Source organism: Panicum virgatum, chromosome 7K (assembly GCF_016808335.1).
Source record: "Panicum virgatum strain AP13 chromosome 7K, P.virgatum_v5, whole genome shotgun sequence".
Lineage (NCBI taxonomy): Eukaryota > Viridiplantae > Streptophyta > Magnoliopsida > Poales > Poaceae > Panicum > Panicum virgatum.
This window is the reverse complement of record NC_053142.1, coordinates 28,471,055-28,531,229: the sequence shown is the minus strand read 5'-3', so window position 1 is coordinate 28,531,229 and position 60,175 is coordinate 28,471,055. Positions and strand designations below refer to the sequence as shown.

Genomic DNA, 60,175 nt, shown 5'->3' with positions numbered 1-60,175 from the left:
TTTAAGTAAACAGAATTAGACATAAAAGAGGTCCAAATACATCATCAATGTGCATAGTCAGCTTGATCAAATGTCAAGTTTGCACACAAAAGATGGCCATATTGACCTCATTACTAGTCTGAACTCTAAACATAGATTCAAGTACTACAAAAGCATGGCATACAGATGCAAACTCATCAAAGATCTAGTTTTTTCTTGAAAGCACAAACAAAAACTCACTCATCTGGAAGCTAATCCGGTCGCTCAGCCGCCATCCCGCTCAGATCCCGCAGCCAGACCACGCTCCCGCGGCACCCGCTCCCACGCCTGCGCACAAGCCAGGCACCGCTCCAGCCCTCCGCGCGCCAGCTCCAGCGCCCAGGCCTGCGCGCTGCCCCGCTCCCGCACGCTGGCTCGCCCGCTCCCGCGCTCAGGCCTGCGCGCGCGCGAGCGGTTGCGTGAGAGAGAGGTGCCGAGGTCGATCTAGGGTTAGACTTCAGTGGAGAATGGAATAGAGAACAGAGGGGGCACAGCCAGAGAAGAGAGGACAGAGGAAGGGTAAAAGAGTCTTTTTACGATCAGTTGGAAGCATCTCAGTTATATTTTAACGGAAAAACTAACAGCAGTGGCATGTAGGTAAAAAAAATTTCAATGAATGGTATAGAGGAACTTTCTTAGTTTTGGATGGTATGCAGGTCATTACAACAATTTATAATGGCACATAGGTAATTGCCTCTAATATTTACCATAGCAACGCATGGGCACTTTGCTAGTAGTATATATGTATATAATTTTGTTAGTAATTCTCAGTTATTTCTAGAATTTGATTCACAAGAATTAAAATAAGAAACCAACTTCTAAATTCAACCAACAAGTGTAAAAGTTGTATAAACTAATTATAAATAGTTCAAGTATATTAAGTTCAAAATATGCAAAAGAGAAGCGTATGCACCTATAAATGTTTAAAGATGAGGGCTCTTCTTGTTGTTGTTCGATCTACGCTTTCTAAAGAACATGGAAGTCTTAATTATCACTACAAAAATGATTTGTATGAAAGTTCTAATTTTTTTAAAGGCGGGTCAAAATATAACCGGCCTCTGCAAATAATATTTGCATGCCATCCGCATCTAGAAATAGTTTTTTTACCCGCCCCTAAAAACTGTTTTTGTAGTAGTGTACATCCAAAATTAAATTGTATAAAATGCAAGGTTCCTCTTTATAATACTCAACAAGTTACATGTGTACGGGACAATGGAGAAAGCTATTAGATATTTTACAAAGTAGATAGCAGATATGAATCTTGGATGCTTGGACAATGCCTTGCCTCTCCTGCACAGCTGAACTTGACTGGGCAGTCGACAAATGGGGCACGTGACCGCGCGAGGCTGGAGGCCTCAAGCAGCAATTAGCAGCGGCCCGACGGCGGTGGCCAAGGCCTGAGTGTGCTCAGCAAGGTAGAATTCTAACATGTAGATTTTTTTATATAAATACATGTATTATGTGTTGGACTATATTGGGCCACAGGGTATGCCGTGGCCCAACTGGCATACCATGTGGCTCCGCCACTGCATGTAGCTGCACTTGTTCTCTACAAGTTGATGAATCTCCTCTGGTGCACACGTGCATGGCATGACAAAATTCTATACCCCTCTTTTGTACAGCGCGACGTGGATTCAATTTCCCGTAATCACTATCAAAGTAATCAGCGTGAACTAATTACATTTCGTATTAATGACCGAGCCAACTGGGAGGGGGTGCAGCGGCTTGGCTGGGCCTGGATCACGCCGCATGCCCGCATGGCTCGCGCGCCGGTGGAGCATGAGCTACGGAATAAACTATTTTATAGCCGGCTACAGAATATATCCTATATATATATATATATAGCACAGAGCGCATCCGGCAAACTTGTATTAAAAATAATTCCACCCATTGATGCTCGAATGATGCTAGTTGAGAGGCACTGTTTTCGTCAACACTAGAACTCCAAGCAGCGCTTTGCCGTGACAAGTTCAGTGTTGGCCTGTCCTCAACGTGCAAACATTAATTTTAGGAGGAGGATTATCAAAAGCAGCAGAAGTCACACTATGGTTTTTTTTTTCCTCCCCCTTTCGAAACAGCGTCTATCTTTCCCGGCTTTAATAGAAAGCATGCAGAAGGACGCTAGAATAAGCGTAAACCAGTTTGGAATCCTACTTCAATTGATGCTTTCGATCGGGTCAAAAACCAACATTGTTTCTGAATTTGCCGGTTGCTTTTCAAAAAAAAATGCGGCGAATTTTTGTGCAATGTAAATTGCTTGTAAATCAAAGTACAGAAACAAAAGAACTTGTAACAAAGGTAAAGGTTCTCCTTTTAGTAAAGCTTGATTGACTAAGTTGTATTGTGTCCACTCGGCACAAGGTACAAAATCTGAAGGCACAAATATACTTTGAAACTGTCACGGCACGAACGTGACAGCCAACCAAACACTGGTCGATCGGATTTTCAAACTCAATTTCGCTCTAACGTTATTTGGATGTACCTGACAAATAACGATGAAACCACTCTGCTTCCTCCAGATGAGCTGCGTACGTGAAGCGTCGTCTCGATCTAGTCTCGTTTGATATCGGAGCTCTACAACGACGCCGGTTGGACCACCCCCTTGGCGCCAGTGGCCTCAGGAACCTCCTGGCCTTGGCCTGCTAGTTAGCGTGTCTGCCACCACCGGCCCGGCTGTAAGCAATATGGCCCCATTAGGTCATAGTTTGTAATTTTGGTAATTTTGTGACAACATAATTAATAGGACTAACAAGATTGTGAGATCAAGATTGTAGGCTTTCTAGCTAAGTTTCATGGATAAAGTCCAAACCATCACTACTACATAAACAGTTTGTAGGAGTGGGTAAAAATACATTTTTTCCGTCCTTGCTTTTCGCAACTAAAAATAGCTGTTTGCAGGGTACGTTACCCGCCCCAGAAAATACATTTCCAGAGGCAGGTGACCCCCTCACCCGCCCCTATAAACCCATTTTCAAGGACGGATAACGTCCCACCCGTCCCTAAAATTGAATTTGCAGGAGTGGGTGACGGGATCGCCCGTCTCTAAAAACCGATTAAAAAAACAAAAAAAAAAGCAGGCCCGGCCAGCGCGGCGACGCCGGCTGGCCTCCGCGCACGCTGCCGACGTCGGGGAGAACGGCCGCCGGCCGGATCTGGGCCGGGAGGAGCGCCCGCGCCGCCGTGGAGACCGATGCCGTGCCGGTAGACGACACGCTTTTCGTGCTCACAAGTAATTAGCTTCTCGTGCTTAGCTTCCCTGCGTCGAGGAGCTCGCCGCCCGTGCAGCCCCGGCGGCGAGCAGGAGCAGGGCAAGCCCCCGCGACCCCTGCAGGCTGCAGCCCTGCGTCGAGCAAGAGCAGGGCGAGGACCTCGCAGCCCCTGCAGCCCTGCGTCGAGGAGCAGGAGCAGGGCAAGACCACCGTGTCTGCCATGGGAGAGAAGAGATAAGGTTGGGGAGAGAGTGAGCGCTGTGTGGGGGGACGTGAGAGATGAGAAGGCGAGAGATCAGCTAGGCGGCCGGAATCTCGCCGGGAAGAAGGCGGCGGTGGTATGTTCGGCGAGATCAGCGGCACCGGCGTCCTGTTCGTGGCTTTTCTCCTATCGATGGTGCTGCGTGTCGTTGGCGAGGCCGCGTGGAATCAGCGACGTGACGACGGCAGCGCGGTGCTTCACGCAGCAGCAGAACTGCGACGAGGTGAGGCGGCGCAGGTGTTCCACGGCCGGTATAGGTGCTTGAGGTGGTGGTCGGTGACGTAGCTTCCCATGACCACGTGATAGATTTGTTGATGCTGAACCAATGACGACAACAAAGGATGAGCCTTCATCATGTGTAGGTGTGAGGCTACGGAGGAGGATCGGTATTAGTCACCTTGGGCAGCATCTCGTGGTGGAGAAGGCAGAAAAAACTGCAACGGCGGCGACAGCTTACAGAGCCAAGGAAACCAATTAAAGTTGGCGGTGGAGCAAAGGTCCTGGCAATCGTGCACAGCTCGAGGACGGCGGCGCTTCAGGCGAGCAGAGGCAGCGGCGGCTAGGCGCGGCGATGCTGCGCGAGCAGGGACGCACTTGCGTGGATGGTGATGGTAACACTCCAGTGTTAATCGCGATGCTAATTATGTGCTTAACCCATTAATCATGGACTGAAGATCGTCGTTAGCGCTAATCAAGTTCGCATAGTGTTCCTCAACTTAGCTGAGTTCAATCTCGTTTTTCTCCATGATTCGAGCCTCAAATCAAGTTCTGCCCAAAAGCAAAGTTGTAGACCTTCTCTTCCTCTACAACTTTTATTTTGGCCAAATTTCGAGTTTCTATATGAAGTTTTGAGTTTTGGAGGGTCAAAATCGAGCTAAATTTCGTTGAACCATTTTCTCCCGGTGTTTATCTGCTCCCGATGCCCATGCCACGACCGGCAGCCCAGCAATGACTACCACGCGTCGGCCGCCGGGCGAACTTGCCCTCCATATCGAGCCGACCTTATCCACTTGGCCTCGATCCATTCTGCTCCTTGGCCGATCCCCTTTTTCCCATCCTTTCTTCCTCCTCGTGACCCAGTCGAGCAGACCGCCGCCGTCGTCGAGTCCGGCCATCTCCGGTCGTTGCTCTTCGATTCCTCGCACCCCGAGCCCCCTCACCATCCCCTCCACCTTCCCCAGCCCGCGGTCAAGCTTCTCCTCGGCCGAATCAGCCGGAATCGGCTCAGTCACCACCCGCCGCCATTGGAGCCGCCCAGAGCTCCTGCTCCCCGTCGACCCCTCCCCTCCAGACCACCTCCGCTCGAGCCGAGCCCCGGAACGGGTCCCTCTCGGCCCACTGAAGGTCCCCAACCCGTCCCTGCTCGCCCAGCCTCATCGGAGCACCGCCGCACGCCAAGCCCCTGCTCCCGCCGCGGGCCCTCCTTCGGCCACCCCGGCATCAACCAAGACCACCCGCAGGTAGCTCTCGTGTCCCTCTTACTCCCCCACACTTTCCTCGTCGTCGGGAAGCCCTCCCCTCGCTTGAATCGCCGTCCTCCATACTCCTCTGCTAAAAAAAATCGCGACCAGGGACCCCACACAGCAATAGGGACAAATCCAGGGGGTTTTCTGCACAAGTATAGACTCAAATGAATAGTGCCCGAAGGGTCTTTTTCGAAAAATTTGCTGAAAATTTGAAAATTCATAGTAAATTCTAGAAAAATCATAAAATAGCAAATGAAGATGTTTTGGAATCCTTGTGAATAGATCTATGCAGTGGAATCATAATATGATAGGTGTTAGTTGAAAATTATTTCTGTAGAAATAGATTTATGCTTGTTAAGATTTTAATGCTAGTGTTGCTTGTCTTTTTCATAACTGCAGTTATAGTGCTCCAAATGATGTGAAAATTTGGTGGTAGGCTATTATTGTGATGCGTGTGCTATGGTAAAAATTTCAAGTTCATTGAGTGCAGTATGACCGAGTTATTGGTTTAACTTGTTGAATGCTAAGTAAATAGTTTATAAATAATATAAATGTGTAAAAATGGAAAATGTGTTTCCACTGCTCTTGTATGATGTCGTGATGTCTTCCAAACACTTAATTTGGCTATGTATCTACAGAATATAGTGATCTATACATTTATCTTGCTCTCACATGCTTAATTTTAATTAAAACTTGTTGTGTTGGTGCTAATTAATTTATAAATCCTGAGCATGCAATATTTATACACTAGCCTAGTCTTTGCATTTATATTTCGCTGTAAAAGTTTCATGACCAGAAGAAGTGTGCATGTTGTAGATCTTTAATTGGTTAGTTTATCTTGCTAAGGCTAAATAAAATAGCTCCTGTCATCAATAAATGTTGATAAATATTTATTACATGACTTATCCATATCTTATCATGTTAGTAAAATTTGGTTACCCGTTTATACATGCAAGTTATGTTTTTACATTTGTTTGGTTCCTAGCTACAGGTTTCCTTTTATTATTGTTGCTAATAAATGCTCTTTTGCATGCTCACATTCAGCAATTTGATTCTTGTTCCTGTGTAAATCATGTTAATCCCTCTTAGAACCAGTTTATAGGTTGCTTTTATTTAACTTGCTTAAGTTGCTTGTTAGTTAAATAAATCTTCCTAGTTGCTCCTTACTTTATGTTTTGCTTGGCTTGTCCTAGATAAGTTTAGTAATGTTTTTTTTAGGAAACACTTCAGGCTAAAATACTTGAATAAACTCTCGTTTGTAGCACCAACTCATTTTGCCTTTTGAGCTTGTTTGCAGTGCTTACTCGATAAATGATTGCCCAGTCATGTCTTTCTTTTTAGTCGTATCGCATAGCACTGCATCATGCTCATGCCCATGCAATCATGACCTTGTGCCTACCCTGCTTGACCTTTTTGCTGTATCGTATACTACACATCCACGCATTCAGACATCCGTATTATTGCATCTCATTTAGATACGCTAGATGTGTGACGCGTGGAACTGAAGGGTGATGTTAGAGTTGATCCAGAAGCTGGTGTACTGATAAACCGACCCAAAAGATGGAAGGACCGAATGAAGTGCAAGCTAGGACCGGAGATGCAAGCAAGCTGGTACAAACTAACTAACTGAATTGTGTCAAATCCCAGGCATGCCCCGGAGCATAACCTCTATTTTCAGTATTCAATGTTATTATTTAAGTATTGTGCATTAAGTTTTCTAGGAGTTGAATGAAACCCTAGTATGCATGTTTCTCCCTAAGTACCAATGAGTCTCTACTAGTATACAGGCACCGTTAGAAATGCTTGCTAATTAGGGACCCGGTAGAAGTCGAGTGATTCCTGTCACTCGCGAGATATAGGTCTTGTTACTTAGGGAAAAGTTACTGGAAAATGAAGCATTGAGAAAAGAAAGGAAAAATGGAGACTGGGCGGAGGAAAGTTGGTTCTGGACATGGAATGAATGGAAAGTGAGCCTCCGCCTGTGTCGATTGAGGACCGTACCGTTGTTGGCCATGCTGACCAAGTTTGAATAGTACTAACCACGTACCGGAAGTAGGAGGTAGTCGAAACCGGTAAATTCAGTACCATATGTGCACTGGTAGCCGGACTTGATACTGTCTTCACCAGTGGAGCTAGTATACAAACTCATGGATGACCCTTCGTTGGTATCGATGGGGCTAGCAGTCCCGGGTCGCAGGGCAGTTCGGCTATTCGGTGTGCATATGTGAAGGGCTACCACGTAGGGTCCGACGGGCCTATATGTGACGTGTGTGTTAGGTCCACCTTGCAAGGTTAAATCGGATCGATTCACCATCTCTCTCGGTTAAGAGAACCTTGGTCACTTCGTCACATCATAGTAAAGAAGTGGGATGGGATTGAACTGAGAATATTTGGCTGTGGTACTCTGAAAAGATAATGTGATCAACCATACGTGCTCTAGATGTTGGTGCAAACCTAGTTGGTATTTGTATAATAACCGTGAGCTAAAATATTGAAAGTAAGGATTCACTGTTAGTAGCTTTTCAGCAAAATAACACCAGAGCCAAATAGCTTTGCATGTCTAGGAGTCGGCTAAGTATATACCACTAGTCGGGCAAGTCTTGCTGAGTATTAGCATATTCAGGGTTTGTTGTTATCATGTTTTCAGGTAGCTGCTGCTGGTTTAAGCTAATCAGGATTCACATCGGTTGGCTCGATGTGACGTCCTCACGACTACATAGATAACGTTGTTTTCAAACCGAGCTTTTATTTAATTTCCGCTGCATTTTGAACTCTGATGTATTACATAAATTCATTTTGTTAAGCTCTGTTTTGTAATTTGAAATTTGAGAAACTTCTGTCTATTTGTAATCATCTGTGCTCGCCTTCGGGTGAGACTTCCAGTGTTTTCGATCCTTAACCCAACAGGCTGCCGGATTACACCGTTTAAGTGCGCAGTGACTTGATTAAGTATTAAGATGATAGATGGCGCACTTAAGCCGGTTTAATTTAGGTGGTTCTGTCACAGTGACGCAGAGCAGGGATGCGCAGACTTGAGGAGTCGCAACCCTAGCTCGGCGTGCTCAAGCGGCAGTTCGTGGCACGCAGGCCCAAAAAGAAGGGCGACAACGGCCTGTGCTGTTGAGCAGGCCGGCGTGACTATGTGGGGGGTCGGGATGGACAGGAGTTCCCGAGACCCGAGGGAGTTCGGTTGTGAGCCCAATTGAAAAACAGGCTGGTTGAAAACAGGATGTTCGAGAGCATAAACAAACGAGATGATCGGATGAGCCTAACTGGCTGTTCAAGATCACAAACAGAATAGAAAGCGAGAGAGAAAGAGAGAAACGATCGGCACTCGCTCGGGCGAGATTGATTTGGGCTGACGGGTAGAATTTGGGCCACGCAGAGAAGTGTACGGAGAGAGGGAAAAAGGATGGGCGGCTACGGGAGATTGAGGTTGAACTGAGTATTCTACAGCGACAGTACTGGTCTTCGGAAAGCGAAACATCACAGGAAAATGCCGAAATTGAGATAACACTCCGTTTCGAGCGTGATTTGATCGACGTGAGAGATTAGAGAATCGGAAACTCGATGGGGCAAAATAAGTTAAATCCAAACCGGGAAGAAAACAGAAAGGATTTCGATCACTCAGAATAATATTTCCAGGATTAAAATATATCTAGAAAAGTCTAGATAAATATTTTAATCAAAAAAAGAAATATCTTTAAAATTCCAAAAATTCAAAGAGAAACCCTGGAGATAGTTTGGGACGCGGCGAGTCCAAATAGAATACTTGAATCTCATGAAAAATGATTCTAGAAATTTCCATTTAATGGATTTAACTCTAGAAAAAAATGAGAATAAATGTCAGAAAATTTTGAAAAATTATCAAAATATTTAGAAAATACATAATTTTATTCGAAAACATATTCACAACCCAAAATTGAAATTTTGGGGTGTGACAACAATATACTCAGTTGTGTCATCGCCATCAAGAATCTCAATTAGAGTACACTTCTTAGCTGCTTCCACACTGAACTGTACCTTGGTCTTAAAAACGTTTGATGTGAACCTTTTCTTCGCGTTTACCTAAAGAATTGAAGCATCTGGTTCTGTGAATGGCTTAGATTGCAGTGCATTTGTGTCATCATTCGCCTCAATTTTGTGCACCTTTGTAAGACAGCTCCCATAGTGCTGTACTATTTCTAACAGGGTCATTTTACCATCCAGTTTCATCTGAAGCCTAGAGTTCATGCTCTCACTCCGTTAGTTGCTCCTCAATCCTAAATAGCGATTACCGGCATGATATGCAACACACCAGATTGCTCTCACCTCATACATTTGATAAAGCCACGAGCCCTCTGTGACATCATGCTTATCGAGGAATGTCTGCCATTTTCTCTCAATCTCTTCTATGGAGCAAAGGTCATACATAAAAGTCCTGAACTCATCCTTCATTGTATCATCATGAATATTGTGCACAAGGTTCTGCTCAATATGCCATCTGCAAAGCCTATGCGGTGAATTCGGCCACACTACACTGATTGCTCTCTGCATAGCAAGGTCTCCATCTGTGATCACGGAAACAGGATGCTTCTGAACATTAGCTTCAGTAAATATTTTCAGCAGCCACACATATGGCTCAATATTCTCATGAGCAATAATTCCACATCCGAAAATAACTGTGCAGTAATGGTGATTCACCCCAACAAAAGGAACAAGGGGCAGGTTGTACCGATTTGTTTTGTAGGTGCTATCAAAAACAACGACATCACCTAATGCAGCATAATCAAGCAGACATTGAGTATCACACCAGAACAGCCCCTGCAGGTGTCCTTTCCCATCAGATATGTACTTGAAAAAGAAATCAGAATCTCTATTTTGATGTTCCTTCAGGTGACTGATGACTGTTTGAGCATCACCACCAGCAATTATATCCTGCTTATAGAGATGGCAGAAATTATACAAGTCCCTTGATGTATAGCCAACCTTGTCATACCCACCGTACTGCATCTCCATAATTTCAAATATTTAGTGTTTGCGGATCCCAGCAACCCCCAACTCGACAATTTCAGCCTGCAGACAACCAAAGTTGGCTGGCGCAAGCGGATAGTTGTGTTCATCGATGAAATTCTTCACATACCACTGCCCGGTGTTCTGATCTAGTGCAATCACCAATTTTGCAGGGCATCCAACACGAGTTATATCTCGTGGCCTCCGCTTCTTATCCTCCTTCTTCATGTACTTCTTTTCACGGTAACCTTGATGACTGCAAACATACCTCCGAAGGGTCAGCTCAGTGTGGTAACTGTTCCACTCAACATAGCTTTTTCTCACACTAAATCCTTTGCCAAGTGTGTATGCGTTATAAAACTGATATCCTTCATCTTTGTTAGCAAACATCTTGCTAACAATTTCACTGTACTCCAGCAAAGACTCAAGATCCACCATTTCCTCTTGCATCCATCAACAACATTAAACAAATTAAATAAACATATAGCAAATTCACACCATTCCAACTGCTATGAGAGGAGGAGATTAAGTGATTCCAAAGATCTAAGACTAAGAAATTGATCCAAGGGGATAGTAATACTAAGTACTTCCAGATGGTGGTAAATGGCAAAAGAAGAAAAACCAGTATTTATAGACTACAACAAGAGGAGGAGGCAATTGAGGGAGAAGACAATCTGCAGGAATACATTACAAACTACTACAAGAAGCTCTTTGGGAACTCAGAGAGGAATGATTTCTCTCTAGACGAAACAATAAGAGGAGACATTACACAAGTACTTGAGGAAGAAAACAGCATGCTGACAGAACAATTCACTGAGAAGGAAGTACTAGATGCAATATTCCAATTGAAACATAATAAAGCTCCAGCACCTGATGGCTTCCCAGGAGAGTTCTACCAAGTTTTTTGGAGTGTCATAGAGATGAACTAATGGCCATGTTTTTTGGAGTTCTACCAAGCTCTGGATTTGTTCAACTTAAACTTTGGAGTGATAACTTTAATCCTAAAATTACAAGAAGTAAAGATGATTCAGCAGTATAGACCAATATGTATATTGAATGTTAGTTTCAAAATCTTTACTAAGGTTTTGACTAATAGACTCTTAACAATGGTTAACAGATTAACAAAACCTTCTAAGAGTGCCTTCCTACCAGGGAGATATATTCTAGAAGGGGTTGTAGTACTGCATGAAACCATACATGAGTTGAAAAGGATGAAACAAAGTGAGATAATTCTGAAACCAGGGAGATATATTCTAAGAGCCCATGATGCAGCAATACCCTACTCTGTATAATATTGTGAGAAGGAAAAATCAAACTGTGGCTGCTACTCTTAGTACAACACCTTTGAATATTTCCTTTAGAAGAGCCCTAGTAGGAGACAAACTGAGTTTGTGGCTTGAACTAGTTTCTAAGGTACAATACCTTTGGTGCTTACAAGAAGGAGTCATATTAACAAGATAATTTGTTGAAAAGATGATCGATTTTCCTGTGAGACATCGAGACCGGATTTTCCTTAATCTAAAAAAAGTCACACTATTTCTGACACTTGAGAATGCAGACTACAAACAAACCTCCAATCATTGAATACTATCTTGGGAAAGTTATCATCTGATCATGAAACAAGGCACACACCAAGAGGAGGTGACATCCAAGTACTTGTGGCTGGATGACCAAACATGGGGCAGCTGGTGGGGGATGAAGCAGGCGCAACGGCAATGTCGCGACTCGGGGGTGTAGGGAACACAACAGGCGGTGTTCAAACCCTACCTAGCGCGCGGAGTAGGGTGACGCCTATGGCGGCGGGGTCGAGGGCAGGGCGGTCGACGCAAAGAGCAAGGGCGGGGCCGAGTGCAGGGTGTCAGCGGTCACGGTGGCGGGGGTAGAGCAGGGCGGCGGCGAACTCATGGCGATCCAGCGAGGGGCGAGGCAGGGCGGTTGTACTGTGCGGGCGGATAGGCCAGGGGCGTGGGGTTTGGGGTGGAGGGGGAGGGCGAAATTACCACAGTACCCTTCCGCACCTTAAATTAATTAAATTAATTATTTAGGGAAGGCACCAAGAGGCACCGGGAGGCACCACCAACCATTGTAGAAGATCTCATGTAGTTTAAGGTTTAAAATCAGACGATCGTGATAGTTCATGTTAAAAAATGAATTTTTTCGGAGAAAAAACTGCACACAAACCCCTAGAAAAATAAATATTATTCAATAGTACAATAATAAGTACTAATTTTGACAGCTTGTACTGCAAATGAATACAAAAGATACCAACGAGTATGGAATTGCACTTTATTTGCAATGCGCAAGATCATACACTTGAGTTTACTTGAGGTTATAGGAAACACCAAGTTTCGAGGGCCTTCCACTTATGAACAGTTGTTGCTGCTTAGAGTCTTTAAAATTTGTGATCTTGAAGCGATCAGCCACAAAACATCCAAAATAAATATTCAAGAAAACAAATATAATAAATTATAAACAGGACACCAATCATCTCTTAATAAACAAAATAAGAAGGTAGACCACCTTGCTATGGTTACATGAGCGCAAATAATTGGTAAAGAAAAAGTATAGTTTTTTTTAGATTACACAGTACAACTCAGACACTCACAATGCGCGCATGCTCACACCCCTATGAACACGTACGCAAACCCTACCCTTATGAGTATCATCGAAGACTGAGCCGATAAATCCTCAAGATTGACGAAGTCACCACAGGCGCCTCGCTATCGACGGGAACATTGCCTATCACTGAATGTACAATGCCGTTAAATCCTAGGATATTCGCAAGTCGAACCCAGGACATGAGATGCTACCGATGCTCTTGTAACCACTAGGCTACAGATCCTTTCGTGAAAAAATATAGTTATTAGAGGGAGGGGATGAATATTGTGAGCAATTAAAGGTCAGAACCAATGCAAAAAAAACTAAGTTTGAAGGAATTAATGGATATTTTTGGAACTGGGAAGTAAATGAGAACTAAATTTTTGCACGGATCATGCACCGACCCGTTGATTTTTCATATCGTCAGTTTAACCGGGCATATGTATTCCTGCTGACACTTGTCAAACTCGTCTTGGCTATTATTTAGAAATATCAAATATATTCTATATCTGGTTTTTACTATTATTTGGACATCTTGATAGTGAATTATACACGTTGACTATGGATTGGACTTCATCCATGCATCCTAAAAATCCTACAAACTAGAGCTCATAAACATTGTTAGTCTCATTGATTATGTTGTCACACAATTACTAAAATTATAAACTATGGCCACCATGTGCCCACCCCGTGGGCCGACGGCCGCTGCAACCTTCCTCCTCCTCGGTGTTCTCCTGGCCGCCCATTTTCTCCTCCTCCGTATCCGGATCAAGGCTGCACCCAGCGATTGCCACCCCTTAGCGCCATCCCCTACCTCTCACCGCCACCTACTGCCCTCCCCCTCTCCGCCACTCCCCGCTCTCCACCGCCGCTCGCATCTGCTCTCGCCGACCCGCCCTCCACACTGGGGGCCGCGGCTCGCGCGGGTCCGCTCGCCAGTGTCCCCACAGCCGGTGGCTGCTGCTCGCGTGGGCCAGCACGCGGCCGTACCCATGGTCTGCATCACCGGTGCCGCCTCCAATGCTGCCACCACAGACACGAGAAGAGAGAAGTGAACAGGATAGGATACAAATGAAAACCTAAAATAAATGGTAAAGCAACAATGATGATTTCACTGCTGGGTTACATTACAGGCATGCCACCAATATTTTTTTTCCAAAATTGCCTCAATACTACCTATACTACTTGTGCATACCACGTATATCACAGAGAAGTTTTTATTAGTCTCTTAGATCAACTCTAGTAGGGAGAGTAAATGGACTTCCATATGAAGATTTAGTCAGTGGACATCAAAAATTAATCTCCAGCAGGGGAGCAAATGGGCTGCCATTTTGGTAGGCCTTACTAATTTCTCCCCCACCCCCCCCCCAATTTGGTGGCCCTCTATTTGGGCTGCCAACTGTGGGCCCCACTGATTTCTTTTTTTTTCACTTCTTCATCCCGATCCCCTTCAGCTCTCCTCGCCTTCCTCGCGGCACTCCGCCGAGCACCGGCCGCCGCACGCGGCCCGCCCCGCGGCAGCGCTGCTCGCCCGCCGGCCCGCGGCGGAGCTTCTCTGCGCGGAGCTCGCCCCGCCCACGGGCTGTGGCGGCGCGGAGCTTGCCTGCGGCGGCGCTGCTCGCCCGCGGCGGCACGCGGTGGGGAGTAGGGGACGGGGGTGCGGCGGCAGCGGCCGCGACGGCGGAGGATGGCGGCGGCGGAAGCAGAGCGGGAGCGCGCGCGGGGCAACGAGGCAGGCGGAGGTTGGCGGCGGCCGGGAAGCAAGATGGGATGGGCAGGGGCGGCCGTGGCGGTGGGGAGGTATGTTGGAGGACGCGCGGCGGTGGTGCCATGGTGGGAGGTGGGCTGAGGATGGCGTCGCTGCCAGCGGCGCCCGGTGGGGAGCAGGAGCCGGAGGGCGCGGCCACACAAGGAAGGTGAGATGGGTGGGAGTGGGAGTGGAGAATTACAGGTGGGGCCCAGTTGTCAGTTGAAAAAATAGAAGCCTAATTTACTCAGCCCGCTGGAGTGGAGACCCATGTTTGGGTGAGTAAAATTTAGAAGTGAGCTTCTAAATAAGCATTTGCTCATCTAAATTTAGAAGCCATACTGGAGTTGCTCTTACTATTACTAATTAGAGGTTCATTTTGAAGCCTCATGTGAAGCCATCTAGGATTCTAGGTGGACACTCTAAAAAATTAGAGAAATCCTAGAAATTCTTATAAAAATCGGAAACATCTAGCCATCAATCCGATAACTCCAATCATAATAGTCGCTGGATATGTTATCTTTTCTAATAAATTACCCATCACTGCCATTATGAAAATAGACTAAAGTAACCCCCTAAATATGTATCTAAATTACCCACCTCTGACATTATAAAAAATGTAAAGTAACCACCTAATCTTGGTGTAAATTACCCACATATGCCATTATTAAAATAAGAGCTCTGTTACAATGATTGCAAAGTACCAATGAGTACTTTCAAGTACTTTTGCCTTGAATTTTTTTTAGCCGTCAATCTCTAGAAGGTATTTACAAAAATTAAATTAAATCAGTATGCGGTCCCACTTTTTTGTACTTGATCCCACATTTTTATACCACCAGGTACTTTAGTCTAGGTACTTTCAGGTAATTCCTCTCTTAACCACCGTACGATTCTATCAGATGGACGACTCTTATTTTTTTCGATCATCGTAAAAATTCTCTTAAAATAATGGAAATAACCCCTAAATTTGTATATGAATTATCCAATTATGTCATTATTAAAAAGTCAAAGTAACCTCCTAAATCTGAAACAAAATTATATAATTATAGCAAAATATTAAAGAGACCAAAATAAAATTCTGGATTACTATTTCTATCATTAGAATTTTTACTATGATTGAAAAAATAAGAGCCGACCATCTGATAGAATCGTACAGCGGTTACTCTGTTTTCACGGGATTTGAGTGTAACGGCTAGTTTGGGGCCTCCCACTATAAATAGAGGGTGTGGCCGGCCATTTGAGGTGGCTGTGCACCTTGGGGACTTGGTGTCCATGTGTGAGAGTGCTTGAGAGCCCTCTACTCACTCTAACTTGGTAGTAATCATCCGATCGAGTGAGAGAGCGATTCTAGTGCGAATGCTTTGAGAGATTGCATCAAGTGGCACTAGGTGATCGTGTTGCAAGCCGGTGTGCTTGTTACTCTTGGAGGTTGCCACCTCCTAGACGGCTTGGTGGCAAGAGGCTCCGTTGAAGCCCGCAAGAAGATTGTGCGGTGCTCCGGAGAAGAGATTGTGAGGGGTATTGTGCTCACCCCGCGGGAGCCGCGAAGAGCAACTCTAGTTAAGCGAAACGTGAAGAGCAACAAGTGGTCCGGCAGGATTATGTGCTAGAGCTCGGTGTGAGCACTCCACGTGGGAGAGTGTGACTTGAGACTCACCACTAGAAAGAGGATCGGCGGCAACCTTGGAGCTTGTCCCAACGGGGATTAGCTTGGTGGCAACCAAGTGAACCTCGGGATAAAAATCACCGTGTCAATTTTGTCTACTCTTCTCGGTGGTTTGCATTCTCCAAATCACAAGCCTTATATTTACATTCATCTATATCGTGTGCTTGTGTAGTTGCTCTCTAGTGATTAGTTAGTTTGTGTAGCTTGTTAATCATCTTCTTGCTTGTGTAGCTAGAAGTAGAGATCCTAGTGTAACTAGTTAGCTTGTGTAGTTTAATTAGTTGCTCTTGCTTAGATTGTGTAGCTAAGCAAGTTGAGCTCTTGGGTTTGGATTGTGTATCCTTGTCCTTGAGCATCTAGTGAGCTTAGATTTGGCTTTGTGCTTTTGCTCATTAGAATTGTGTAGGAACTCCCCTTGTTTGTGAAGTACTAGTGCTTAGGCTTGTGTGGCTTGGCATTAGAATTGTTATGAGAGCTCTTGTTAGCTTAGCACTCCATTTGCTTTATGTATGATCTTTTTGGAGGTGTCTTAGAGTCATAGTTAGAGGGGTGAAGTCTTGGCTAAGCGAATAGTTTCAATTCCGCATAAGTTTCGGTTAGCCGGCGCAATTAGTTTTAGAAAGGACTATTCACCCCCCTCTAGTCCGCCATCTCGACCCTACATCTGCACCGGAGGGGGCCGGCGGTGTCCCGCCTCGCGGCCGCGCGCCCGCGCTCGCGTTGGCTGGCGGGCACCTACCCGAGGTCGCGCGAGGGGCCGGCACGATCGGCCTGTGCTCGACGTGGGCAGCGGCGACCCGCCCGAGCCCGCGCGGAGGGGACCGGAGGCGCCCCGCCCCTCGATGTGGCCGGCGTGGTCGGCTTGATACGGGCCCGCGAGTTGCTTGCCTGCTTTTCCTCCGCCAATAGCTGGTGGCTGCTCTGCTTTGCTGCGCTTCGCTGGTGGCTGCTCTACTGCTGCGCTGCGATGCTTGCTGCTCAGCTGCCTGCTAGATAGAACAGATCATTCAGATAATCATTGTTGGTATTATTACACTGTTTGCTGCTCGTGAAGCGGCTGTGGAAGGGCAATGCGGCGCGGGTGATGGCGGCGGAAATGGCCATCCTCGGCAAGGTCCGGCACTGAACATCCTCAAGCTTGGTTGAGTTGGGTTGAAACTGTGGGTTTGCAGGTGGGTTGAAACTATGGGGTCAGAGGTGGACTGGTCTAATTTGGTTGAGATGTTGTATGCAGTTTGATTTAATTTAATTTTGGAAGATAGTGGAGTGGGGTGGTTTGGAGTGTTATAATATATATTATGAAATGGTTCGGTTCAGTAATGGTTTGGGGTGCCAAACCACTGGCAGGTTGACTCACGATAGGTCTTGCTGTACAATCCAGATTCAAGCCTCTCTTCCCTTGGAGCAAACAATGCGACTCCACCAGCTTGACCATGTACGAGGAATGATGGAAATCTTAGAAACCGGATCATATTCAGGCATGTGTCAAGCATGTCCAGCCTCTGCAAATCCAGAGACCATGGATAGATTAGTGGCCCAGGGTCAATCCAATTCAACTTAGAGCAACTCCAAAAATCTCTCTCAAACAAATTGGATCGGCAAATATAATGAAACGACACAAAAAAATGCAATGCAACAGTCTCTCCATCCCTCTCGCTTCGGTACCCGGCTTGTCATCCCACCTCCTTCGCTCAGTAAGAATGTCGTGCGCCCTCAACTCGCCATCGGCCCTCCCGCGTGCCGCCCGTCCGCGTTGCCCGCGGAGATCCTCCGCCCGCTGCGACGCCCCCGGAGCTCCTCCTCCCCGCTCCGGCGCCCGCCGCGGAGCTCCTCCTCCGCCTGCCGCTGGCCCGTAGAGCTCCTCCTCCCGCACCCTGCCTCCCTCGCAGCTTGGTCCCCCGGCCAGGCCGGAGCTCGCCCGCACCGCGGCGTTGCTCTTGGTGAGCGCCTCTTCGAGCTCTGCCTGTAGGTCCATGAGCGCGGCCTGCTGCCGCGCGAACGCCTGCCCCGCCTCTGCAGGTCTCAGTAAGGAGATGCCGACAAGCCATGACAGCTCCTTAGCGCGGACGGAGGGAAAGGGGCAGCGGACAGCGAGGACGGGGCGACGGACGGCGAGGATGGGCAGTGGACGGCGGGAAGAGGTGGCGGGGATGGGAAAAGAAGAGTGTGATGGGTAGTCTGTTGGATAGTACAGGCATATGGAGAGTAAAGACTAGCTAAATTGTAATATCAAGAGTGAAATTTAACTAGTTTTTTGGAGATGGTCTTATAATTCGGGGCGACAAAAAGTTGCCATGATAAGCCACAGGTCTCCTCTTCTCTTCGCGAACAGCAGGAGTTTTCTTCTCAGTCCCAGCGATGATCCCCTCCAGGGCATCATAAATCTCTTCCTCGCTATTCCTTAAGATCACCGGGAGCAGCAAGAATGGCAGCCTCCTTCATCAAGTTTTGAACATCAGCTACAGTGACCTGGGGTTCTTCTAGCAAATCGTCTAAAAGTGAACATGTTGCAACTAAAAAAATATAAATGTAGTGCCCACTAGCAATTTTAAAGAGGCAGAAACGACCCATTCTCCGCGTGAGCGAACGAGGACGATGCCATTCATTGCGGACATAACGGAGTATGTCGCTTAAAGTCTGGTCGTAGGCTGGGCGTTCGGGCTACCCGAAAATTTCGGATCGGATTTTTCGGGTTTTTAAAATTTCGGGTTTTAAAATCTTCAACCCGAAATTTATTCAAAATAAACAAAACCCGACATTTCGGGTACCCGACATTTCGGGTTCGGGTTCGGGTTTACCCAAACAACCCGAGATACAACTACGAAGGCAGCAGTAGCAACACAAATGCAAACGAGGAAGCAGCAGATCCACGAGCAAGCAGCCAGCGTAGCAAGCAAGCAAGGATGCAAGCAGCAGGCGCAAGCAAGCAAGGATGCAAGCAGCAGGCTGCAGGCGTAGTAGCAATAGCAAGCAAGCAGCCGGCGTCGCAAGCAGCCGGCAAGCCACCTGAGTACTCAGCCCCGCCCGTCGTGTTGTGGTGCCGACCGCCGCTCCGCGGCCGCGCGTCCGTGTTGCCGCTCATCCGTTGTGCTCCTGTTGCCGCGGCCGTGGGTCATGTTGCCGCTCGCCGCCGGGCTCCGGCTGCCGCGGCCGCGCGTCATCGTGACGCAGACACCGCTGGCCGCCCCGTCACCGCTGCTCCTCGGCATGCTCTCCACCCGCTAGCAATTTGTGGGGGCGCGGTCACACGGAGGTCTCGGAGGCGCCGCCGCCGGGGGTGAGAGGGATGGGGATTGGGCACTAGGTCTGGGAGAAGAAGACAGTAAAGAGGATAAGGTTGCGTTGGAGGTGGGTAGCCATACAGGGATTGGGCTGTGGTGGGCCAAATTTTGGCCTGTTCCGATGGGCTAAAAGCCCTGGCTGGTCTGATTCTGGCTGGACTGGTTGAAGACGGAACAGTAGCTGCTGTTTTTTTTCCTGTAGCGGCTGGAGGGATCTGCTAGATGGTTGGGATGCTGGCAGAAGTACACCATGCGTCGGACTCTTTCACAGTCCCATTCAAATTCAAAATTTGGCGCCAATGCAGCATATGAAAAGAAGAAAATGGTGCAACTGGTGCAATGGAAATGCACCCATGTCCATGAACCGCAACAATTATCCTCATCTCTTAAGTAGCACTTATTTTCATAACAAGCAAAAGACCTGACAATGACATTCAAATACTGGTTAATTACACATAGCATTCGGACCATCAAACTACTAGTTCGACCATTCAAAATTAACAATTAACTGATCAACATTAAGAATTAAAAAAATCCCCAATCAACATCAGTTCCATACATGGCGCCAAACCACAAGTCAATTCTAGTTGTTCACATAATAACACCAAATTCAGAGTCCATTCACTAGCAACAAATTACGAATCATGCCGGCCACACAGCAGCAGAAACTAACTCCCTCAGTTCTGAGGTATTAGTTGTAGTATTCATCGCCACCCACTCCGATGGATCGTAAGTTGAACCATCTCCATATTGACGCAGCCACAGATAATTCTCCATTGCAAAGCATGATATGATAATCCATGCTTGCTTTTCCCTCGTGAAGAATGGAACCCCTTCCAGGATATGCCACCGCTCTTTCAAATGCCCAAACCTCTGTTCAATGATATTGCGCAGCTTGGAGTGAATGTAGTTAAATTTCTTGTGACGATCTAATGTGCGAACATCAACTCCCCTAAAATGTGACCTATGGTACCTTGTATCCCGAAAAGGAGTCATATACCCTTGCTGCTCCATATAACCCGAGTCCGCCAGGTAGTATCGGCCTACAAAAATTGTAAAATTTTAAGTCTTGTCACTATGGTCACTTGTTGCAACAAACTGCGCACCCTACTGTTGCATCAAAAGCTTGAAAAATAAGCACAAACCTGGTGGTGGATGCGGGAATCTTTGATCCGCCTGACAATCTTGGAGAACCGCCATATCATGACATGCACCCGCCTTCCCGGCTCCTACATAGGTGAATCGGCCATGCATGTCCACTATGGCGCAAACATTAATCGAAACTTCTCCGTCCCTATTAATGAAGTCAGCTTTGGCTTCTTGATTCACTTCCACCGGTATGTGAGTGCCATCTATAGCACCAATGCATCCATCAAACCATGGTGCATATTCCGCAAGTTCGCTGCTCACTTGTGTATAGTTACTATCGGCTGGAACTAGTACAGTCTGTGCCCACCTAAACATAATCTCTGCCAGCTTAGAAGTCTTCCTACTTATTGTATCTAAAGACCTTTCGAATCTATCCCTGCATTCTCTAACACCAGCCCCGTGTGCACAAGTCCAGATATATAAACCTAAAGCTTCCATGGAACCGCAATCTTTTGTACTTTTCAGCCCATATGGAAGTAAGCGGTCATGCAAGTTCAGGAAAGCATCACGAGACATACGTAAATTATCTATGCATTTAGTAGGGTCATCAAGACTCAATTTCATCCATTGAGCTCCACTCAGCTTGGTTATGGGACAAGGAGGATTTACCAAAGGTGGATGCATCCTGAGGATTGCTTTAATCCTTCTCAGCACTTCAGCGGCTGCAGCCAAGTTCTTAACGTCGTGGCTGTCGGTAGAAGACCTACTGGTCGACGATTCCTCGCTGCTGTCCATCTGCAACTCAAAAAGGCAACAAAACAGTTTTATATTATCAACATTGTGAAGGAAGAATTTATACTTCCTGCTGCATAAACCAAAAATAGTATGGGTTCGGACTAAACTGGAGTACAATTTCAAGGAATTGAGCTGTTAGCAGAAGCACAAAATTAAGGAGTCCAAATGCAAAACTGAGAGAGAACTAGGCTACAGCTCACATTGTTTGTTCAGCGCACAATCATTGTTTGTTAACCAAAGTTTAAAACACAACACAAACATTGAGCATCAAACAAAGTTCATGAAACGGTCTGTAGTACAACAACCATGACTCGAAGTACGCAACACTGGAATTAACGCAAACAGATACACCCGAAGGCCACGCAACAGCAACGTTTCTTTGGATTACTTGGACTTTAGAGTCATCATGTCCAAAGTAACCTTGACATAGTTGTATCGGCCTTCTTTGGTCACCAAACCCAGGAAAGCCCTACGATGGACCCTGTGGGTGCAAAGACTCAAGGCCTGGGCAAAAAAGAGATCGCTCTCGTTGTACCCATCCTCTTTCAAAATCTGATTGACTTGGGCAATCTCCTCGGCTTCAGTGATATGACGGGACTTGCGCTCCTTCGCGTCCTTGATGATATTGTCGAGGTCTTCAAGGCAGTCATCAAGGGAGGGCGTCTGGCTACTCTTCTTTTTAATTGGGCTGCAAACTGAATGCTCCCTGCTGGATCGTTTGGAGCACTGACCACCACTTCGGGATCTTACAGGCTCATTGGAGAACTCCTGAGGAGTCCGAGGGCTGTCACCACTAGAGGTTTGGTTCGTACCATGTCCACCAGCGGAAACCAACTCGCCCCTATCACGGGGGGTGTGTCCGAAAATCGAGAACAATTGTTCACAGAATGGCGGACGTTTGTACTTCTCACCAGGAAGTTCGGAACTTTCCTGCACGTGCGGCATGGTTCGACATGTTAGTAATCAGTTAATAGGAACAGGCTCATATTACCGTGGATTGAAGGATAAGGTCCAAGCTACTACCCCATGGATAGCCGCATACCAAACGGGGTCAACTGCCACCTCACCGGTCTCCGGGTCACGGCCTAGCCCAGTGTGTTTGCGCCCGTCGCGCCAGTTGAAGTACAATCTTTTGAGTTTGTTGAACTTGTTTTGGATCTGTTTCTTGCTGTATCCCAATTTAGTGGAATCGTTGAAGGAACGATAAATATTAGTCCAGCCGATGGAGGTAGGGCCTTTATCTCCCCAATGGCATAGTTCTTTCTGCTTAGCCACTAGGTCAAGCATCAGGGACAACTTACGGTCATCCCAATTAGCACGATCACGAGACATCTGTACCAAGGTTTGGCATTTGTTTGTATTATCTACATGGATCTTATGCAAATGAATGTAAGCAGATGGCATAAGTACGTAATGGACATGACACTTGCCTGCTCAGTTGGCTTCGCGCGTCTTGAAAGGATGTTGTACTGCTTGGCTTGAGGGGGGGAGCACGAGGAAGTAGATGAGGCTGCCAGTATGGTCAACGTTGGCCAGGGGCTGACTGAACTCGAAGTAGATCAAATCTGAAAGGAACAAAGGGCATATAGGTTCTAATATGAAGCATGTAATATGGTATAAAGACAAATCGGGTAAGCAATGATCGAGCACCAACGTCTGTCGGCGGATCTGGGAGAGTGGATTCTCCACAATCAAGTCAGGGGCACCTTCTTCATCGTTGGAAAGATGGGGATCTATTGATAGCCTTCTCCGCAAATTAGCATATCTGCATCAAACATCAATTGAAGCTCAACAGTCAAAAGACCTGAGACCCAAAAAAATTTGCATCTTTTACCCCATACTAAGAAGAAGTAACAGCAAAGATCATCCGGTTCATAATAATTTGCATTTTCATTGCTTTATCAGCATATCCAAGCCATAAGCTTGTTTCACTTGCATGAGAGTGGAAAAGGAAAAACAATGGTGTAACTGTCTGCTAGGATGCTTTGGCTGGAGATGTGAGTATGCGAAAATAATAGCAAGTGGTTAGGAAAAGGCCAGTAGGTAAGTCTTTAAGAACAGTAAGTTTATCTTATCTGATCCATCGTAAATCATTGTTCATTAATTGTAGGGAGCATAGCTTAGCACATATTTCAGTACTTTACATGATGTATGAATTGGCAATATATCCAAGTTTTTATCCCGTGATTTAAATCCAAAGAGACCCTTTTTCCAATTGGATAGCAATACAAAAAGGGGACTAATGCAAACTTACCTGGATGTGGGAGGCTATATCAGCAACTGTCAGCCTCAAACCGTTTTCGTGCTGCCTCAAGATCCATTCATAAAGCTTCTCCTGCATCAAACAGATAAAGTGGGCTTTTAGTTACTAAGCAGGGGACAAAGAAAAATAGCAGATGTTTACCATATCAATAACAGACAATGAAAAGAAATAAGAGCTGCTAATACTAATGGGAGCATTATGGATGGGTACATTGTCAGCCTACAATCTCTGCATTGGCATGACAAACATACAGCCTCTAGGTTTATCCACTACATGTTTGTACACAAGACATAAATTATATCTGCACTGGTATAAGTGATAGGTTTTGGAAACAGCATAAGGAAGGGTTCCCCCATAAGGAAGGTTGACCTGATACCCATTCATCACAATATTTTTGTTCATTCTCTGACCATGTTTTTCCTGTATCGCTCACAGCTCAATCTAAGATTGAGATAGAAAAACATAATTTGCACCTTGGACAGACCACAGTTTAACTGCATGGGATTCTTAAGATCAGAGTCTAAGATAGCTCGATCCAAGAAATTTAGGTCCAAAAATAAAAAGATTTGCCGAGTAGCTAAACATTTCAAGAAACGGCAGGTGCTTCTCCGTGGTGGAACGCAACAAGAAATGGAATGCCCCGAGTGAGCACCTCTGGCGGGAGTCCACGGCGGCGGGGCAGAGCTCGTCGATGGAGACAGCGGCGGACCTCGTCGATGGAGACAGCGGCGGACCTCGCCGATGGAGACGACGGCGGCGCGGGGCGGCCCAGACGACAGCGGTGCGGGGCGGGAGGGAAGCCGGCGGCGTCGGGGTGCACGGACGGCGCCGCGGGACAGGACGGCCGGCCGGCGGCGGCGCGGCCCCCAACCCTAGCCTTGGGTGGTCGGGACGCGGGGGAGGAGGGGGGCTATGACGGGATGAAGGCCCCTTCGGGCGGACGCTTTTGTTTTTTACAGGGAGTCGGGCGGACGTGTAAGCCGTTCGGCTGCTCCGTCCCAGCCGAACGGCTGGGCTTATCACTCCAGCAAGAATCAGCCCAGCCAGGGCTTTTAGCCCATCCGAACAGACCGTTTTCTTCTGAGACAGATTTTGGTACGGGGCACTTCGGGTTTTCGGGTATTTCGGGTACCGGGATTTAATACCCGAATTACCCGTAATAATTTCGGGTACCGGAGTTTGCTACCCGAAATAGTGGTCGGACTTTTCGGGTTCGGGTTTTTCGGATACGGGTTCGGGTTTTTCGGGTACGGGTTTCGGGCTTCGGGTAATATGCCCAGCCATACCTGGTCGTGAGTTCAGACCGCACTGCACGCGGTGGACGCATTGACTCCGAGTCCACCATGGCCTTGTTTGGAACGCACTAGGCGTTCCTAGTGCACATAATTCGAGAAAAGAATCTCACATGCATGGAGTATTAAATAAAATCTATTTGCAAAACTTTTTTAGAGATTGATGTAACTTTTAGTCAATTATGGATTAATTACTGTCATTAGATTCATCGCGAAAAGTTATATCCATCCCTGAAGAGGTTTTGTAAATAGACTTTATTTAGCCCGCCATGCGTGCAAGACTTGCAGACCAAGGTGTTCCATCCCCTCTTCAGCTCTTCCTCAAACGCACATGGTGGCCAGCCAATCAGCCCAGCCAGTCAGCCAATCTAGCTCATCCGAACGGCCAAGGGCATGTTTGATTTCTTGCATCTGGCAGGCCTGGCCGGCGAGCCAGGCCCAGGCCAGCCGTGGCCTGGCTGCGATGGCCCAAGAGGGGTTGTTTGATTGTGTTGAATCAGCAGAGCCTGGTCCAACTTTTTTTGTGTTTGATTCTCAGCACCCAGCCTAGCCCAACCCCAACCAGCATCAACTCCAACTGAATTGAAGAGCAAACTATGGCAGTTCAACAGAAATGAATAGCAAGACATGATGAAATGTTTTGTTCAGTTCTAAAATAATGGCCTCAGCTAATAGGAAACATCAGTGCACATCAGTTCTAAATTATGCATCATCGGCCATTTCAAAACAACAACAGAAATGCCTCAGATCATCAAATATAACAGCTGTTCATATCAGCTAGCCAACAGAGGCTACATTACAATACATTAGGCAGGATAAATAGAGTTCAGCCCACATTCAGTGAGTCAAAATAGACTTGCTTTAGTTGGCCACCTTCCCACTAACTAAATCCAAAAGGTGCTGGTCAGCCATCTACCATACACATCATCGAGCCAAAGTGGAACCCAAAAGAGAGGCCAAAAGTTGGAGAGGGAAGTGGAGAAACTATAACTTCTCAATAATCAACCCTCTCCATGCCAGTTTGCCAAACAAGGACAGAACTACATGTAGTAGTTCTTGGCGTGGTAGGTCTGAAGCCATATGGCCCTGTGGGGGGTTGTCATGTTCACAAAACTAGTTGCCACTGCTTTGTTCTCAAGGAGGTGAGTGTGGGCAACAATCAAGGCCTCAGTGGAGAAATCAGGTGTCTCCATGACAGCAAGGTAGAGGTCTGGGTCAACATGTGCAGCACCTGTTTTCAGCATAGCATTGGCAACATTGTTGACAGCATCAGTCATGTTGGTCATCATTAGCATCTCTTCCTCACTGAAATTGCCCCTCTTCCTCCTACCACCAACACTCTGTGACAAAGGTGTTGTGGCCTTGCTACCCTCAGCAAAGTCAAAGGTATTTGCTGTGGCCTTGCCTTCATAGGTAGGACAAGAGAAGTCTTGACCCTCCAGCTTAGCAGCCACACTATCAGCATTGTTCACCCCCAAATGTTCATTGGATCCTAAGGCAAACCTACCAGTAGCCAAGGTGCTAGCAAACAGAGTCTCCATCACAGTGTAGAACCTGATTGGAGTATTCAAGTACTCAGCATCCTTAGGGTGGTCTGTAGTGAGTGCACACAATTAAGAAGAGAGGGCACAATTAAGAAGAGAGCACAAAATTAAGAAGAGAATGCTTCAGACAATGTTTTCTTGAATGAGATACCTTGCAATGACCAAGATAGTGGTCCTGTTCTAGCATTATGGCATGCACATCATCATCAAATATTGCCCCACTAAGGTCCTTGAGCTTAGCAACCTTAGACCATTTCTGTTTCCACTTCCTCAAGTGATTGTACACTTGAGTTGGATTAACAGGCAACCCACTGTACTCCTTTAGAGCCTTAGCTACTGCATTAACATCCTTATCCTTGTAGGTCTTGTCAGTCCTACCACCCTCAATCACAATGTGGGCCATCCTCCTTAGGACAAACCCAGACATGTTGCTAGTCCACCTCTGTGATATCCCAAAAATTTACCGAATTAAATCACGCGCTAAAATATTTCTTTTCAAAGTTTTTATCGTTGAGTTCAAACCTTCCTAAACCCCTGAGCCCTTTTCCCCGAAACCGTCCCGTCAGATCTCCGTCCCGACACCCGATTTCAAGCATCGTTCCACCTTTTCTTCTCTTTTTCCTCGTCGCCGTCCCATCCCGCGCCGCTCGGCGGCCTGTCACCCACGCGCGACAGCCCGCCGCGATCGGCGCCGGCGCGATCTCCCTCCCTCTTTCTTTCTCTTTCTTTTTCTCTCTCTCTTTCCCTTTTTCCTTTTATTTTCCTTTTTCCCTTTTCTTTTTCCATTTTCTCTTTTCTTTTCTTTTTCTTTCTCCTCCATACTCCCTTCTCCTTCTCCCTCCTCTGCCCCGCTCCGAGCGCCGCTCGGCCCGCGCTCACGCCCGGCCCGGCCCCCCGAACGCCGCTCGCCGCCACGCCCTACTCCCCGCGCGCACGCGCGCACACACCCAGCCCGCACGCCTCGCCTTCCTGTGCGCGCACGACGCCCCGTCCTGCCCGTGCGCAAGCACACGCGCGCACGTGGCACTCGGTGCGCCGAGCCGAGAGGCCCGCGCCACGCCGCAGCCGCATGCCCAGCGCCGGACCTGCTCCTCGCCGCCTCGATGCGCGGGTGCGCAAGTGCACGTGCACCGCGTGACCGCACCGCTCGCTGGCTGCCCCGGTCCTGCTCGCCGCTGCTCCCGGCCCCGCCCACGTGTGTTCGCCGTGCCGCCCGTCGACTAGCGATAGCGCCGCCACGCGCACGACGCATGCCGCCGCTGCCACCTCCCTGTGCTCGCCACTGCTGCCGCTCACGTCCCGTCACCCCTGCGCCGGCCTCGCCGCCCGCACGCTGCTCCACAACACGCGAATGCGGCCGAACGCAATTAAGGCTCGCCGCGCCGCTCGCCGGTCGCCACCACATGCCCCGCACCGCTCCACCGCCTCATTCGCCCTATAAAGAGACCCCCGCGCCGCTCCTCCACCCCACAGCCACCTCCGCCACCACCAGCGCCCCTCCCTGCTCCCCAACGCCGCCGCCGCGGGTGCCAGAGCCACTCGCCGCCCGCTGCAGTCGCGCCGCCTCCACACTCCACCCCGGCTCAAGATAAGAGGGGGAGTCGAACCCCCTCGACTCTCTCTCTCCCATGTCCCCATCCCCGGCCGCCACCGTCCCTCAGGGCGTCAGATCGACGCCGGCGCCGAGCGCCCCCTCCCTCTCCTCTGTTCTGCGTGGGGAGAGGAAGGAGAAGGTCATTTTGCCCAAAGACCCCCCACCTTTCCTATATTTACTAAAGAACTCCACCCTTTTTTCCAAAAAGACCCTCCCTGTTTTCCCTTTTTGCAAACAAACCCTCCCACCATATATAATTAATTTTAAATAAACCCCTACACATGTTTAGTATGTCCCGGATATTTCTAGAAATTACGATCAGGCCCTTCCACTCTTAGAAATAATTGGAAATAGGCCCCTGGACTCTGATTTAGCCCTAAACTCCTCTTCGGCCTATCATTTCATGCGCCAAATAGCTCTGATCGATCTGAAACTTTACCACGCCTTTCTTAGCATAGTTTTGGCCATGCCATTAGGAAATCGCCCAAAAATATAACTTCTATCTCCATATCTCAATCGTTTCCAATTCGAGCTCAACGATAAAACTTTTATCTCATTTTCCTGATTGTGTGCTTGCTTGTGTACGTCGTAGATCACGGTGTGAACGAGGGAGAACCCATCAACGAACAGTACTGCGAGCCAGCGGACGAGGACCAGTTCCGCGACCTCGAACCCGAAGGATATTGCTTCGATTAGGACCTCCCAGAAGGATTCGAAGGCGGCAAGTTCAATCCCGCCCTTTGATGCATGTTTTGTCTTAGTTTTTATAAACACAACATATTGGCCTGTTTTATAAAATTGCATATGTTTTGCTTGCTGAAGACACGGTTGGATAGCCACTCCTTGATTTGTTATAACCATTCCTTGACCACCTAGATTAATGTCTGAATGTGTTGTTTGGACGTTAATCACTGCTAGAACGCTTAGGACCTCATACACAATACAACTTGTTTTATAAAGGAAAATGTGTGAGTTTGTGGGAAGGGAAAAATGTGAAATTTCGAAAGATGGGTTTAGACGGGATGGATGGCATTTCTGTGTGATTTGCCATTTGGTGTGCTCGTGCCTGTGTGGCAGAGCAAGGAAGGGAGATATCCATCTTGTCACAATTAAGGACCGAGTTGGTGTGTCATCTCACCTAACTCCACTATCGTGCAAACCACTCGACCGTTGAATGGGCAACGGCTTAGCATAAACCCCACTAGTTAGTCTGATAGCCATCAGGAGAGCTGAGAGCAACGGGTGATCAAGGAGAAGGGATTAGCTCTGTGTGACTTATGCCCGGTTAAAACCTCTGTGATAGGTCAATAACCCCTAGGTGGATCCCGTGATGGCTAGTCAGGTCTAGCTAAGGTGGGTAATGGCTTTGTTGGGATCTGCACCGACACTAAGGTGATCGAGATGCGGTACCCCGATTGTGGGTAAAGTTGCACACCTCTGCGGAGTTAAAATCTATTCGAATAGTCGTGCCCACAGTACTGGGCGAGTTACGGTGTGGTCACATAACTAGTGTTTCTTCTGGGAATGGATGGGTTGGCGTGAGTTGTTTTGGAAAAGTGTCCGGCAGTTGTGCCGTGTGCTACGGCGGACGAGGAGCCCGGTAGCAGCTTAAAACTTGGATCCTGTGTGGGTCAACACTACGTGTTACTCGGTGCAAGAAAGACTTGTTTTGAAAATCCTTTCTTTCAAAAGAACCCCTGCATAAAATATTGCTTTCCGCAAATTAAACCCTAACCTTATCCTTGATTTACCCTGTGCATTATTTTCTGTTTATACCCCCTCCGTGGGTGTGGTTGGACTTGCTGAGTACATTTGTACTCACCCCATTCTTAATTTTTACAGAGGAGGATCCAGACTTCGTTCCCGAAGACGTCGAGTAGGGTACCGTCCTGCACCCAGCCTTGCCTGTGGATAGGGTCACCCGCAGGAAGTTCCGTATGGCGGAAGACTCTGATGACCCTCTTCGTAGTTAATGTAGTTGTGTAGATTTTAGTTGTAATCCTCGCGATAGTGGCGCTTCACTACCCATTACCGCGTAGAGTTGTACAGTGATGAACCATCTGATGTAATAAATGTGTCATCAGCCTCCTGGGACTGATGTTGGTATCACATTTAAGTCTTCTCTTATAGGGGACGTTCAGGTGGTATTAGAGCCGTAGGTTGGCCGTAGGATGTGACCCTAGGAGCGAAACCCTTTTCAGGTCCTTTCACACTAGGACTTTTCCTTCCTTAATCCTTCTTTCACACAATACTCACCACTGGTTCTTGCCTTGTTCCAGATGGCTGACAATGGATGGATTGGCAGAATCTGTCACGCAGAGCCCGGCCTTCCTAAGTTATTGATACTCAGCCTGGAACGCATTGGAGTGGTGGACCACCAGAGTATGTCTACCGGGAGTACAACTCCAGGGGCACTCTTCGGTGCGACGTAATGATTTTCGTGGGAAAGAGCACCCGCTACCCTGATGTGGATCCCTGGTTCATCTCTACCACTGGATTTCGTTTCCCTGACAGCTACCGAAAAGCCGATCAGAAAGCCCTGCGAAGTCTACGTGTGATCTACAAGCACCACCTTCAGCGGACCTCTATGGGATTTTTCCCGCCCATTGAAGGAATAGGACGCTCATGGATTGCCCGGATGAGAGGACTCGGAAGAGAAGAAGAAGACCCGGAAGATACGGTCTCCCACCTATCCATCTACCTCACCGGCCTGGATGAACTTTACCGCGAGCAAGCGGCACAATTGAAGCAACAAATCCACAGGGCAGAAAAGGCAACCCAAAAACTGGAGGAACAACGGACAAGAGCCGCACACGCCGAATATTCCCTAGCCGCTCTACAAGCCCAAATGCAAGAATACGAGGCTCGCAGAGGAATAGGCGGGTGGATAGAGGAAGAACCCGAAGAAACCCATTGGTATAGAGGCACTCAGACTGAAGAGGAAGAACCCGAAGAAACCCATTGGGATATAGGCACTCAGACTGAAGAGGAAGAACCCAAAGAAACCCATTGGGATAAGGGTACTCAGACTGAAGATGATGTGATGGGTCAGTGTCTTCCACTGAAGAAGCGTTCTATTAGGATCGAGGAAGAGTCTCCATGATAGGAGTAGCACTCCAAGCTAGAACCCTATCCTAATAGCCATGTATCTATGGAAACTGTACCCCCTCCATGTTAAAATAATAAGTACCATCTGTTCCCTTTTGTATCCAAATACTCGTGCAAAATTGTTCACCCTATCTTTGTTTTCAGATGGCTGAGGAAAGATGGACCCAGGGCAATTGCCAAGCTGCACCTGGCTTCCCCAGCCTCTTGATCAATGCTCTGGAAAGCCTTGGTGTTACGGAATGCCCAAGGTACTACAGCAGAGAGTATGAGCACCATGGTACCCACTGCTGCAGGGTGATCCTGGTCATCGCCAGAACTGACCACTACCCCGACATCCAGCCATGGCGAGTGACCGCTATAGGGTTTAGGCACCAAGACACCTATCCCTTGGCCGTCAGAAAGGCGCTCCGTTACCTGTGCTGGATTTTTGAAAGACACCTCGCTCCCACACCAATGAGGTTCTTTCCGCCGGCCATCAGAACCCCCGTTTGGGAAGCACGCATGAGAAGTCTGGAATGGCGTCGCCATGAAGAAGACCCATTGTACCAAGTGGCTACTTACCTAGCCTCCTTGGATAAGCTCTTTGACGAGCAAGCCAACATTCTGAGGGAGCAGACCCATCGAGCCGAGCAAGTAGAGCTCGCAGTGAGACTGCAACAGATACGAGCAGCCCAAGCTGAGGCAAGAACCGCAGCCGCGGTCAGCAGCGAAGCAGTTGCTCAGGAAAGCCTCAGGCAAGCCCGAGACCGGCGTATGCAAGAATGGACCAGAAGTGGAACCCCAGTCCCGGCAATTGGGGAAGGCCATGTTCTACTCGGGACACCCGTTATAGGATGGGGACCACTCATAATGACCCCACAAGCCCCGCCCGAGAACCCCGAAGGTTCTACTGCCGTCGGTGAAAGAGAAGCTGATACGCAAGCCTTGGAAAATGGAAACATAGACGGCGGCGAGCAAGGACTACTCGCACACTCCGCCCCGGAAGAAGGCTCGCCTCGCGAGTAGAATGCCCGACACCACCCTAGTGTTGAACCCTTCCAGCCCCTTTGGTTTAAGTTGTAACCTTAAGTGTGAACCTGTACCCGGACGTGTAGTACGCATTTTAGTCCTGCCCCGTGTTGTACCCTCCCTTACGGTAATAAAGTTGTGTGTGCTTGTTGTTTGCTATGTTTGTGTGCTTGTTAGTTGTGTGCTTATCGGCAGAAGGTAGATTCTGCCTTTTCAAAAATGCGAACTAAACAACTTAAACATCACTTAATCCCAATCTCATAAAAACTCTACCCAATCTACAGATGGCTTCCCAAAGCGTTACGAGGGCCTCCCGCATTCGAACCCTTCAGTCGCTGGTACGGGACTGCATCCTAATGGACAGAACCCTCCTCAGGGAGAACAGGAAGTGAGCCAGGACAGAGGAGAAAACCAAGTAGAAGGGCCACTGCCACCACCACCGCCCCTCGGGGACCTAGCACAGATAATACACAACCAGACTCTCATACTGGAAAAACTGGCCAATGCCCTCGGTAACAAGCGACCACGAGAGCAAACCATGAACGACAAGCTGACAGCTTTTCTGAGGACCAAGCCGCCCACTTTTGCCGGATCCAGCAACCCCTTGGATGCAGACGACTGGCTTCGTGTGATCCAGAGGAAGCTTGAGCCGTTTGAATGCCAAGATCGGGACAAAGTTCTTCTGGCAGCACACCAACTCACCGGGACTGCCTTAGCCTGGTGGGAAAATTACTGTGCCGCTGCCGAAGATGCCTCCACCATCACGTGAAAAGAGTTTGTGAAGGAGTTCCGCCGATATCATATTCCCTCGGCCACCATGAAGCGCAAGGTGGATGAGTTCCGCGCACTACAGCAAGGAAGCATGTCGGTGGAAGAGTACACCCATCAGTTCATGGAGTTAGCCCGATGTGCACCAGAAGAAGTGAACGATGATGAAAAGAAGCAGGACATGTTCAAGAAGGGACTGAACCCGGAACTTCGGACCTTGCTTACCCCTCAGATCTACCGTGACTTCAATACTCTGATGAACAAGGCGATTCTTACAGAAAGGGCCAAAATTGAAGAAAGGAAGGATAACAAGCGCAAGTTTCTGGAAAGCAAGTCCCGCCAGCAGGATCGCTTCCAGAAACCAAGAAGCTTCAGCTACACTGCACCAAGATCCCAGGCTCCAATTCAGTATAGGACTCAATCTCAGGTGACAGGCCCACAGGCCCCTAACACACAGCTCAGGAGCCAGAACACCATGAGGGCCCCGCAGAGCAATGCAAGCCAAGTCACCACCAACAACAGCAATGCTAGGGTCTATTTCAACTGCCGTGAGGCAGGGCATTTCATTGCTAACTGCCCATATGCCAAGAACAAGCCTGCTACATCAGCCTTCTCCAATACAGTGAATGGACCAAGGCCAGTTCTGTCAGGTGCCAACCGAGTGCCCATCCGCAACAACGGCAACACCAACAACAACAGTCAGCAGATGAGGCAGCCCCATCAATCATTTGGACGAGCCCGCGTCAACCACATCAATGCGCAGGAGGCTCAAGGAGCTTAGGGTGTAGTGCTCGGTTAGTACCTAGTCAGCTCAGCTCTTGCAACAGTACTATTTGATTATGTAGCATCACACTCGTTCATATCCTCGAGTTTTGTGGAAAAGCACAACATACCTACAGTACTACTAAAAACACCCCTATTAACCCGGACGCCTGGAGGTGACATTAAGTGTCAACTAGGTTGTCTATGGGTAAGGATCAATTTAAGTGGGGTAGAATTTTTAGCAGACTTAGTAATACTTAAGTCTAAGGGAATAGACGTGATCCTTGGAATGGACTGGTTAAGCCGACACAATGGTCTCATAGGTTGTACTGACAAGGTGGTACACCTAACAAACCCGGAAGGAGTACGAGTGACCTGCCATACCCGGGTAAATGGATCAGGCCCAATGGTGTTTAGCATGGAAGTCAAGTCCTTGGAAGAAGTCCCAGTAGTAAATGAGTACCCAGATGTTTTCCCGGAAGAACTTCCTGGGATGCCACCAGATAGGGATATAGAGTTTGTTATCGACCTTGTCCCTGGAACCGCCCCTATAGCCAAGAGACCCTATAGGATGGCAGCTTCTGAATTGGTGGAATTAAAGAAGCAACTGGAAGAATTACAACGAATTGGCTTCATCAGACCAAGCTCGTCGCCTTGGGGAGCCCCAGTCCTATTTGTCAAGAAGAAGGATGGGAGTATGAGGTTGTGTGTGGATTACCGAGCGTTGAACGAAGTTACCGTCAAGAATAAGTACCCCCTCCCCAGGATTGATGACCTTTTCGATCAATTAAAAGGAGCCAAGTACTTCTCCAAGATTGATCTAAGGTCAGGATATTTTCAGCTTAAGATTAGAGAAAGCGACATCCCAAAGACAGCCTTTGTCACCCGATACGGGCAGTTTGAGTTCACTATGATGTCTTTTGGACTAACTAATACACCTGCGTATTTCATGAACCTCATGAACAAGGTGTTTATGGATGAGTTAGATAATTTTGTCGTAGTCTTCATCAACGACATACTTATTTACTCGAAGAGTGTCCAGGAGCACGAGCAACATCTGAGAGTAGTTTTGGAAAAAGTGAGAGTACATAGGCTATATGCCAAATTCAGCAAATGTGAATTCTGGCTGGAGAAAGTAGCTTTCCTTGGTCATATTCTGACCGCGGAAGGAATAGCAGTGGACCCCGAGAAGGTCGAAGCAGTTTCCAACTGGCAGCAACCAACCAATGTTAGTGAAATCAGAAGTTTTCTCGGATTAGCTGGGTATTATCGGAGATTCATTGAAGGATTTTCCAAGATAGGCCGGCCCATGACAGAGCTTCTCAAGAAGGAGAAGAAATTCACCTGGGCAGAGTCATGTGAGAGAAGTTTTCAAGAATTGAAGAATAGGTTGACGACCGCCCCAGTGCTGGCCCTACCGGACATTCATCGGGATTTTGTCATCTATTGTGATGCATCCCAACAAGGATTGGGTTGTGTACTGATGCAAGACGGGAAAGTTGTTGCATACGTTTCCCGCCAACTCAGGCCTCATGAGCAGAATTATCCAACCCATGATTTGGAATTTGCAGCCGTAGTGCATGCCCTTAAGATTTGGAGACATTATTTGATTGGAAATAAGTGTGAGATTTACACCGACCACAAGAGTTTGAAGTATATTTTCACCCAGCCAGATTTGAATTTGAGGCAAAGAAGGTGGTTAGAACTGGTTAAGAATTATAATGTGGAAATTCATTACCACCCTGGCAAGGCTAATGTGGTAGCCGATGCCTTGAGCCGGAAATCCTATGGACCCAAGGATGATCATCTGCGAGAGGAAATGGCATGATTGAATGTGCACTTTGTCCCTCGAGGCTCCAGCCACGTGCTGAACGTCCAATCCATAATAGAGGACAGAATCAGAAAGGCCCAAGGTTCGGATAAGGATTTAATGAAGATCCGCAAACATACTAGAGAAAATAAGGCACCGGATTTTAGAGTGGATAGTGAGGGAACCTTATGGTATAAAGATAGAATCTGTGTGCCCCGGAAAGGAGACTTCCGACAAATAATCATGGATGAAGCCCATAACTCGGCCTACTCCATCCACCCAGGATCCACCAAGATGTATATGGACTTAAAACAAAAATATTGGTGGAAAGGAATGAAGGCGGATATTGCACGGTTTGTCGCCCATTGCGATACTTGTCAAAGGATCAAGGCCGAACATCAGAAACCAGCAGGATTGTTACGACCCCTACCCATCCCGGTTTGGAAATGGGATGAGATAGGAATGGACTTTGTAGTGGGTTTGCCCAAAACACAGAAAGGACACGACTCCATATGGGTAATAGTGGACCGACTCACTAAATTGGCCCATTTCATACCCGTACGAAATTACGGTGGACAAAAGCTAGCAAAGCTTTATGTGGAAAACATAGTAAAGTTGCATGGTGTGCCTAGCAGAATTGTTTCAGATAGAGGGACCCAATTCACCTCTAGGTTTTGGAAAAGTTTGCATAAAGCCATGGGCACCAAATTGGATTTCAGCTCCGCTTATCACCCGCAAACGGATGGCCAGACAGAAAGGGTGAATCAGATCATGGAGGATATGTTGAGAGCATGTGTCCTTACCTATGGAAAGGATTGGGGGCAAAGTTTACCCTATGTCGAGTTTTCATACAACAACGGTTACCAAGCAAGCTTGGGCATGTCACCGTTCGAAGCTCTCTACGGGAGAAAATGCAGAACTCCCCTAATGTGGTCAGAAGTGGGAGAATGTGCCCTAGTCAGACCCGCACTCATAAAGGAAGCAGAAGAAAGAGTTGCTGAGATTCGAGAAAAGCTGAAAGCAGCCCAGTCTCGACAGAAGAGCTACGCGGACAAGAAAAGATGGGAAATAAGTTTCAACCCAGGAGATTTCGTTTATCTCAAGGTTTCACCCATCCGGGGAACTCGGAGATTTCAAGCACAAGGAAAGTTGGCCCCTCGGTACATTGGGCCGTACCAAGTTCTGAAGAAGGTTCGAGCAGTAGCGTACCGTCTAGAGCTACCAGAAGAAATGACGGATATACACCCAGTGTTTCATGTCTCGCAATTAAGAAGGTGTTTGAGAGTACCCAAGGCAGAACACATGCCAATAGAAGCAATAGATCTGCAGCCAGACCTACGATACTAGGAAATACCGGTCAAGATCCTGGACACAGTCACTAGGAGGACAAGAAACTCCGAAGTACGGATTTGCAGAGTTCAGTGGAGCAGACACGGAGTAGAAGAAGCTACGTGGGAACGCGAAGACGTTCTAAAGAAGGAGTTTCCCCATATGTTTAGGAGCCAGCTGAATCTCGAGGACGAGATTCATTTTAAGTGGGGTAGGTTTGTGACATCCCAAAAATTTACCGAATTAAATCACGCGCTAAAATATTTCTTTTCAAATTTTTTATCGTTGAGTTCAAACCTTCCTAAACCCCTGAGCCCTTTTCCCCGAAACCGTCCCGTCAGATCTCCGTCCCGACACCCGATTTCAAGCGCCGTTCCATCTTTTCTTCTCTTTTTCCTCGTCGCCGTCCCATCCTGCGCCGCTCGGCGGCCTGTCGTCCACGCGCGACCGCCCTCCGTGATCGGCGCCGGCACGATCTCCCTCCCTCTTTCTTTCTCTTTCTTTTTCTCTCTTTCTTTTCCTTTTTCTTTTTATTTTCCTTTTTCCCTTTTCTTTTTCCATTTTCTCTTTTCTTTTCTTTTTCTTTCTCTTCCCTCCTCCCTTCTCCTTCTCCCTCCTCTGCCCCGCTCCGAGCGCCGCTCGGCCCTCGCTCACGCCCGGCCCGGCCCCCCGAACGCCGCTCACCACCACGCCCTGCTCCCTGCGCGCACGCGCGCACGCACCCAGCCCGCATGCCTCGCCCTCCTGTGCGCGCGCGACACCCCGGCCTGCCCGTGCGCACGCACACGCGCGCACGCGGCGCTCGGTGCGCCGAGCCGCGACGCCCGCGCCACGCCACGGCCGCCTGCCCAGCGCCAGCCCTGCTCCTCTCCGCCTCGACGCGCGGGTGCGCTCACGCACCGCGTGACCGCGCGGCTCGCCGGCCGCCCCGGTCCCGCTCGCCACTGCTCCCGGCCCCGCCCACGTGTGTTCGCCGCGCCGCCCGTCACCTAGCGACAGTGCCGCCACGCGCACGCCACAAGCCGCCGCTGCCACCTCCCTGTGCTCGCCACTGCTGCCGCTCACGTCCCGTCACCCCTGCGCCGGCCTCGCCGCCCGCACACCGCTTCACGACACGCGAACGCGGCCGAACGCCATTAAGGCTCGCCTCGCCGCTCGCCGGCTGCCACCACCTGCCCCACACCGCTCCACCGCCTCATTCGCCCTATAAATAGACCCCCGCGCCACTCCTCCACCCCACAGCCACCTCCGCCACCACCAGCGCCCCTCCCTGCTCCCCAACGCCGCCGCTGCGTGTGCCAGAGCTGCTCGCCGCCCGCCGCAGTTGCGCCGCCTCCACACTCCACCCTGGCTCGAGGTAAGAGGGGGAGTCGAACCCCCTCGACTCTCTCTCTCCCATGTCCCCATCCCCGGCCGCCACCGTCCCTCAGGGCGTCGGATCGACGCCTGCAACGAGTGCCCCCTCCCTCTCCTCTGTTCTGCGTGGGGAGAGGAAGGAGAAGGGCCTTTTGCCCAAAGACCCCCCCCACCTTTCCTCTATTTACTAAAGAACTCCACCCTTTATAACCCTTTTTCCAAAAAAGACCCTCCTTGTTTTCCCTTTTTGCAAACAAACCCCCCCACCATATATAATTAATTTTAAATAAACCCCTACACATTTTCAGTATGTCCCGGATATTTCTAGAAATTATGATCAGGCCCTTCCACTCTCAGAAATAATTGCAAATAGGCCCCTGGACTCATGGTGGAACTTAGCTCATTAGATTCGTCTCGAAAAGTTACGCCTATCCGTAAAAAGATTTCGTAAATAAAGTTCATTTAGCACTTCATGCATGTATTCAGTCTTTTTTGAAAAAAAATTCGCGTGTGAAAAAAATTGACTCCGAGTCCACCATATCTCACCACGATTCCGTGTTGCAGACCAAGGTGTTCCGTCCGTCCCCTCTTCAGCTCTTCCTCAAACGCGCTACTCGTGAATCAAGTCAAAGGACATCGGCTCCGCCTCGATCGGGAGATTGCTCTCTGCAGATCGCCAGGCTAGCATGGAGTCGACGGGCAGGGATGGCCGCCGTGGGCCTTGGAACTACTACCTCAAGGAGACTGGATCCAATTCCTACACCAGCAGCTCAGGTACGGTCTCAACTGGCTACAGCGCGTCCACCGGCTCTCAGCTGTCCTGGAGGTTTATGGAGGTGGCCAGGCACTTCCAAGAAATGGAGATGGAGGATCCAGTTTCTATGGAGATGGAGGAGGCTGTCATGGATCTCGAGTTTGTTCAGTCCCCAAAAGAAACGGCGAGCGGGGAGAAGATCCAGGAAATGGAGGCGGACAGGCAGATCCAGGAAATGGAGATGAATAAGGCTGTTGAGTTTGTTCCGTCCCTAACAAAGAAGGCGACGAAAATGAAGCAAATTAAAATCCTTGCCAAGGAATTCTTCGGTGCGCCGTCGGGGAAATGCAGCGCCGAAGGAGGCGACCTGAATGTCCTGGAGAGGTGGTTCACGGAGCTGGGCGTCAGGTGGGTTCTACACGTCGCTGATGGTGCACCTGCAGGGGAATTCAAGCATGCTCTTGATGCATCCAGATGGATCCCGGCTCTCACCGAAATCGTAGATACCTTCCGCCTGATCACGTCGAGGTTCCTTCCCAGCCGCGACTCCGCGGAGGAAGAAGAGCTTGCTACGGAGAGTGACGAGGAACAAAATATGGCAGAACACTTGCAGCTAGCAAGCTTCACCCAGCAAGCCATGTTGAAGATGCTCACTTTTGTTGACTTCATTGTTGCTCCAAATCTTACTCGTCAAGTTTTTATTACCAATTCGGTGCCGGCACATACACACCGGCACCATATATACAACAAGCTCCACAACCTGCTCCGTGTACATGAGGCTATGTCCAAGCTGGCCTGGATTAAGATCCGGTTGGTATCATCATCCTCTGCAGAAGTTGCAACGATACTTCGCGAGATAGTTGACGTCCTATCAGCAAAGGAGGACATGGTGGGCGAGGCCATATGGAGCGCACTGGAGGAGATTAGGACTCGACTCCTGGAATCACCGGAGGACGTCCAAGGCTCATCAGGTACTCAAGCTCCACAAGGATCATCGGATATTGACAAGGCCACCAGGTCCGTTATGGTGTACGTAATGTTCCTGCAACATAATTACTGGTTACTGACGCCAGTTGTATCGGAAGCTGCTAGTCTCGGTAAGTATGTTCCTCGATTTGGAGCCGTACAACCTGTGACAAGCCTGGCAATGGAGACGATATCTTTTCTAGAAGAAAAGCTTGCTAACAAATCAGAAGCATCCCCAGATCAGGGCCTCAGGTTCTTATTCTTGCTCAACAACTCATCTTTCATAGCGGATCAACTCCACGACACTCCTTATTTCCCCAAGTCCTACAAGGAAGACCTCGCTGGCAAAGCTGAGGACTATATGAAGAGGTATATGCAGGTATCATGGGCACTGGTGTTGTCATGCTTGATCAATCCTACACCTAATTGCTTGGGGAAAAACTACTCTCCCCTGCCTAAGTTCGAGTTCGAATTTCAGAAGATGTATAATACCCAAAAGTTGTGGAAGGTCCCCGACCCCAAGCTGAGGAGTAGGCTGCGCAGAGCTATCATAGATGAAGTCATACCAGGCTACAAGAGGTACGTAGGGGATGACAACAGAAATGTCCCCCTAAAATTCAGTCCCTCAAACCTGCAAGAGATGTTGCAAGAGTTATTCGAAGGCTGAATTCGCAACAAAAAAAAAAACTATTCGAAGGCTGGACAAGAGCACCACACCAGACTAGTCTACGTAGGTACATCTACTTGTGTTTCCTTCTGTGTAGATTTTGGGATAGAATGTTAACATTGTTGCTTCTCAAGCTGTGAGTGAAACATCTAAAAAGCTGAAGCATTACAAAAACTTCTTGTGACTGTAGTGTACATTCTTGTATTAGCAAAACAGAGATATCTATATGCTCTTCTTTCTCTTAATATCAAGCCTCTCCTGGCTGTTTTTTTTTTCGGGAAAATTTTCAAGTCTCCTAGCTTGTCATATCTCCAAATGAATTCCTGCGCAGTGACTCAAAAACGTTGATCAAGTAAATCTTGTCATTTTCATGCTGTGCTAGATCAATTTTCAGAATATGTGGCACCAGAGATGATGAAGGCATCAGACGCAATGCTTGCTGCTCACCCATTGATGCTCGAATAATGGTAGTTGAGAGGCACTAGTTTCGTTAACACTAGAACTCCAAGCAGGGCTTTGGCGCAGCAAGTTTGGTGTTGCCCTGTGCTCAACATGCAAACATGGTCTCTTCGCAGGAGGAGGATTAGTATCAAAGCAGCAGAAGTCATCATGTTTTTTCCCCATTCGAAACAGGGTTTATCATTCCCAGCTTTTATAGAAAGCATGTTATAGACCACCAAAGCAGAGCTGGGGACACTAACTAAACCATAAGAGCAGAAGGATGCTAGAATAAACCAGTTTGGAATCCTACTTCAATTGATGCTTTCGATCTGGTCAAAAATTAACATCTTTTTGTATTTGCTGGTTGCTAAAGTTTTTCGTGTTTGTGCAATGTTAATGTAAATCAAAGCACAGAAACAAGAGAACTTGTAACAAAGCTAATGGTTTTCCCTTTTTAACTTGTAACTAAGCTGTAGTGTGGCTACTGGGCACAGGGTACAAAATCTTAGCACAAATACACCTGATACTATCATGGCACGAACGTGACAACTGAGAGCCCATCGATCACTTGTCAATCGGATTTTCAAACAATTTCGCTCTAACGTTATTTGAATGTACCCATTCCCGTTCGATCGCGGTGGGGGAGTCCTCGGCCCCGTGCGGGTGGGCTGTGCGAAGGGCCTCCAAATTTGAAGAGCCTCAAAATGTGAAGTATACCTTATGTATAGTAATATAGAAGGCTTCAATTTCATTAATTTGCAGCCAAATTCGTAGCAAAACGAGACCTAAATTGCACCTACAAGTTACATCGTATTTCTAATTGTCGATCGCCCAACTCAGCCTTCCACTCGGCGGCCGCAGCAACGCTCGAATCGATCACCAACACCGAAGGCAAGACCGACACCGCTTCCTCTCCTATCGCGAACTGACACTCAACACTTGTGCCTCAGCATCACGGAGGCGGAGCGGACTCGCGCCTGGCAGTTGTAGTGTCGACTCGCCGACGCTTGTCGGTAGACGCATGGCCATGGGCCATGGCCACTCCCAGACAGCCACGGGAGCCTCAACGTCGAGTAAGACTTAAGAGTATCGTGTTATTTTTCTTATTTCATCATTTCATTATGTTGATGATTAAAATACATCTATTAATTTTGTTCTTTTCATTGTATGTGATGCCGTTGGCAAATCAGTCTAGAAAATATGAATCCAGCCATCAAAATCAGTTCTATTGTTACTTGTTAGGTGTTACTATTGTTTAATTTTACTAGGCCACTAGGGCCCTTCAATATTTCGCACTTGGCCCCGGTTTGGCCGGGACGCTCCCTGACAAACAACGACGAAACCACTCTGCTTCCTTCAAATCAGCTGTGTACGTGCAGTGTCGTCTTGATCTATTCCAGCTTGATATCGGAGCTCTGCAGCGATGCCGGCTGGAGCACCCCCTTGCGCTGGTGGCCTCCAGGAACCTCCTGTTTGTAGTTTCTCATCCGGTAATTATTCAGAGCTCCAATCATCTGCAAAAACTACCATGAGACAAACATTGGACAAATAGTCTGGGAAGATAGTATGCTGAAAGAAATAAAACAGAATATGCACAACAAGTGAAGAAGAGAGTAAACTTTTTGTAAAACAGAACAGGAAATGACCCAAGTAATACTCTCAAGACAGAAACTCGTTTCACATTATGTGGTGAACACATTGTGACACGTGACAACTAAGAAGTAAAAAATTACCTTCCAGAGCTTGAACAGGAAGATTGCGTTGTTTTGATTGCACATTGCAGAATTCCCTAGCAATGATGAAAAATATCTTGACCATGTTGTAGAGGCCATCTCCAAGTATGATAGAAATGGCTATGAAAAACCTGCAGGTATACACCAAAGCGGGTGGGGGTGACCTGCCTCTACAAATATATTTCCAGTGGCGGATGAGGGGTGGCCCACCCCAGAAAATGGATTTTTAAGGGCGGTTTCGTTACCCGCCCCTAAAAAAGGTATTTTTAGCAGAGAAACTAGCAACAGGTACGTTGTCCACTCCTAAAAGATGTGTTTTTAACTGCCCCCACAAATGCTTTTTGTAGTAGTGGTCCGCACCACAGTACCTCCTCCAACGCTGTCGCCGCAGACACGGGAAGAAGAAGAGAGAAGTGAACAGGATAGGATGCAAATGAAAACGTAAAATAAATGGTAAAGTAACAATGATGATTTCACTGCTGGGTTACATTACAGGCATGCCTTCAACATTTGTTTTTCCAAAATTGCCTCTTACTTCCTATACTCCTTATGCATACCACATGTACCATAGAGAAGTTTTATCTATTATCTTATTATTTGCCAACAAACGGAGCCTCCATGTTCACTCTGAAGGCGTAAAAATTCTCACATTAATCGGAGAAAATAAGAAAAAATAAAATTACACACCACTGCCATTATAATAAAAATTGACCCAAAATACCCCTGTGTCTGACTAAATATAGACTACCATGCCATTATAAAAAAATTAATCTAACTAAATATAGACCGCCGCGCCATTATAAAGAAATTAATCCAATATTTATAACATAGTAATGAGACTCCAAACAACTAGCATTGGGTAAGCTAGAAGATTCTTAAAAATTACGATCATGATTTTTAATTTATTTTTTCTACGGGAATAAATATTGATAAAAAAAATTCCGAACAAGCTTCAGAAAAATATTTGCACACAATAGCACCACGCTGGAAAAAGTAGAAAAGTTGTAGCCTCACAGTGTGCTGAGGTATCTTATTATTTGGCCAACAAACGGAACCTCCAGGTTCGATCTTAAGGCTTAAAAATTCTCACATTAATCGAAGAAAATAAGAGAAATTGAAATTATCTACCACTGTCATTACAATAAAAATCGGCTCAAAATACCACTGTGTTTGACTAAATATAGCCCACCATGCCATTATAAAGAAACTAATCCAATATGTACATAGTAATGAGACTCCAAACAACTAGTGTTGGGTAAGCTAGAAAATTCTTAAAAATTACTATCATAAGTTTTAATTCACTTTTTCTACAAGCATAAAGATTGATAAAAAATCAAATAATTATGCATATGTTAAGTTAAGAAAATGCAATACTAATTATTCGGTAGGAGAAAGATGCTGATATTTTTACTAAAGCATGTTCATGCTTATAATAGGCTCTAGTAAAATTTTAAGACTCATAAACAACATGGAACAATCTGGATAATTAGATCTTGCTAAATATAGCTTTAGTTTGTGTAATTTATTCCTTCTGGAAATTGCATCTGAAAATTATTGATCGTCAAAATAGTTTTAATAGATCTTGATTTTTGTCAAAAAAAAATTGCTTTATGAAAGCCGATTAAAAAAGTGTAACCTTAAATATACTTACACCTAGCTGCACAAATAATAAATAATTAATTAATTAATTAATTAAAAATATAACATTAGAGATGGTAAAAATCTAGCCGCGCAATTGCGCGGGTGGCCTTTCTAGTTAGTATACAATTAATCTCAACCGTCTGATATTTATATACTAGTCATTTTCAAATAGTAGTATAACTCAGTATTGTGCGCCGAAGAAGATCCCAATTTTTCCACTAGGGCTATGCTCGAATTTCATTACTTATCGAAACAACGAAATTACATAATACGGTAGAGCTTCAACGCGAGTCGTAGAAGAGCCCAATTGTAAACCATGTTAGATCAAATAGTCCAGCAGCGCCCTGCACAACAGAAGAAACTGAAGCTATCGTGAAAGGTTTGGTTTGTACGAATTTCATCGAAGAAAGGGCTGCGTTTTGTGCGCTTTTGATGTCTGCAGCTTGACAGCAGTAGTTTTTTATTCGGCCGCAAGAACACAGAGCTCCACCGCCGCCGTGCAATTTGCAATCTCAGCTCCTCCGCCGTCCAGCTCAACTCATGTGAGGGACCGAAAAGTCGATCAGAGTGGGGTGAATGGGAGCCGAATTGAAATTTTTCTCAACTCGGAAATACGGCTTAATATTCCAAGTATGCACCCAACCCTACCGTCCTAGGTGAAGTGCGGAGTAGCCATAGAGAAGCTACACCGACACAAAAACAACCTTAGGAAAAACGAGGCAATGCGGAATCAAACACGCAGAAGCAACGATAGAGAACGCATGGTATAACTCACCGGTTGATCCGACATACGGATTTGAACAACGTCGGTTCAACCGATGAGACAGAGCCGGCAGCAGAGAAAACGAGCACCGATTGATCCGACGTAGAGAGTAACAAAGCGTCGGTTCAACCGGGGATACTACACCGGATGATCCGACAAAAATCGTTCACGAGCGCCGGTGTAGTTGTCCAGAGGAACACCAAAACGAGATGTGCTGAGCACCGGTTAAACCGATGAAAACAAAACCCTAGCGTCGGTGCAGTTGTCCAGAGAGACTGCAAAACGAATCGCACTGAGCACCGGTTGAACCGACGTTGACGAACTTCTATACGCCGGTGCAACGAGCGAAACAGCACGCAGGGATTGATGGTGAAGCTTCACCGGTTGAACCGATGCATGTGGAACCAATGCACCGGTGCAACCTAGCAGAAAGGCCAAAAACCCTAAAAGCAAAAACTTCTACTCACTGGTTGATCCGACGATCTTGATCTCAAGCGTCGGTTCAACCGGCGATACCGAAAAACCCAGCTCGAGCAGAACTGGAGTTTCACAGCCCGCGCCCTTTGGAAAACTTGACGATTGGAGGATCAAAACAAGCCCAAAGGGGCTCAAATTTTGCAGACACGATCACAAAGACCTTGTGAACATACCCACCAAAAGAATCGACGAATCACTCCATGGTTTGGGAGGAATCGAGGAATTCCCGAGCAAGAACGGGGTTTTCTCAAAAACACAAGAACGTCAATTTGAGGGAGCCCGTGAATCCTAGTGATCTTGCACTAATAAAAGCGGTTTGGATCCATCACAAAGAGCTCAGAAAGCCACCAAAATCTCGTGCTCCAAAACTCGTCAAACCAAAAACGAAAGTCATCACACGAGAGGAAAACGACCCATTGAATTTGACACAGGATCAAAACCCCGGAGGGCACAAGGAGGATAGGGCCTCCTTTCCCAATCAAATTCAACACAAGGTCTCAATAATCCATGGTTCAAATCCTACCATAGAGAAGAGAGGGAGGAAGAACAGAGAGAGAGGGAGGAGGCGCACGGAGGAGAGATCTCTAGAAAAGAAAAGCCCACCCCTTGCTGCTGCCCTCCTCTCCCTTTTAATCTCCTAACCTCCCTGGCTAAATACTAAACTACCCCTAAGAGCTGAAATTAAACTAGAAGGCCTGTAGGGGCAAAACCGGAAAAAGATACAAGGACTCATCCGACGGCCAAGGTTCTTTGTTCGAGACGAAGTCTTCTCCGCGATGCCGCCGTGGGGATGAGGATCCGGTCCGCGGTTTTTGGAGGGTCCGCGAAACCCGGGTAGGTGGCCGGTTTTGAGAAAACTGCCAAAACTCCACGCGCGGGAAGATTCCCGCCTCCACTCCATGGTCCTGGACGCCGTTCCCGCCTCGGCCTTCTGACGGCCCTAGACGCCGCCCGACGCCCGTCACCTCCTCGCCCGCAGCGAGGCCCTAGACGCCGTCGACGCCCGTTCCTCCGCCAGCGCCGAGACCGACGCACGTGCCTCCACGACTTGGCGTCTTCAACCGCCGTCCGCCAGCTTGGTTTTGTGGCGCAAACAAAGAAACCCGCCATCCACCGGCACTTACGCCCTCGATCCAGGAGTGGACGCCATAGCTGCCGCCCGGCCCGTGCTCCGGTCCCGGCTGCCCTTCACCGCCGTCCACCGCACGGTCCATCGGCCACAGCACCTCCACGGTAGCTCTCCGTCGACACTCAACGCCCGTGTACCTGCAACCAAAGACCAAGCACACGATCACACTGCACGGTTGACAATTCACTCATCACATCTAGGAGAAGGTACTCAACATTCCTCAATCTCCCCCTTGATGAGTGCATTGTCAACACACCACAAACGAAACAAAAACAAACTAAGAGAGAAGCAAAAACCGAGAAAAACAAGGAAGAAGGAGAACTCGAACAAGTGACAAAAGCTCAAAAGAAACAAGAACAGGTCACTTGAACCAAGCAAAGATCGATTTCCTAAAACAAGGGCAATGGCTCGACGCAATCGATCAAAGACAAGCATGACTCCTCAAGGACAGAGGCAGGGCTCGACACAGTCATGCAGAAGTGACGAGGAAACTAGGAGCCAAACAAAGCAGAAACTCCCCCTGAAACGCATTTCCTCCTCACCAGTGCAACTCTCACCACATGTATGCACTCTCAAAGCCCTGTGCACAACAAGTTTTTGGTTCTCTCAAAAATCAAACAATTCTCCCCTTGTTCGATCACTAAACTTCTCCCCCTTGTTGGCAAATGCACACATCAAGGCTAAACGGACCTAAAGCTCCCCCTGAAAATATGCTATGCAATTAATGCAATGCAGGAGGTGTAAGTGAAAGCATTCAGGGATACAAAGATATGAGCAACAACTAGTCACAAGCACATGTGCATCCATAAATAAGACTTATATCTAGCTCAACAGGGTATATCAGATCATGTCTAGAGCTTAGCAAGTTCAATTTAGCAGAAATAAAAGCATCACCCATGATCTAGCACTAACATGTAGGGAATGGAAATCAGTGCTAATCAAACTCATACAGGTGAGCCAAAAACAGCCAAGGCATGTTGCAAACATCTATTATGCAATCAAATTATATCAAGCAATTATTAATGCCAGGGGTTGAAAACTTATCATGCATTACTTAGCAACGAGGCCAAGCCTATGCCAAAGGCAACCAGAAGCTTAAGACACTTGTTTCAGTCATGCACAGCCTTACCCGGGTTCTCACAAGTGCAAAGTGAGCCGTCCCGAAAGCTCGGTCAGTGCGACAAACAATCCCACCTGGATCTTTTCATTCCATTTCAAGCACAATTCAAGCAATTTTATCAATTTTAGATCAGGTCAAATATGAATTGCTGAACCAGGATGAATTGCAACAAGTATCAAGAAGCTACACTAGCATGAATAAGATAGCAAAGCATATCAACACGCCCTAACATGCTAGTAGCCAAGACCGGGTGACCAAGTTTTCAGATTTTCAAAACAAAAGTAGCTATACTCAGAGGATGTAATATACACAGTGGAGCAAGCTATTCATGATCACATTTATGGACTAACACTAGCAAGCACCAGAGGATCATAGCAAAGTATTCATGAATGCTAGTGCAAGTGAGGCAATGCAAAAATGCTGAAATGTACAATGCAAGTGCAAAATGCAGCTACCAAACCTAGAAAAACGAAGAGAACAAGGAACCAAGGCCTACAAAGCTAACCTAAGAAAAAACTAGCAACTAAAAGGGGTAACAAACCCCAAGCTCCCCTCGCAAGCGAGCAAAAGTCTCAAGCTCAAGTGGTTTGGTAAGAATATCTGCGGTTTGCCTCTCGGATGGTACATGGATCATGTCTATGTGGCCTCTCTCATGGTTATCTCGCAGGAAGTGGAACCTGATGTCTATGTGTTTGGTTCTGGAGTGGAGCACTGGGTTCTTTGCAATGCAAATGGAAGACATGTTGTCTACAAATATGGGAACCCTACCAAAACTCAACCCATAACGTATTCGGCTTCTGTGGAAGAGAGTGCTACACTAGCTTGCTTGCTAGAGGACCACGAAACCAGCAATGTACCGAGAAAGTGACAAGTGCCAGAAGTCGACTTGCGATCCAACCGGCACCCACCAAAATCGGCATCCGAGAAACCAACTAAAGCAAGAGATGAATCTGCAGAATACCAAAGACCGAACTCAGGAGTGAACTTGAGGTACCTAAAGATGCGTTTCACCACTTGCTTATGGGAGGTGCGCGGTGAAGCCTGATACCGCTCACAGAGGCCGACCCCAAACTGAATGTCCGGCCGGGTCGCCGTCAGGTACAGGAGGGAGCCTATCATGCTCCTATACTCCTTCTGGTCCACCTCCTCGCCATCTAAGTCCTCATCAAGCGCCGTATATGTGTCGATCGGAGTCGGCTGAGGAGACAGGCCACTCATGTCGAACTTCCGCAGCAAGTCCTTGGTGTACTTGGCTTTATGAACGAACGTGCCCTGAGGAGTTTGCTTGATCTGCAGCCCGAGGAAGAACTGCAGCTCACCCATCATGCTCATCTCGAACTCCCTGGACATCTGCTCAGAAAACTTGGAAACAAGAGCGTGAGAAAAGCCACCAAAGATGATATCATCCACGTAAATCTGAACCAACAAAAAGTCAGAGCCAGAGCGCATGAGGAACAAGGTTTTATCAACACATCCCATTTTAAAACCTTGAGCTAGCAAGAAATTTTTAAACCTATCGTACCAAGCTCTAGGCGCCTGTTTCAAACCATAAAGAGATTTCTGAAGTTTGTAAACTCGGTTTGAAAACTTGAGATTTTCAAAACCAGTGGGTTGTTTCACATAAACTTCCTCTTCAATAAAACCATTTAAGAAGGCAGATTTCACATCCATTTGGAAAACTTTAAAACCCTTGAAAGCAGCAAATGCAAGAAAAATTCGAATCTCTTCTAAGCATGCTACCGGGGCAAAAGTTTCCTCATAATCTGTCCCTTCATTTTGACAAAACCCCTGGGCTACAAGTCGAGCCTTGTTCCGCACTACCAACCCATCTTCACCTTGCTTGTTCTTGTAAACCCACTTAGTTCCAATGGGGTTACAAGCAGGCGGAGGCTCAACCAAAACCCAAACCTGATTCCTTTCAAAATTTTCAAGTTCCTCATGCATGGTATTGACCCAATTGGAGTCAGAAAGTGTGTGTCCAACATTTTTGGGCTCAAAAGAAGCAACAAACACCGAATGAGCAAAGCCAGCGATAAATGTTACCTTAGACCTTGTGACTCGCTCGTTGAGGTCACCTAGCATCTGTTGAGGTGGATGACGACGCTGAATGTGTCGCGGTGCTTCCCTTGTTGAAGTCACCTCCTCCTCAACGAAAACTGGTGTCTCCTCAGGTGCAGCTGGTGAAGGCTGAGTCACCTACTCGATCGGCCCCCGGGAAGTGGATGTAGTTGGGTCGGGGCCGTCGTCATCGTCCGAGCTCGTGGCAGAGGCGGCTGGGTCCACAGCACGCTTGGTAGCCTCAGCATTACCCTCTGCAGCTTCTTCCTCCTCATCTTCAAAGATGGGGGTGCCGAGCTCATCATCTCCTGCAACCTCAAAGACAGAAAAATTGCACGGTGCAGTCTCGTCGAAAGTGACTTCACAAGTCTCTCTGACGATGTTAGTATCAATAATCAGCACACGGTAAGCTCTAGAGTGAGAAGCGTAACCGATAAAAATACCGTCAGACGATCGAGACTCAAACTTATCAAGATTTCCTTCCTTCAGCACAAAACACCGGCAACCGAACACTCTGATATGGTCAACACTGTGCTGGCGTCCAAATCGCAACTCATAAGAAGTCTTGTGCATGAAAGCACGCAAAAAAAATACGATTTGACACATAACAAGCAATGTTAACCACCTCAGCCCAGTACTTTCTAGGAGTCCTATGCTCATCGAGCATCGTCCTAGCCATCTCAACCAGCGTCCGATTCTTCCGCTCTACAACCCCATTCTGTTGTGGAGTGTAGGGGGAAGAATACTGGTGTTCAAGACCTTGATCACTGCAAAAGGTGTCAAAACGAGCATTTTTGAATTATGTGTCATTGTCACTGCGAATCGCTCTCATGGCATGGGGTAGCTTATTTTTCAACCTCAAGATCAAGTCTCGAACAAACTCAAAAGCCTCATCCTTGATTCTCAGGAAAAAGACCCAAGAATAGCGAGAAAAGTCATCCACGATCACAAGAACGTACCACTTCCCACCAACCGACATCACCCTTGAAGGACCTACTGTGTCCATGTGTAACAACTCTCCAAGGTGAGTGGTCATCACTTGATTAATCGGCGGATGAGAGGTGGCAACCATCTTCCCGTGGCGACACGGGAGGCAAACAAGATTCTTTTCAAACTTCAATTTGGGCAATCCTCGGATCAGGCCAAGTGAGCTAAGTCTCGACAACAAGTCAAAGCTCAAATGTCCTAGTCTCCTATGCCACTTCCACAAATCAGAAGAAGGACCAGCCAACAAGCAACAAGGAGGACCAAGAGAAGTTCCAGAGAAGTCAACCAAGAAAACCCAATCGTGAGGTAAAATTCGGCAAACCAAATCTCCTCTGGAATCTAAAATACGAGAACAACCCTCCTTGAAGCGAACTTCAAACCCCTCATCAAGAAGTTGCGAAACAGAGAGCAAATTGAACCCAAGGTTCGAAACCAAAGCAACTTCTCTCAGGGTAAAGCGATCGGAAACATGAACAACATCCATTCCACGTACCTTTCCTCTTCCATTGTCCCCGAACACAATGTACTCCTTTGAGCGCATCGGGGTGAGGCTGGAGAACCACTTGTCAATACCGGTCATATGATGTGAACAACTAGAGTCCATGATCCACTTGTTCTCTAAGCCTCTAGCCTGCACATCAGTACTGAGACAAAGGGTGAGCAAATGTCTCAACACTGGGGTTAGCAAAGTGTGAAGCAAACCAGTGTCGAGCCATTTGCTCTACAGAAGGGTTAGCAAAATCAGGCAAAGCGTATCACCAAAGCAAAGCGTACGTGGAAAGCGTGGTGTCTCGTAACCTCCTCCAAAGCCTCGGTCTCGTGGTCCATAGCCGTACTGAGGACGACCAGGAGCACGACCGGCAAAGCGACCACCTGCTGGAGCACGGTAATCACCACCGTCCTGTCCTCCACCTACACGGTGCGCCCTAGCATCTTGCCTACCACCACGCCGAGGAGGACCATGTACTCGAGCAGAGTACATGTTCGAGTTACATCTCTCCTGCTCATGCCTCACAGCTCACTTCCTCCTGAAGCAAAACTCCTCCAAGTGACCATCTCTGAGACAGTACTCGCAGTGGTACCTCACCTCTCTCTTGGGAGGTGGAGGCCCCGCCTTTGGACGGAAAGGAGCAGCCCCTTCTTCTGGGCAACCTGGGCTGTGGCAGCAGGGAGCATATCGAGGGGATTCCTCAGCTTATTGGGCTTTGGAATCCAAACCTGCTTCTGTGGAGGTGCTTTTGGTGGTTCTTTAAGCACACCATCCACGGGGTCAACAAGCGAAGGATGCGTGCTCGTACTAGCAGTGTTTAGAGCACTCGGAACTCTAGCAGCCTTGCCGATCTTACCATACAACATGTCAAAGTCTTACTGCGTGTAGGTGTAACCGACCCCAAACCCATCACCACGCTTAAACTGCTTGATCATCATGCCCAACTGCGGCTCACGACCAGAAACCCAACTAAGAATCGCCCTAAGATATGTGTTCTCATTCTCCAAGTTGGCTTTCTCTACAGCAAGATCATCCAAATCAGAAATCAGACCAGGGCAAACAAGACAATCAATAGGTGGGCTAGACTCCACGACCTTAGTCTTCCCCAAAGACTTAATCAAAGAGCTTTTCTCATCTATCTCCAACTTAAGCGTGGGACAAAGCTTACAAGCACCAAACAGAACAGGCCTAGACCTAAGCTCCTCTAGCTCACACACAACAGTAGCAAACTTAGATTGCAAAGAAGCTAGACTAGACTTAAAGATGGAGCACTCATCACATTCGAGCACATCACTAACGAAAGGAGCGTCCTTGGCCAGTTCAAGCTCATGCTTGGCCCTGGCTAGCTCATGAGACACGTCAGCCAGCGAGATCTTGGCAACATCCAAGTTCGTTACGTTCTCATCATGCTTGGCACGGAGAGCAACAAGATCGTTCATGTGAGATATGCAGCCAGCACACTCATCCTCACCAGATTTCTCTCTAGCACAAGCCAGCTCAGCCCTAAGCCGCTTATGCTCTCTAGCTGCTTCCTTAAGCAGCTTTTTCTGATTGTCGAGAGCGGCATACAACTCACTAACCTCAGTATCAAGTAGGTCGATAGTGGAGTTTACCTCTGAATCACTCTCGGATCCAGGAGAAGAGACGTTGTGCGTCGGTGTAGCATGTCCACCTGGAGACGCACGAGCACCATTGGTCTCACCCGCCATGGAGCAGAAACTCTTGCGCCGACCGGCCGCCAAGCAAAGGCCGATGAAGCCGGTGGCTTCCTTGTCCCGCTTCTTCTTCTTGTTGTCATCGTCGCCGGAGGTCGATGAAGAAGAGCGGTCGGTGTCGGAGCTCTTGTCAAAGTCGCTGAGCTGCACTAAGAAAGTCTTCTCCCGCTTCTTGGCCTTGTACTAGAAGCGCTTTTTGATCGACTCCTTGTCGAAGCGCCCTCCCTTGTCCCGGTCATGGCTGCGGTGCCTGTGGCGCCGACGCTCCTTTTGGAGCCTCCCTCGTCGCGGTGGCGGTGGCGGTAGTAGTCGAAGTTGTTGTTCTGGCCACCGCCGGACTTCTTGGGGCAGTCGGCGATGAAGTAGCTCGGATCACCGCAGTGGTAGCACCCAGGGTTCTTTCGCCTCTGCCTGTTGTGGTAGATACGCTGGAACTTACTGATGAGGAGGCACAAGTCGTCATCGCCCAGTGTCTCCAACTGCTCATCTGTAACAGAAGGCAAAGAGGTAAGAGAAAATCCAAGAGCAGAGTTAGCGTTAGAGCTCGATCCACCTAGGCCAGTCACAAGAGCTATGCTCTTGGAAGGAGGGGCACCATTGAGCTTGGCTCGTGTCTGGTTATCCACCTCAGTGGCCATGAGCTTGCTGAAGAGCTCATTCACGGTCAGAGTCTCATAGCCTGCAGACTCAATGATCGTGTTCACCTTGAGATCCCACACAGAGCGATCAAGTGAGTAGAGCAACTTGAGAGCCTTCTCATGCTCTGTGTAGTCAAGGGCATCAGCAGATCTGTTAGCACTGACTTTGTTCACAATCGATTGAAACCGACTGAACATATCGCCAATGCTCTCACCCGGCCCCTGTGTGAAGTTCTCATATTCACGCCGGTGAGTCTCGAAAAGTCTAGCCTTAACCTGAGGTGTGCCCTCGTGGTAGTTCTCAAGGCACGTCCAAACCTTGTGGGCTTCCTGAAAACCCTGGACGTGTGAGAACTCTGCACGAGAAACGCCAGTGAACAAGGCATTGACAGCCTTGGCGTTAGCCTCGTGCTCGATCACTTGAAGAGGAGTGACCCGAATGGCAAGCACCTGGTAAGCCTGATTCTTGGTTATATCCCAAACCTCGGCTCCCAAGCTCTGCAAGAAAGCGCGCATGCGAACCTTCTAGTAAGCATAGTCCTCGCCGGTAAACACAGGGATCTTACCAAGACTTGCCATGGTCGCCAAATAGTTTTCGAACCGGTTAGGATAATGAAAACCTTAATCAAACTCTGATACCAATTGAGGGACCGAAAAGGCGACCAGAGGGGGGTGAATGGGAGCCGATTGAAATTTTTCTCAACTCGGAAATACGGCTTAATATCCCAAGTATGCACCCAACCCTAACGTCCTAGGTGAAGTGCGGAGTAGCCATAGAGAAGCTACACCAACACAAAAACAACCTTAGGAAAAGCGAGACAAAATGAGGAATCAAACACGCAGAAGCAGTGATAGAGAACGCATGGTATAACTCACCGGTTGATCCGACGTACGGATTTGAACAACGTCGGTTCAACCGATGAGACAGAGCCAGCAGCAAAGAAAACGAGCACCGGTTGATCCGACGTAGAGAGTAACAAAGCGTCGGTTCAACCGGCGATACTACACCGGATGATCCGACAAAAATCGTTCAAGAGCGTCGGTGTAGTTGTCCAGAGGAACACCAAAACGAGATGTGCTGATCACCGGTTAAACCGATGAAAACAAAACCCTAGCGTCGGTGCAGTTGTCTAGAGAGACTGCAAAATGAATCGCACTGAGCACCGGTTGAACCGACGTTGATGAACTTCTATACGCCGGTGCAACGAGCGAAACAGCACGCAGGGATTGCTGGTGAAGCTTCACCGGTTGAACCGATGCATGTGGAACCAATGCACCGGTGCAACCAAGCAGAAAAGCCAAAAACCCTAAAAGCCAAAACTTCTACTCACTGGTTGATCCGACGATCTTGATCTCAAGCGTCGGTTCAACAGGCGATACCGAAAAACCCAGCTCGAGCAGAACTGGAGTTTCACAACCCGCGCCCTTTGGAAAACTTGACAATTGGAGGATCAAAACAAGTCCAAAGGGGCTCAAATTTTGCAGACACGATCACAAAGACCTTGTGAACATACCCACCAAAAGAATCGACGAATTACTCCATGGTTTGGGAGGAATCGAGGAATTCCCGAGCAAGAACGGGGTTTTCTCAAAAACGCAAGAACATCAATTTGAGGGAGCTCGTGAATCCTAGTGATCTTGCACTAATAAAAGAGGTTTGGATCCATCACAAAGAGCTCGGAAAGCCACCAAAATCTCGTGCTCCAAAACTCGTCAAACCAAAAACGAAAGTCATCACACGAGAGGAAAACGACCCATTGAATTTGACACAGGATCGAAACCCCGGAGGGCACAAGGAGGATAGGGCCTTCTTTCCCAATCAAATTCAACACAAGGTCTCAATAATCCATGGTTCAAATCCTACCCTAGAGAAGAGAGGGAGGAAGAACAGAGAGAGAGGGAGGAGACGCACGGAGGAGAGATCTCTAGAAAAGAAAAGCCCACCCCTTGCTGCTGCCCTCCTCTCCCTTTTAATCTCCTAACCTCCCTGGCTAAAGACTAAACTACCCCTAAGAGCTGAAATTAAACTAGAAGGCTCGTAGGGGCAAAACCGGAAAAAGATAAAATGACTCATCCGACGGCCAAGGTTCTTTCTTCGAGTCGAAGACTTCTCCGCGATGCCGCCGTGGGGATGAGGATCCGGTCCACGGTTTTTGGAGGGTCCGCGAAACCCGGGTAGGTGGCCGGTTTTAAGAAAACCGCCAAAACTCCACGCTGAAGCGTCCTCTCACAAGAGAAGACTTAAAAGTGATACAATATCAGTCTGAGGAGGCTGATAACACTTTTATTACATTAGATGGTACATCACCGTACAACTCTACGCGGAAGTGGGCAGTGAAGCGCCACTATCGCGAGGATAACAACTAACACCCACACAACGACATTAACTACAAAGAGGGGGTCATCAGAGTCTTGCGCCATACAAAACTTTCTGCGGGTGACCCTATCCACAGGCAAGGTTGGGTGCAGGACGGAACCTCTACTCAATGTCTTCGGGAACGAAGTCTGGATCTTCCTCTATAAAAGTTAAGAATGGGGTGAGTACAAACGTACTCAGCAAGTCCAACCACACCCACGGAGGGGGTATAAATAGAATATAATGCACAGGGTAAATCAAGGATAAGGCTAGGGTTTAATTTGCGAAAAGCTAAGTTTTATGCAAGTGTTCATTTGAAAGAAAGAATTTTCAAACCAAGTTTTCTTGTACCGAGCAACACGTAGTGTTGATCCACACAGGATCCAAGTTTTAAACTGCTACCGGACTCCTCATCCGCCGTAGCACACGGCACAACTGCCCAACATTTTTCCAAAACAACTCACGCCAACCCATCCCTTCCCATAAGAAACACTAGTTATGTGACCACACCGTAACTCGCCCAGTACCGTGGGCACGGCTATTCGAATAGATTTTAACTCTGCAGAGGTGTGCAACTTTACCCACAAGCGGGGTACCACAACTCGATCACCGTAGTGTCGGTGTAGATCCCAACAAAGCCATTACCCACCTTAGCTAGACCTGACTAGCCATCACGGGATCCACCAAGGGGTCATTGACCTATCACAGAGGTTTTAACCGGGGTATAAGTCACACAGAGCTAATCCCTTCTCCTTGATCACTCGTTGCTCTCAGCTCTCCTGATGGCTATCAGACTAACTAGTGGGGTTTATGCTAAGCTGTTGCACATTCAACGGTCGAGTGGTTTGCACGATGGTGGAGTTAGGTGAGATGACACACCAACTCGGTCCTTAGTTATGACAAGATGGATATCTCCCTTCCTTGCTCTGCCACACAAGCACGAGCACACCATTCGGCAATTCACACAGAAGTGCCATCCATCTCGTCTAATCTCATCTTTCGAAATCCCACATTTTTCCCTTCCCACACACTCACATATTTTCTTTATAAAACAAGTTGTATTATGTATAAGGTCTTAAGCGTTCTAGCAGCGATTAACGTCCAAACAAAACACATTCAGACATTAATCTAGGTGGTCAAGGAATGGTTATAACAAATCAAGGGGTGGCTATCCAACCATATTTTCAGCAGGCAAAACATATGCAATTTTATAAAACAGGCTAATAGGTTGTGTTTGTAAAAACTAGGACAAAACATGCATCAAAGGGCGGGATTGAATTTGCCGTCTTCAAAGCCTTCCGGGAAGTCCTGACCGAGGCACTGTCCTTCGGGTTCGGAGTCACGGAACTGATCCTCGTTCGCTTGCTCGCAGTACTGTTCGTCGACAGGTTCTCCCTCGTTCACACCGTGATCTACGACGCATACAAACAAACACATAATCAATAAAAAGAAATAAAAGTTTTATCATTGAGCTCGAATCGGAAACAATTACGATATGAAGATAGGAGTAATATCTCTGGATGGTTTCCTAATGGCATGGCCAAAACTATAATAGGAATGGTGTGGTAAAGTTCCAGGTCGATCGGAGATTGTTTGGCGCATGAAATGATAGGTTACGGAGAGGTTTAGGGGTTAAACAAGGAGTCAGGGACCTGTTTGTAAATAGTGAAAGGACCTGGTTAGAATTCTGGGGAATGTTTGGGTCATTCTGGAAAAGAATAGGGTTTTATTTATAAATATGTTTATATAGTGGAGGGTTTATTTGTGAATAGGAAAGTAGGCAGGGTTTCTTTTGTAAAAGAACTAAAGAGTGGAAGGGTTCCTTAGGAAATAGAGGGAAGGCCAGGGGGTTTTTGGGCAAAATGCCCTCTTCTTCCTCCTCCCTCCATGGGAAACAGAGGAGGAAGGGTGCAGGGCGCCGGCGGCCTTGGGCCAGCGACCCTGGGGGCTTGCGGCGGCCAGGAACGAGGGTGAAAGGAGGAGGGCAGTGTGGGGGATTGTTTCCCCTCCTCGATTTGAGGGGTGGCGGCCCGTAGAGGCGGCGGGCGGCGGCCGGCCCTGGCCGGTGCGGCGGCTGCGCTGCAGGGCCCTGGTGGCGGCTAGGGGTATGGGAAAATGGTGAGGGAAGCGAGGGCAACCTGCTGCTCTCCTCACCTTGGGCTGGGTTTTTGCAGTGGCGGCGATGCAGGGCTAGGTAGGAAGGCGTGTGGTGGTGGCCGGAGTTGTGAGGCTCGAGGGCGCGGTGGAGGGCCTATTTAAAGGTGAGGAAAGGCGGTGGAGCGGTGGCTGCGTTGGTGGCGGCCGGCGAGAGGTGCGGGGTTTCTTCAATGGCGCTTGATGTCGCGACGCGGCTGCGGCGCGATTCGCGGCGGACCAGGGAGAAGTGACGGCTCGGGCAGGCGCGCAGGCACGTGGAGGGGCCCTGGGTGCTGTGTGTGTCGCCGCGCGGGCTCGAGCGGCGAGGCGGCGGCGTGGTGCGCGCGTGTGCGTGTGCAGGACACAGGGCGGCCGGCGGCGAGGGTGGACACAGGAAGGCGGTGGTGGCGCTGGACGAAGGGCGGCGCGGCGAGCCTCGGGGGTGTGTGGAACGCGTGCTGTGCGTGGCGTGGGCAGGCGTGCGCGCGTGGCAGGCGGCCGTGGCGTGGCGCGGCATCGCGGCGTGCGCGGCTCGGAGCACCGAGCACGGCGAGCGCGTACGCGCGCGCGCGCGTGCGCACGGCCCAGGGGTGGCTCGGTGCGGCGAGGTGCACGGCCAGGGAGGGGCGTGAGGCGAGCGAGCTGCTTGGCGCGGCAGAGGAGAGGGAGCCGGGGTCGGGTGATGGCGGGCCGAGCGGTGCTCGCGCGGCAGAGAGGAGAAGGAGGAGGGAGAAGGAAGGAAAAAGAAAAGAAGGAAAATGGAAAAAGAAAATAAAAAAAGGAGAGAGAGAAAGAGAGAGAGAGATTGCGCCGGCGCCGATCGCGGCGAGCGGTCGTGCATGGCCGACAAGCAGCCGAGCGGCGCGGGATGAGACGGCGGCGAGGAAAAAGAGGGAGGGTACGGTCGGCGGAAAAAGGAAAAGATGGAACAACGATTGAAATCGGACATTAGGACGGCGGAAATTCTGGGAGGGGATTAGGGTTTAGGGTTAATTGAGCTCAACTATGAAACTAATTCTGAAAATAATTTAGCGAGAGATTTATTTGGTAAATTTTCGGGATGTTACACACGCGCGGGAAGATTCCCGCCTCCACGCCGTGGCCCTGGACGCTGTTCCCGCCTCGGCCTTCTGACGGCCCTAGACGCCGCCCGACGCCCGTCACCTCCTCGCCCGCAGCGAGGCCCTAGACGCCGTTGACGCCCGTTCCTCCGCCAGCACCGAGACCGACGCCCGTGCCTCCACGACTTGGCGTCTTGAACCGCCGTCCGCCAGCTTGGTTTTGTGGCGCAAACCAAGAAACCCGCCATCCACTGGCACGGTTCATGTTGAAGATTCAGGAATGGACGCCACAGCAGCCGCCCGGTTTACCCAGCAAGCCATGTTGAAGATGCTCACTTTTGTTGACTTCATTGTTACTCCAAATCTTAGTTACCAAGTTTTTATTAGCGATAGGTTGCTGCCGGTGCCGGTAGGGGCACCATACCAGAAGCTCCACACCCTGATCCGTGTATGTGCGGTTCTGTCTGAGGTCTTGTCTAAGATCCGGTTGGCATTCGATCCATCATCCTCTGCACAAGTTGCAAGGATACAGGGAGAGATAATAAGCGTCCTATCAGCAAAGCAGGGCAAGGTGGGCGAGGCCATATGGAGCGCAGTGGTGGACATTAGTACTCAGATCCTGAAAACACTGTTGGACGGCCAAGGCTCATCCGATACTCAAACTCCACAAGGACCATCTGACATTGACGAGGCCACCAAGTCCGTTATGATATACGTAATGTTCCTGGAGAATTATCACTCAGTAATGGAGCCAATTGTATCTGATGCTGCTAGCCTCGGTAAGTATGTTCCTCGGTCAGGAGACCTACCACCTTTGACAAGCCTGGAAATGGAGATGGTGTCTTGTCTAGGAGAAAAGCTTGCCAACAAGTCAGAAGCATTACCAAATCAGGGCCTCCGGTTCTTATTCTTGCTCAACAACTCATCTTTCATAGCAGATCAACTCCACCAAAACGCTTCTTATTTTCCCAAGTCCTACAAGGTAGACCTTGCTGGCAAAGTCGAGGGCTATATGGAGAGGTATATGCAGGTATCATGGGCACCAGTGTTGTCATGCTTGATCAATCCTACACCTAGTTGCTTCGG

The 60,175-nt window shown here is 48.1% G+C and overlaps 3 protein-coding genes and 2 long non-coding RNA genes across 5 annotated transcripts; 2 read left to right on the top strand and 3 right to left on the bottom strand.

Annotated features, from left to right (window-relative positions):
* The first annotated feature begins 4,815 nt into the window (after positions 1 to 4,815).
* On the top strand, positions 4,816 to 7,861 carry LOC120640756. The gene is made up of 3 exons (XR_005661981.1): positions 4,816 to 4,949; positions 6,431 to 6,566; positions 7,603 to 7,861. It is a non-coding gene; the product is annotated as an uncharacterized LOC120640756 (long non-coding RNA).
* Positions 7,862 to 19,670: 11,809 nt separating this feature from the next.
* On the bottom strand, positions 19,671 to 20,602 carry LOC120642991. Its single transcript, XM_039919539.1, has 2 exons — positions 20,385 to 20,602; positions 19,671 to 20,282 (listed from the first exon to the last, which is right to left on the bottom strand). The coding sequence occupies exons 1-2, from the start codon at positions 20,491 to 20,493 to the stop codon at positions 19,882 to 19,884; spliced, it is 510 nt and encodes a 169-aa protein (XP_039775473.1). The 5' UTR covers positions 20,494 to 20,602; the 3' UTR covers positions 19,671 to 19,881.
* Positions 20,603 to 22,553: 1,951 nt separating this feature from the next.
* Positions 22,554 to 24,228, bottom strand: LOC120640755. The gene is made up of 3 exons (XR_005661980.1): positions 23,378 to 24,228; positions 22,778 to 22,888; positions 22,554 to 22,688 (listed from the first exon to the last, which is right to left on the bottom strand). It is a non-coding gene; the product is annotated as an uncharacterized LOC120640755 (long non-coding RNA).
* A 1,490-nt stretch (positions 24,229 to 25,718) lies between these two features.
* Positions 25,719 to 38,000, bottom strand: LOC120640076. The gene is made up of 3 exons (XM_039915968.1): positions 37,848 to 38,000; positions 26,375 to 26,664; positions 25,719 to 26,274 (listed from the first exon to the last, which is right to left on the bottom strand). Exons 1-3 carry the CDS (start codon positions 37,998 to 38,000, stop codon positions 25,719 to 25,721), a joined length of 999 nt encoding a protein of 332 aa, XP_039771902.1.
* Positions 38,001 to 38,482: 482 nt separating this feature from the next.
* Positions 38,483 to 40,589, top strand: LOC120640754. The gene has a single exon (XM_039916675.1). The coding sequence runs from the start codon at positions 38,644 to 38,646 to the stop codon at positions 40,342 to 40,344; it is 1,701 nt and encodes a 566-aa protein (XP_039772609.1). The 5' UTR covers positions 38,483 to 38,643; the 3' UTR covers positions 40,345 to 40,589.
* Positions 40,590 to 60,175: the final 19,586 nt, after the last annotated feature.

Excerpts from the sequence above, each read along its gene's own strand:
- LOC120642991 (XM_039919539.1), bottom strand. The coding sequence starts at position 20,493 with ATGCATGGCCGATTCACCTATGTAGGAGCCGGGAAGGCGGGTGCATGT. Across the intron at positions 20,283-20,384 it reads ATTCCCGCATCCACCACCAG|GCCGATACTACCTGGCGGAC; the intron begins GTTTGTGCTTAT and ends CAATTTTTGTAG.
- LOC120640076 (XM_039915968.1), bottom strand. The coding sequence starts at position 38,000 with ATGGGAGAGAGAGAGTCGAGGGGGTTCGACTCCCCCTCTTACCTCGAG. Across the intron at positions 26,665-37,847 it reads GGGCGCTGGTGGTGGCGGAG|AGGTGGACTAGCAACATGTC; the intron begins GTGGCTGTGGGG and ends GGGATATCACAG. Across the intron at positions 26,275-26,374 it reads CACTATCTTGGTCATTGCAA|AGACCACCCTAAGGATGCTG; the intron begins GGTATCTCATTC and ends TGCACTCACTAC.
- LOC120640754 (XM_039916675.1), top strand. The coding sequence starts at position 38,644 with ATGGAGTCGACGGGCAGGGATGGCCGCCGTGGGCCTTGGAACTACTAC.